Source organism: Medicago sativa, chromosome 5 (assembly GCF_051527215.1).
Source record: "Medicago sativa cultivar Bolivia chromosome 5, Bolivia_mono, whole genome shotgun sequence".
Lineage (NCBI taxonomy): Eukaryota > Viridiplantae > Streptophyta > Magnoliopsida > Fabales > Fabaceae > Medicago > Medicago sativa.
This window is the reverse complement of record NC_140753.1, coordinates 57,347,385-57,419,473: the sequence shown is the minus strand read 5'-3', so window position 1 is coordinate 57,419,473 and position 72,089 is coordinate 57,347,385. Positions and strand designations below refer to the sequence as shown.

The 72,089-nt window shown below is 34.1% G+C and overlaps 7 protein-coding genes and 1 pseudogene across 7 annotated transcripts; 1 reads left to right on the top strand and 7 right to left on the bottom strand.

Annotated features, from left to right (window-relative positions):
• Positions 1-1,448: 1,448 nt before the first annotated feature.
• On the bottom strand, positions 1,449-2,463 carry LOC146923378 (putative F-box/FBD/LRR-repeat protein At5g56810; annotated as a pseudogene).
• Positions 2,464-4,723: 2,260 nt separating this feature from the next.
• LOC146923377 (F-box/FBD/LRR-repeat protein At5g56420-like) lies at positions 4,724-5,574 on the bottom strand. Its single transcript, XM_085711702.1, has 2 exons — positions 5,086-5,574; positions 4,724-5,002 (listed from the first exon to the last, which is right to left on the bottom strand). The coding sequence occupies exons 1-2, from the start codon at positions 5,572-5,574 to the stop codon at positions 4,724-4,726; spliced, it is 768 nt and encodes a 255-aa protein (XP_085567828.1).
• Positions 5,575-16,867: 11,293 nt separating this feature from the next.
• LOC146923376 (putative FBD-associated F-box protein At3g50710) lies at positions 16,868-18,251 on the top strand. Its single transcript, XM_085710886.1, has 3 exons — positions 16,868-17,584; positions 17,687-17,885; positions 17,974-18,251. Exons 1-3 carry the CDS (start codon positions 16,868-16,870, stop codon positions 18,231-18,233), a joined length of 1,176 nt encoding a protein of 391 aa, XP_085567012.1. The 3' UTR covers positions 18,234-18,251.
• Positions 18,252-24,878: 6,627 nt separating this feature from the next.
• On the bottom strand, positions 24,879-26,189 carry LOC146923375 (uncharacterized). The gene is made up of 4 exons (XM_085711701.1): positions 25,874-26,189; positions 25,597-25,726; positions 25,176-25,502; positions 24,879-25,070 (listed from the first exon to the last, which is right to left on the bottom strand). The coding sequence occupies exons 1-4, from the start codon at positions 25,945-25,947 to the stop codon at positions 24,879-24,881; spliced, it is 723 nt and encodes a 240-aa protein (XP_085567827.1). The 5' UTR covers positions 25,948-26,189.
• Positions 26,190-26,742: 553 nt separating this feature from the next.
• Positions 26,743-28,070, bottom strand: LOC146923374 (uncharacterized). Its single transcript, XM_085710520.1, has 2 exons — positions 27,864-28,070; positions 26,743-27,564 (listed from the first exon to the last, which is right to left on the bottom strand). Exons 1-2 carry the CDS (start codon positions 28,068-28,070, stop codon positions 26,887-26,889), a joined length of 885 nt encoding a protein of 294 aa, XP_085566646.1. The 3' UTR covers positions 26,743-26,886.
• A 16,603-nt stretch (positions 28,071-44,673) lies between these two features.
• On the bottom strand, positions 44,674-45,542 carry LOC146923373 (F-box/FBD/LRR-repeat protein At5g56420-like). Its single transcript, XM_085711700.1, has 2 exons — positions 45,036-45,542; positions 44,674-44,952 (listed from the first exon to the last, which is right to left on the bottom strand). Exons 1-2 carry the CDS (start codon positions 45,525-45,527, stop codon positions 44,674-44,676), a joined length of 771 nt encoding a protein of 256 aa, XP_085567826.1. The 5' UTR covers positions 45,528-45,542.
• LOC146923372 (F-box/LRR-repeat protein At3g59200-like) lies at positions 45,543-45,971 on the bottom strand. Its single transcript, XM_085711698.1, has one exon. It carries the CDS (start codon positions 45,969-45,971, stop codon positions 45,543-45,545), a length of 429 nt encoding a protein of 142 aa, XP_085567824.1.
• Positions 45,972-50,342: 4,371 nt separating this feature from the next.
• On the bottom strand, positions 50,343-51,834 carry LOC146923371 (F-box/FBD/LRR-repeat protein At4g26340-like). The gene is made up of 2 exons (XM_085711697.1): positions 50,780-51,834; positions 50,343-50,624 (listed from the first exon to the last, which is right to left on the bottom strand). Exons 1-2 carry the CDS (start codon positions 51,677-51,679, stop codon positions 50,343-50,345), a joined length of 1,182 nt encoding a protein of 393 aa, XP_085567823.1. The 5' UTR covers positions 51,680-51,834.
• Positions 51,835-72,089: the final 20,255 nt, after the last annotated feature.

Genomic DNA, 72,089 nt, shown 5'->3' with positions numbered 1-72,089 from the left:
CCAAATGTGAATTTCAATTAGATTTACCTAGTTCCTTAATATTTCTTGTTTTACATATGAAACATCTATTTTTTAGTAGTTTGAAGGACATGCATAGGACTGTTTCCTCGAACAAATGGGAATGCATTTTGATGTATCTTCAATATTCATCTGAAAAGAAGGATCGTGTACCAATTTGGACAAGAACAAGGATTTAAACTCGTCTGAAATTCATTTATTTCTTCATGTTATATACATGTGTGTGTGCGTGATTGTATGTGTGTGCGTGTGTGTGTGTTGAGAAAGATGTCAAACTTCCAGAATAGGACAAGCAAAGATTTTTTTGACGAAATTATGCTTCTAATTTTTAAGATAAACAAATTCAAATATAACGTTTTGAGCAATGGAAGATGAACAGATAAATCAACAGTTGCAACCACTAAATTCTTGACTTTGAAAACAACAAGGCTTTGGGAGTTGAAAACTGTGGTGGTGAAGGTGTGGCAAAGACAGTGAGATGAAATTCATCAACACATTGTTTTACGGCTTCTACCCATGCTTCCAAGATGTGAATTGGGAAACATTCAGTTTTAAGAAGACACTTCAGGGGAAAAGTTTTGCTGATTTATTAGGTCGCACAAGGGGATTTCACGAGTTTATCCACAAAAAGACAGAAGCGATGGAAGGCATCATATTGTCGTCTTCCCCGGTTTCATCGTTGAAACGCATGGCAGTGAATGAGTAATAGAGTGGACTCCACCTTTTAGAGAGAAGAGTGGTTTTGAAAGCAGGAGAGTATGCGACACAGACACACAGTAATGGCTTTAAGTTGCTCTCAGTAAAAGGCTTTGTGAATAACATCTCTTCTTATTTATTGAAAAGAAAATTAATTGAACTTCAACACAAATTTATTCGATTAATGTGAACAAAGTGAAAAAGTCTGCTTGAGAAATTATGGGAGAAACTATTAAAATATTATATAATTCACACCTTTTTTACTTTGCTCTGCCCAAAAAATCAGCCACATATTGTAACGGACTATTATTCCCAATTATTTTCTTAATCCTGACGGAATTGAAGCATTTGCTGGCAGCTTTTGGTCACGGATTCAAGGTTTGCTTGTGCTTGACGTTTCAGATAATCAACTTTCAGTAAAGTATTTTACACTCGTAATAACTTCTGCTTTTTTCCCTCTTCTTTTGAATGCTTTAAGAAAAAAGAGATTCAACAATTATTGAATTATTAGTAAATCTAAATATGAACAAAATTACTTGAATTTTTTGATGTTATAGAGTCTAAAGTTCAAAGGTGTATATATGCATTTTGTGCACGTTAGAGAAAGTTTTTGTTTAAACTCTGTAGATGAGACTAATTGCACTATCAATTACACTTATGATGTGAATTAATATTGATTTGCAATTTAAATGAGGAACTGCCATTTCTCTTCAAAATAATGGAAAACACAAATATCAATAAACTGGGGAACAAATTGAAAGTTTACATTCGGGAGACATCCTACGACACAAGGATAATTCTTCTAAAGAATGTTCATTTTCCTTTTGATCTAAGAAATGACTAATGTTGATCTTCATGACCTGTAAATGTCGCGCATTTTGTAAAACATATTTTTCAAATTGAATTTCACCTCCAAAGCCTTCATAGTTTATAGTAGATGATCTGAGGTGAGACGAAATGCATTCAGGAACAGACTTGCAATTAGGAACAGATTTTGGGTATTTCCAGTTTATGAACATATCTTTGTTGAATCCTATCTGCAAAAAAATATACAAAATAAGATTCACAAAATTTACACCAAGAAAAGAAGGAACATAATCAATCCAAAAAAACACAAGAAACCTTATTAATAGAAATTGTTTGAAGATTTGGGCAATACTGGAGCACCTCCACTATACCATCACAGTGATGAAAGAAAGAAAAGAATAAATGAATTGATCTCTGGTTGAGGAAGCTTCTTCTTCATCTACAATTAAAAGTTTCTAAATCAAAAACAAGTTACATATAAAAATTAAATCAAATAACAACATAAGAAAAAGTTTTAATAAAAGGTTTATTCTCAGCAACACAATAATTTTTTGTCACATAATTGCGGTCACATCAACAGTATTTGACAGCAGTTCTATGCTATTCTATGTCCATTACCGCAACTGTTAAAAACTGAACTTCGTGAATTGCTTTAAATGGAACATCAAATGCATGGATATTGGATCTGATCAATTTGGATAAGTTTTTAAAGCCTCCTGTACCAACACCCTTGCCTTGTTCTGTATAGTGAATGCGAGTATGCAAATCCTCTAAAACGGAACACCCGGAAAGAAGCTTGTCGAAATTCTCCTAATTCTTGAAACAAACATGATCCAAATAAAGGGTCCTAAGCGAGGGAAGATCAACAGATAAGTTACCAGCCAGCTTTATCATACTCAGTTTGAGGACCACAAGTGTTGGAAATATGAAAATACTTTGCATATTTCTTAAACTGAAGGATAAGCTTGAAACAAGATGTTGGAATCTGAAACTGAAGGTTGTGTGTTTAAGGTTTTTCAATTTCTTAACTCATTATATGTTTAAGATAATAAGTAGTTATATATAGAAATCAGCTTTACAGATTCATAGAGTATACCTTTTCTAAGACATTCATAATTATTTAGTAACGCCATACAAAGTGAGGGACTACTATGGTGATTTACTCGATAAATATGATATTGCTAATAATCTACATGACTATTTCTTACATTTATTTTTTTTAGTTGAAAAATCCAGTGAGAAGCTATTTGTTTTGCTCAATCTCACTTTTGAAATTATTTTCATGTTTGAAGTGTGAAGACCGTTAAGCAGAATTTGCAACTTTCTCATTCCATTTTTAAAATCCATAGGAAATTTGTAAAGTTGTTTTAGAACCTAATGTATAAAATGAATTATTATATCGAAATGAGTCTACGATCTTTGTAATTTAGATGACACTGTAAAGAAAAGTTTTATCAAGTAGGAAGTGATTTGTATCAACGTCAAGTATTGAAGTATTTTCTATTTAATAATGCAATTTGTTATGCTGTTTATTATAAAAGAGTATAGTGTGAAAGATGATTTTGCAATTTTTATTTGTTTGAAAGGAAGGTACCTTTTGTATTTGTTGGGCCATTAATAAATGTTGCAATATTGTTTGAAAGGAAGATACTGACATGCTTTAATATGAGAATCAAACAGAAAATAAATAGAAAGAACATTTATTTGTTGATAACAGTACCAAATTCCATTTCTTGCTAACACTGCACAGTCCACAAATCAACTTGAAGAAGATTCAAACATTATGGTCAAATATTTGTGTTTTATTATTTTCCTGAACTTATTTCTTCACTAGTTGCATGGAACAATATCAGGAACAAGTGTTGAATCATGAAATGGTAAGCTCTTATCGATGCTTGGATACAATTAGCATTAAATGATAAGTGAGGGTTCTTCTACATTGACAATGAATCAAGGAACTACGAAAATTTGCACTGAGCAAAAGAAGAAACAATTAATTCGCAAATAGTTACTGAACTATAGCTCACAAGAAACTAACTGCAATCAACCACCAATAATTCAAGATAGAAAAGCAATGGTAGAAAAGGATCCGAAACTGTAAATTTAAATCTGCATCCGTGACAATGGCTTCAAAACTGCATCCATGAGATCGATACTAACAGCCCTTGAATTGCGATCAATTTCACCATGAACCAATGGAACAATACATTAGTGAACGACAAGTACACGTAAAGTACAATTGTGTTATTTTTAGACACACAAATCAACATTCATCAACATTCATCCCAACATCGTAGAAAATGAGATTAGAGTATGAAGTAGTTGGGTGAGAATCGTTCAACTAGAAAACAATTCAAAGGGAGGAAATTCGTCAAATTGTTCAACTTCAAAATGATTGAAGTAATAACTTCTTACGTTCCAAATTCCATATCAAAACATAAATATCAACCACAAAAAACTTGTCCAGTTTTTCAGATTTGGAATCACGTATCAAATGCAAGTTGATAGGAATTGAAATTCAGGTTCGCTTAATCACAACTAAAACCATTCATAGACTATAATACTTAAAAACTATGGTTGATGAATGAAATAATCATCAAAATCTTCATAAAGCACAACAACAAAATTACATTCAACTCTAACGAAGTAACCAATGAAATTAGTCCTATTTCCTTTGTATTTTCTTAAGATCTTTCTATTGTTAACGGAAAAAGGGCAGCATCTGTGATAACAATTGGAATATCACAAGCTCTTTTATGCCAACATACCCCGGTAACAATTAGTTTATCAAGCACAGTCCAAAAACTCGAAAAGTCGAGCCCTCTTCTGACTTTCTATTCGCAAATATAATATAATAAACTACTAAAATACCTCAATTGACTCACTCAAAGGACAGAAGGAAAACTTACTTGATCTCATGTTAATGATGTATATTAATCTCACAAATTGCTTTACGATTTGAATTCCCAACCAAACTCTTTGCTAATCCAATATTGAACATCAAGGTATTTTGATAATAAATAGGACTTGAAACAATTCTCACTTTCAATGTAATAAAACAAAACATAAAACTAAAAGAATCCAAACAAAATAGTCATTGAGCTACAATGAAAGTCCACCCTATAATTCTTCCACACTAAAGACCGTCAAATAAAATGGTTGCATATTATTAGAATAGAAACTAATGAACAACTAATGGTTACTACATAGATTCAAACAAAAGATTACATCCCAAGGACATCCTTGGACAGGTGGATAATTTATCCTTAATTTGATTCTTTTTCACTCCATTTGAGAAGCTAGCTGTAAAATTGATTTTCATCGCTTCTAAAAGCATCGCATTCTGCAAAATATAGGTTGCAAATCGAAGATCATTTTCAGAGCCATCAAAGTCTAAAAGAGTACATGATCTGAGGTGAGACAAAATGCATTCAATAGATGGAATTGGGCTTTTCCAATTTTTGGATAATCTGGTACTCCACTGTCAAAGGGACAAAGAATAACATTCATTAAAACATATATTAGAAAAGAGCAAGTAAAAGAAGAACATATTAATCCACGAACCTTTCTCATATAAAGAGTTTGAAGCTTGGGACAATGCTGGAGCAATTCTATCACACTATCCCAACCAAGAAAGAAATGATAAAACAATAGTTCAATGTGAATTAAGTTTCGAAACACAGGAATGCTTGTCAAATTGGCTTTTTGTGCATAGTCTATGCGGAGAAACTCGACCTTAGAGATATCATTCAACGTAACATCGATTGGACCAATATCGGCTTTAACCAATTTGGACAAGAACATGGTTTTAAACTCGTCTGCTTCATTGTTTTTAACATATCTAGGATTAGAAGTATGCAATTCCACTAGAATAGGACAAGCATTAAGAAATTTCATGAAATTGTTTTGAAATCGAACAAATCTCAAATGTAGGGTTTTGAAGGATGGAAGATCAACATTCAAAATTTCAGCTTCAACTTTTAATCTCTCAAGTTTCAGAACAACTAGGGTTTGAGAGGTGAAAATAGTGGGATTCAAGGTAACATTATTCATAAATAAATGAAATTCCTTGACATGACGTTGTTTAGCAGCTTCAACCCATGCATGAAAGCGTTGATTATCAACGTCATAAGATCTAGAAATAAACGCGAGCCTAATAGTTTCGATGGATTTGTTTATCGCAGAAGGCAAAAGCAAGAGTGTATCTACAAAATGACAGAACCAATAGATGGCGATGGAATGATCGTCATCCAGGACGGTTTCATCGTCATCGTCTAGGATGGTTCCATCGTCATCGTCTTGGACGGTTCCATCGTCGAACAAGAAGTTGAGAAGGGAGAGTGAATAACAGAGTAAGGCCCACCGTTTGGAAAGACGCTTGGTAGCGTAAGAAAAGAGAGAATGTGACAAATTAACTCATCAGGTAAGTTACTAATCCTATCAATGGGAGCTGAGTTCTCAATTTCCGATGACATGTTTGTTTCAGAAATATGAAAACGGTTAAGGGTTTGCGAAAGAGTGGAAAATTGTTAAACAGCCAGCGAAATGAGTCCCATTTTCTAGCCACTTCGTTTTCTTTTTTTGACAAGGTCATTTATTTTCCTTGATTTCACATTCAATGGTTTATTTATTTATTTATTGATACAAAAAAATGAACAATCAGCCTTTTATAGAAAAAAAATACATCTTCAATTCTTCCACAACACTCCCCACCTCCTTTGACGTTCAAAATTTGAATAGCCTAAAAATGGTAATTTTTAAATATCATTATTACAATTAAATATTTCTTTAAAGGAATGGTCATTAAATTATAATGATTGGAATCACCCAATATTGTTTTGTTTTAAATAAAGGGTCTTGTTAACTAAAAGTAGTAATTTTGCATTGGGAATTGCAACTTTTTGATTTTTAAAAATTTGAATTCAACACTTTTCACCACTTTTCCCACATTTACCTCAATACCTATTTTATTTTTTTTTGTTTTTTTAAGAATGACTGCTGAAGCCTGAAAAAGAAAGATTACACAGGAATAAAACGAGGGATAGTATTAGAAATCGTGGTTGGGCCTAACACAACCTCACAAAACCGGCTTGTGAGGTGAGGATTGCCCCAACTTATAAACAAATTGTCAGGCCAACTCCTAACCGATGTGCGACTCTTAACAGATAATAACCCCGTACTATCAATATTTACTAAAGCATCTGCATATTTATTTTTTTCTACGTAAGCATGACAAACCACCACAAGCTAAATGTCTCAAATTTTAAATTTTCAAAGAACCTGAATGAATAGAATAGATATAAATTCATCAATTCCTATATATAGTAATAATTGCCTATTATAACCCCTACTTTTATGGTTCGTGGGAATGTTACCTTGGAATAAAATTCCCATCTTTAGGTTTCAAGGAATGTTATTTCTATGAATAAATTTAGTTGACTTGAAAAAAACACTACATATACAGTTTTTTTTATTTGAAGAAACTACATATATAGCTTGAAATCGTATGAATTGTAAAATTTTTGCGTAGAAATGGAAAATATTTTAGTCTTTTCTTTTTTTGAAACTGAGTTTTTTTTTTCTAATTCTTTTTTGTTTGTTTGAGTTCAATCCTCACTTTTTTAATGAATTTCATTCATATTTTAATAAATACATATAAAATAATAATCATACAATAAATAATTTATTTGCATTTCAATTAACTGCAATGATTGCTATAACTATTCATTTAATTGGTTGTCAAACTTTCCATTACACTATGCATTCAAAATAAAGAATATTTCTTACTAAGAAATGTTTTTCTTTATAAACACAGTTGCAAAATAATGTTTGTTTTAAAGTACAAATAATTGTTAGTTTACCTAAGAAATAATTAATATAAAATTTCATAATACTCATTTTTTTTTTGAGTGAATTTCATAATACTCGTTATAAACTCACCAATCCTACATGACATTTTTTATTTGTTAGATATATGTTTTTATGGACAAGTTGTGTTTAGCAACACTAGGGTTCTCAATATCATCATAACATATTTTGTGGGGAATAGGTGTTTGGATTTTGTTTTTGTGGCCATTCATGATAGAGTTGCGAGGTTTTGGCTCAATCTTTTGTTCATGTTGGTTTGTGGCGATTTAGTTTGGTTTTGTCGATGTTTAAGATGTACGGTGTTTGCTGTTTCTTCTGGGTGTCCCGCCTATTTACGTCACCCACTGCTTTCTAATGTCTGTCCACCGGTCCCTCTTCGTCTTGTGCATGGATTGGGTTATTAATAAATTTTTCCGTTAATAAAAATAATAATAAAATATTTTTACGAGTTAAATTTTTTTTAATCTCTAAATCATGATAACGAAGAAAATTTTATGCACAAAATAGAAAATTATGTATTTCATTGATAAAACACATGATAAATAATTTCATTGATAGAATAGCCGACCCTAGTTTTTTGGTGAGAGAAACTCCAACTTCTTTCTAAATTTTCTTTCTCTTTCACTCGTCGAGGAGGGGTGGTTTCACGTCATTTTTTGACCTAGAATCACCCCTTTACATCCTTTTTCCTTATTCTTTCGATCTAAATAAGTGATCTCCACATATATCAAGTGTTTTCTTTTGTGTTTTTTCGTGATTTCTTAGTCTAAGTGCGGCGTTGTGTCGTTCGTCGTCTTGTGCGGCGTTGTTTGATTTCACGTCTTGTTGTGGTGTTCGTTTGGTTTATATTGAAAGATCAGTTTCAGTCAATCACAAATTCAATCGATGATTTGGACGCCAATGTTGCAATTCCAGAAGCATGGGTCTTCTGTTGATTTAGATTTCATCATATTTTTTGTAGGCATTTTGCCATTATATGCTAATAACTTGGGTGGTGTGAGGTTGTTCGCAGATTCATCCTTTACGTTTTTAGCGATGTTGATTCTGATCTATTCTCTCAATTTGAATGAATCAATATCCTTTTGTTTTTATAAAAAAAATAAAATAATTCATTGATAAATAGAAAGAAAAAAATAAAAATAATTATTTTTAAAAATAAAAAAATAGTAGCGCTCTGTCTCTTGTGCATGGTACATGTAAATACACTAGTTTGTAGACAATACACAACGATTCTTGTTCATGTCTCATAATTTGTTTATTGAATCTCGTGTGTATTTGGTTTTTGAATGGCAAATAAGTAAATGAAAAGGAGATATCTCCTACAAGTGTACAAATATTTACAAATCATGAATAAAATGATTACTCAAGCCAAGCAATAACAAAGTCAAAGGAGCTCTTCAACAGAAACGAGCGAAAATTGAAACAACACCAGAGAATCATCTAGCTTCCTATCAAGATCAACTAACCCCAAATGAACAAGAGGAATATCCCGTGTGTGATACGAGGCTAGCTACTTCTGATCTTGCTTAACTTAGCTATGGTCCATAGTACTTTCAACGAACATAATAGTTTTATTGGTCATTACACATCCAAGTATTTTGATTTTGATACTTTTGCAATCTAATTTAAACTGTAAACGTTGGCAGTTTAGTTTCAAATAACCAATTTAATAGGTATAGTGCAGCAGACGCGCCAATGACACTCCAAAACAATAAAGAAAACACCAACTCCCTCAAAAGATCACCAACATTAAGAAAACAAAGATCACCATGATCCAAAAGGAACCCAAAACCCCCTCCCATGATAGAGGTCAACCCCAAGTGGGGAAGAACCAAGCCTACTACCCCAAGATCATGGACACTGAAATCAAGGAAACAAACCGCAGACCCTCTCAAAGGTGCACCAACACACCCCGTAAAAATATATTGGTCTCAACAAAGGATTGGTTCCACAAACCCACTCACAGTGTGAACAGGGTTAACCAAGATGTCTCCTAAGAAATCAGTGCCAGGAGGTGAACTAAATTTCATCAACAAATTGCAATGTATAACATGTCTTGCCAAATAACACCAAATCAATAAGTGTCGACTAGATGAGCCAAATAAAACATTTTCTAAACATAATACTCCCTGAAACTACAAAAAAAAAAAAAAAAAACTCAAAAAAGACTAACAATATCCCTTGGAATAACCAAGAGAGGAGTTTTTTTAGAATAAAGAGAAGACATCAGATATGTTAGACACATTGCCCCCTCCCCAAGAAAGGAGTTTTTTAAGAACCCGTAAGCAGAAGAGATGGAATAGACCCCTTCCTTTCTAAACTTCAACGTCCAAGAGTATGCCTCAACAGAGAAATTATGCTAATCTAAAACACCTAAAATCTCTGCCACCTATCTCCTAAACAAAGAGGTTCCGCCTCCAACTCAGATGCTACATCCACTTCCCATCCTTTCAAAATCAAAGTAGAAACCGCCATTGATGAAGAGAGAAAAAACTTGAAGCTTGTGAATGAAGCAAAACTATTTCATTGAATTGTAAAGTGTTATTACAGGTGGTTATATACAAATAAGTGCCAGCTCATAGAAACTACTCTAACTAACTAAATGAAATATATAAATGCAAGTGAAATGAAATATGAAATTCAAATGCATCTAGTTAGGTAGCGTGCGCTCCAAGTCTTGTTGTTTTGTTATATTTTCCTCATATTTTGATACCCCCCTCGCAAACTGGAGGTTGATAGATATCTATCATCCCAAGTTTGAGCATGCAATCATGAAACTGCCTTGGACCAGAGGCCTTAGTAAACATATCAGCAGTTTGATGTTGGGAAGTAATAGGTAGCAAACGCATGACCCCAGCTTGAAGCTTCTCACGCACCAAATGACAGTCAATATCTAAATGCTTGGTACGCTCATGGAAAACTGGATTTGCAGATATGTGAAGCGGGCTTTGATTGTCACAATAGAGCACAGGTAACCGGGAAGGAGCTTGCTTTAAGTCATGAAGGAGGAAACACAACCATTGAAGTTCTCTGGTTGCAGAAGCTAGGGCACGGTACTCAGCTTCAGCAGATGAGCATGACACAGTGGGCTGTTTCTTTGATTTCCAAGAGACCAAAGACTTACCAATAAAGAAGCAATACCCTGAAATGGAACGTCTAGTGTCCACACAACCTCCCCAGTCCGCATCACTGAAACCAAGAAGCTGAAGATCAGAGGAATGAGGAAAGAAAAGTCCCCTGCCAGGAGAGCGTTTCAGGTAACGCAGAACCCTAAGAGCTGCTTTGTGATGTAAGTCAGTAGGAGAGGCCATAAACTGACTCAATTGTTGTGCTGCAAAAGCAATGTCAGGGCGTGTAGTAGTAAGGTACAACAATTGTCCAACCAAACGTCTATAGCCAGAAACATCAGTGTATAAAGACCCACAATCTTGAGACAAACGTATGGATGGATCAAGAGGAGTAGAAACTGGTTTGCATCCAGTTAATCTGGCATCTTCAAGAAGTTCCAGGCAGTATTTGCGTTGACATAATGATATGCCCTTGGAAGAGCGTGCCACTTCCAATCCTAAGAAGAATTTGAGTTCCCCTAGTTTTTTGATGCGAAAGGCAGTATTTAGGGCATGTTTGAGAGAGTCAAACTCTTTCAGACAAGTGCCTGCTAGAATGATGTCATCCACATATACTAAAATTACTGTGTATGAAGTAGCAGTGATTTTGGTGAACAAAGTGTGATCTGCAATGGCTTGTGTAAAACACTGAGCATAGAGAAAATGAGTAAGCTTCTCAAACCATTGCCTGCTGGCTTGTTTGAGACCATACAAAGACTTAAGCAGCCTACATACTTGACCAACTTTAGGAGGTGTAACATCTTGAGGCACTTTCATATATACAGCTTCATGTAAATCCCCATGCAAAAAGGCATTGTTTACATCAAGTTGATGTAAATACCACCCATGTATAGATGCCAAAGCAAGTAGAACTCTGACAGTGGATAATTTTGCAACAGGTGAAAATGTCTCAAAATAATCCTGTCCTTCAGTCTGACTGTATCCTTGTGCAACCAATCGTGCTTTGAAACGTTCTATGGTACCATCTGCATGTCTTTTTATTTTACATACCCATTTACTTCCTATAGGTGCTGCAACTGGAGGAATATCAACAAATTCCCATGGTTTGTTAGCATTTAGTGCCTCTATTTCTGTCTGCATAGCAGTTATCCATCTGGGATCCTGATTAGCAGAATGAAATATAGCAGGCTCAATCTCAGTATTCAAAGAGTGTGCATAAGCCAAATGCTTAGGAGAGAGAGCTGAATAGTTGACAATATTAGGCATGGAGTAGTTGCCTCCTGCTGAGTTGCAGATGTAATCTTGTAAGTGACTAGGTGCCTTAGAAACCCTAGAAGATTTTATGGGGGATATAGGCACAGGTTCATCAACATCATCATTGTTATCATGAGGAACTTCAATGTCTTCATCATTGAAACTCACAACACTATCACTCACACTTATAGATTGAGTACCTTGACTATCAAGATACATTTGTGTGATAGGAACAGAAGTAATACTTGAAGAATGAAATGGAAATTCCAGATCAAAGAATTTCACATTTCTGGAAACTAAAATCTCAGAAGTATATATGAACATCAACAAGAACAAAACCTTTGATGCCATGCTTGTAACCTAAGAAAGCACACTTCTTAGCTCTTGAATCAAATTTATGTCTGTTAACAGGTAGGGTTGATGCATAACTCAAGCAACCAAACACCCTTAAGATACTAAGATCTGGTACTTCACCATATAACACTTCATAAGAAGATTTATTGTTTAAAATCTTAGTGGGAATCATATTTATCAAATAAACTGCATGCAGCACAGCATAGGACCAAAATTTCTTAGGTAATTTTGACTTAAACATGAGAGCTCTACTCACATTGAGTATGTGTTGGTGTCTTCTCTCCACTCTTCCATTTTGCTGTGGAGTGTACACACAACTTCTCTGGTGTATTATGCCTTTCTCATCATAAAAATCTTTCAACATGAATTCAGGACCATTATCACTTCTAACTGTCTTAACTTGACATGGAAATTGTCTTTCAACCATAGAGATAAAACTCTTTATTTTCTGAGAAGCTTCAGATTTATTTTTCATCATAACAATCCAAATATGTCTGGTACAATCATCTAAAATAGTAAGAAAATACTTGTAGCCATGCACAGAAGCTGTACCAAATGGCCCCCAAATATCAAAATGAACTAAATCAAAAGCAGACTTAGCATTTTTACTACTTACAGGAAAAGGTAAAATTTTCTGTCTAGACATTTGACACACATCACAAGCTGTGTGTTGGCTAACAGGAACATAGCTATACAATTTATTCATGCACATCATTCTATCCTTAGAAAGATGGCCAAGCCTGAGATGCCATAGCACTCCATCAGGCACTTGCTCTTTATTTGATTTTGCTGAAGCAGATACACTGGACACTGAAACTGGATTACTATCTTCATCAATCTTCAAGTAATATAAGCCATGCCTCTCTTTAGCTAAACCAATCCTCTTCAAATTGTTCCTTTCCTGTATTATACATTCATCAGCCTCAAATAGCAGAATGCAATTTTGTTCCTTGATTAACTTGGAAACATAAATAAGATTTACAGCAAATTGAGGCAAATATAGAACATTATCTATACTCAATTCCTGTGTCAATCTTATTTGTCCTTTACAATTAGCTTCTGTAGTATTTCCATTGGGTAAATTGACGCTAATAGGTTCAATTTTGGTGCAGTTACTAAACCATTTCAAATCAAAACATGTATGATGTGTAGCTCTTGTATCTACAATCCATCCAGTATCTACATGTCTATTATCAAAATTAGTATAACATGAATTACCTCCATTTGAGGAAGATAAACTGATACCTTTTACCACATTTGCTGAGCACTTTGTCTCCAAATTATTCTTTTCCAGCAGAGACATTAAACTCTGATATTGGTCTTTGGTGAGAGTGATTCCTGCACCTTCTTCACTTCTACTAGTTGATGCAGTCTGCACCTTACTTTTTGTATCATCTCCTTCAATCATATTAGCAGAGTAGTTTCCACCACCTCTTCCCCAGTTTGGTGGATAGCCATGCTTTTTGTAGCAAGTCTCAACAGTATGATTAGATCTCTCACAAAATGTGCAATACCTTCCATTTCCTCTTCCTCTTCCTTGATTAAAATTGTTTCCTCTACCTCTGCCAAATTGTTTTTGTCCATTCATAGCATTAACCAAACATGTGGTATCTTCTAATGGTGTATTCTGGATATTCACAACACCATATTGCAGCTTCCTTTCTTGTTGCACAACCATAGAAAAGACTCTATTAATTGATGGCATAGGGTCCATTAACAAAACCTGGGAAGCTACTCCCTGATATTCCTCATTCAAGCCAATCAAAAACTGTATAATCCTATCCTCTGCTCTAAAACCCTTAGCATTTCTCATAGCAGCACAAGTACATTGTATAGGGCAGTTACATTGAGGCATGGGTCTATATTGGTCCAATTCTTCCCATAAGCCCCTTAATTCAGTGAAAAACTCTGTAACTTTGTGATTACCTTGCTTCAGATTGGCAATTTCCTGATACAATTGAGCAACCCTAATGCGGTCACCTCTCATGAACCGATCCTTCAGATCTTCCCACATATCCACTGCATTTTCAATGAACACTACACTCTGAGCAATGGAGGGTGCAATTGAATTGGTAATCCACGTATGAACCAGATTGTTACATCTTTCCCAAGCCGTGCGATTCAAATCATCTTCATCAGGGATTGGGATGGATCCATCTACAAACTTGAACTTGTTCTTCATTGCTAACGCTCTTCTCATCTTCATAGACCAAGCGTGACAGTTATCACCATTCAATTGCGGTGTAACACTCACTGTTGAAGAATTTTCAGATGGATGAACGAAATATGGATCAAGACCTTGATCTTGATTCTGATTATTGTTGTTTCTCACCATGATTCAACAGAAACAAGTCAAAACAAACTAAATTGATCGAAAAAGAATCAAACTGGAAGAAAAATGAATCAAGATTAACAGAGGGAAAATTGCAATTTATGGAAGCAAAATTGCAATTTATGGAAGCAAAAAATTGCAATTTACGGAAGAAGAAAGAGAAAGGAACAAGACTCGTGTTCTAAACGATGAAACACATAATCAAACGCAAGAAATCAGAGCAATTGCAATTACGGAAGCAGAGCAAGATAAATCTTGCTCTGATACCATCAAAGTAGAAACCGCCATTGATGAAGAGAGAAAAAGCTTGAAGCTTGTGAATGAAGCAAAACTATTTCATTGAATTGTAAAGTGTTATTACAGGTGGTTATATACAAATAAGTGCCAGCTCATAGAAACTACTCTAACTAACTAAATGAAATATGAAATTCAAATGCATCTAGTTAGGTAGCGTGCGCTCCAAGTCTTGTTGCTTTGTTATATTTTCCTCATATTCTGATACAAAAGACCAACCAGAGGTAGATTGTTGGGCTGATACTTGAAAAAACTCAGTGAATCTCTCTCTAAGTGAGGCCTCTACCAATAACATATCCTCCCAAAAGTAACTATGGAGGCTATTTCTAGCTATTCTCGCCACACCCTTAGAGAACCATTGTAAGACCTATCATGGTGGACCCTAGACAGAGAACATAAACTCCCTTCCACCAGGAAGAGGCATACATCGTAATCTCAACCACCCCTTCGTGGGAAAAGTCGAGTAGATTAGCTTCATACCATGCACTCAAGATACTTGAATCCCTCAGAACAAGCATCCATCTTCACTTACCAACATAACCTGGACCACTAATCTCATATCTCTGATCTCTAACCTCTTTCCCTTAGGATTTAGGTTTGTACATATCCACCTAGCAGCCCCAAGAAAATTTATGATGACCTTTCTATCTCCAACTCCCTCACCCCCCCCCCAACAAAAAAAGGAATCGTCTCTACAACCCTTTCATCGTTTTATGAACCTTTTACAGGAAACTTCAAAAAAGAGAGGTAAAAAATGGAAATGGAATTTAGCATAGACCTATTCAACACCACCCACCCATAATAACTAACAAACTCGTTCCGCCAATTAGAAATCTACCTAATCTTTGTTAAATTGTAATGTATGTCTTCAATTATGTTTTGAACCAAATTTAGTTACATATTTTATTCATACCCTAGACCCAAGCTAATGCACTCATTTGTAGCTAGTTATGTGATCATATTTATGAGAATGATTGACATGTGTTCTTTGGATGTAGGAAGGTGCAAGAGATATGGACAGAAAAAGGTCTTGGTCAATCATAAACGACCATATGCATAACGCAAATGGCTTTAATTCTTTATTTGGTATGTACTGGAAATTCTATCACCCAACCAAGTGATTACTTTTGTCATAGCATTGTAGTGTATCGGGAAGTGGAGGAATGATACAATATGGAAAGATGTAGATATTCGGGTAACAATAGGTTTTTAGGTAGAAAGGGATCATTTCCAACAACCGTTGGCAGTTTAAAAACATAGAGCAGGTTGCACAGGAGACGAATGGGGCTTGTTACGTTTGGGAACAAGTTTGCACAAATAAAATTGAATAATAGAAGTAGAGGAACAAGTCGAAGATGGAGAGAATGTTTGTAAGAATTGTGGAAGTGTGGTATTACTCTGGTGTTGTTAGCTCTAGCAATAGGTGAAGTTGAGTGTAAAATAGATGCAGTGATTTTCAAAGGCAACAATTGATGTTTATGTGTGTATGTGTTGGGGACGAAAAAAAAATGTGGAAAACTAGTCAACCAACTCTTCAGGCGGAAGTATGGCTTTTAAATTTGGATTTCACTAGTGTGACTATAGGGACGAAAAAAAAAACTGGAAAACTGATCAACCAACTCTTCAAGCGGAAGTATAGCTTTTAAATTTGGATTTCACTAGTGTGACTATAAAACTAGATATTAAACAAATGGCGGGCGACATTTCGTGTAATCATGGTCACAAGTCTGAATTTGGTTCTATTTTAAATGTTTGTAGAAAATTACTTTTTTCTTTACCAAACTATAGGTTAAGTTTTATATGAAGGCAAGCCAACAGTGTTGCTAAATTGGTAACTAGCTAGAGCACCATTGTCTTATGCTAATCACTACAATTTCAAGTGTTGTGATTACTTTGATGAATAAAATAAAATAAATTTTCTTTTTTTAAAAAAAAACGACCTTTTTTTTGGTAAAAAAAAAACTACTATTATAGAAAAATAAAATAAAAAAAGAGATGTTACACTTGAATTGACTAATATGGCCTTTTTTGTGATAATAGGAACTGGAGAGGTATTAGATGGACCATTTATTTCGGTGGAAATTAGGTTTTCTTCTAGCTAGGTTTAGCAGTTAACACAAAATAAAGCCGCAACACGATCAAGTCATACTCTTGCCTCTCTAACTCCAAACAAATGATGGAGAATTCAGCACCCATTGATAGGATCAGCAACTTACCTAATGAGATATTGTCTCATATACTCTCTCTTCTCCCAACCAAATTTGCTTTTGCCACAACTGTTCTCTCTAAAAGATGGGGCCTACTCGACCGCTTATTCACAACTCTCCACTTTGACGATGAATCTGTTGTTGACATAGACGCCTTCCTTCGCTATTGTAGCTTTGTCAAAACAGTCATGCTCGCCACTCATCTCATCAAAACCTTTCGCCTGGAGTGCGGCACTAGACATTGGAAGCAAGGCAACTGTTTCAACAACGTTGACAGTTGGATCCAAATGGCAAAACAACATCCTGTGGAGAATATACAAATCTCTGCGCTCATATATCTGCGGGTCTTCTTGCCACCCAGTTTTTTCAGATTTCCAATACTTGTGGTTCTAAAACTATGTAGGGTACGGGTGGTTGATAATATTTTTGTAGATCTTCCCTTGCTCAATACCCTTCATTTGAGTGGTGTTTATCTAAAAAATATGGAGAATTTCAACAAGCTTCTTAATGGGTGTCCCGTTTTGGAAGATTTGAATGTTTATGTTCACTATATAGAAGCATCAGAGAATAGTGTTACAGTTCGTACACGAGATGTTAAAACCTTATCTAAGTTGATCAGAGCCAAAATCAATGAATGTGATGTTCCCTTCAGAGCAATCCCTAATGTCGAGGTTTTAAACCTATCGGTAAGATACTTATTGGATATGAATGATTTCTTAAATCCTGTCGAAGTTTTAAATATAATTTCTAATGTTGACATTCGAATATACTATAACATTTAAATGTAGATGTTCGGGATACTTCCGGAGCCAGAGATCAATTCTTATTTCAAGGGTTTTCTTGTATGTCGAAACTTAATCCACCTTGAATTATACTTTTATATCTTTCATCACATGGACAATGTAGTGGAATGGGATAATGTAGTGGTAGTGCTCGAAAATTGCCCCAAGCTTCAAATTCTTGTTATTGAAAAGGTATCTTGCATTTGTTGATTATTTTTGTTCCTTAGTTTATTTGAGTGCCTGTTTTTCAAATCTTATTTTGGAATATGTTTTGCAGTGGACAGTAGACAGAGATTTGTTATGGAAATATCCAAATTTTGTTCCGGAATGCATTTCGTCTCACCTTAGATCATGTTCTCTACACTGCAAGGGACACGTAGATGAACTTCGATTTGCAAAATATATTTTACAGAATGCACCACTTTTAGGGGTAATGAAGATCAAAATCATTGATGAAGTGACTGCATTGACAAATCAGGATGCTTTAGAAGAATTATACTTTTGTCCAAGGATTTCTCCCAAATGTAAACTTTCAATTGTTGGTTCGGGATAGTTTCTAGATTTTTATTGTTTTAATTAGTTTTTACAAAGAACTAGAAGCGCTATGCACTATATATTTTATTATCGCATTAATTATTATCTTATTGAATTGTTTGGATTTTATACTGATCTGTCTATTTATAAGAATGGAAAACTTGTCCCTTCACCATAAGAAATTTTAATTTAGTTACTGAAAAATTTAATAGATAATCTAAGGAAATTAACTATCTATTAGGAAGTGCTGTGGGTCATAGAAGAAAACATAACATATAATAATGTGCAGCTCCCTTGTCCACATTTAAAGAGTTTATCAGTTTATCAGTTGAATAACTAGTAGTTTATTTCTTATTTTAGACATTTTATAAAGCATTATGACATTTTATAGTACAATAATATTTTTCAGGTGTTTTTAAACTTGTTGATGTTCAGGGATGGAGAGTCATGACAAGAGGTTGCTGACGTCGATATTGTTGGTTGTGGTGGCCGAGTAAATAGGAAGGGATAGGTGGGAACATAGTAACAGAACCACATGAATTACTAGCAACAGACACTTAATAATATCAGCGTAGTTGACGCCAATATTGTTGCTCGTTATACGCACTAATATAAGCTATAGAAATAGCTTATATTAGTGATAAGCACTTACATTCTAAGCTGCAAATAAGTTTTTGATACTAGATCCTAGATCCTATATATTAATTATGATTTTAGCATATTTTTATTAGTCCATCAAGATAGCTCATGAAAACAACTTATTCAAAAACCATGGCTTACCGATTGTAAGAGCAGTAGCTGCTGAAACAAACGGAGTTGAAGCCTTGTTAGCAAACTGAAATCCCGTCCCAAAAGAAGTAGTCGAAGCACTTGATGTCGAGCTTCCTACAACACCAAAACTTGAATTATAACAAAGGTTGCTTCATAATTAGCTAGCAAACAGCACTGCTCAAAGAAAAAGTTGCATCTTACAAATTACAATGGCTAACTCATAATTATTAGCAATAAAAAAGTTCTTGTGTCAGAATTAACAAGAACTCAATAGATAAAAAGTGAGTTAGTAGGAATTAGTGATATACTATACTGTGTTCAAGCTCGTATCAAAATGCATAATTCAGCTTCACAAATCTGAACACAAATGACAGAAACGCACTTCCTTAGACCAAGGGAATCAGTAGTTTTCCACAATCACAGTAGATATTGTGAGAATGTTGCAGTAATCATATAAACATACTCACAACCAGAAAGCAATACATTTGTGTAGTTTTCTATGTTCACATTTCTGGTAGTTTTCTTCAACTCCAATCTTCATTAAAGGAAAATTTCGATCCTTGATAATTGTTTGATTGGTTATCCTGGTGACATTGACACATTATTATGTGTTATAGGAGTATGGAGTTTCAATAGTGTGGTTGAAAGATGGGTACCTAGTGGATATTGTTCGTGATAGAGAAAATGAAAGAATTTTAAAACTTGACTCCATTACATCTCGGTACAAGTGGAATGGAGATGTTTTGATTTTCAATACCTACCATTTGTGGTTTCGCACAGGACAGACTCCAAGGGATAGAACTTATAAAATCTCATTGTATCAAATGCAGCTTTAGTTTCCGCACTCACACTACAAGAAAATATGTGATCTGCTACGCCCGTTTTCGCAGCTAATTCACAGCTAATTCCTAGCAAACGGGTTTAGCTTGAGATATACTACGGAATACCTATTGATTCGGCCGTAGCATGGATTGAGAGACAAATTTGCTAGGAAAATATTTCTTAGTAAATCCGCAGTAAAAAGAAATAATTTCCTAGCAAATGCTAAGTTAATCTACAGCAAATAAGTATTGAAAATGTATTTTCCATAGCAACATAACTATGACATATCTTAGCAAATTCGCAACAAATCTATATCAACATAACTAACAAATGTCATAGAAAAATTGCAACAAATCCATAGCGACAAGTCTAAAACTTATCGTAGCAAATCCACAACAAATCTATAGCTATAATTTATCGTAGCTAAACATAACAAGCCAAATTTGCAGAAAATGCAAATTAAAAAATAAAAATAATAAAAAATCCAACATTCCTAGTAATAGATGATCCTCTTGTGTCCACAAACGAATTAGGCTCCCTTGAATCCATATGTGAATTAAGCTCTTGTGCTTAAATATCAAATAAACATATTTAGGCTCTCAATGAGGGCAACTTACAATTCTTCATACTCAGCACCACATGGTTTTTTCCAGGGACATATGGCTTAGTGTGGCACACCAGGAGCCTTTTCAAAGTGCTTGATAGCATCACAAGCAATTTTTGGGACCTCTAAGAAGAACCTGAAACATTAACACACAGAAAAAAACATCTATTATAAAACGCTTCAAATCCCTATTATATACCCTGTGAATTTTCACCAAATCCTAAAGCATAAACAGTTTTTAATTTACAATAGTATCTAACTAAAATCCTAAAGCATACACGGCCAGACAATGGAAGCAAGTTGAAGCTTGCTACTATCCCTACTAAACAATAATGTTTGTGCCAGAAACTTCAATTCGAGCAGTACAAGTCAAACTTTGAAGGACAGAACCAATTGTCCTAGTTAATCAAGTACATAATCATATCTCAAAGATTTTAAAAATTAAAGGACAAGATATATGGATAGAGAATGCAACTCACCTGGTTGTTTTCATTTTGCGAGGAATCTTATCTGTCTCAGAAAAAATATTAAGTTAAGCAGAATACTCAACTGGCTCTCCAAACTTAGAATGTAGTGGAAAAAGTGATTTTCCGGGAAATTTGGAGGTCTAAGGCACCGCCGACTAAGGTATTCGAAGTTCAGTACTACAACTCCAAACGCAATAGTGCAAAAGGACAAGAGTGAACGTATATCATGTATGGATAAAATCTAGAAACATTATAAATTTCTTTTAGCAACATATATTAATCTGAGCCAAATTTGAAATTGAGAAGGATTGGAAGGTGTGTACCTCATAACCTAACCATTTGGCTCGGGAATCTCCATAGAGAGAGTCTAGCTCATCAGTGTAAACTTGGTTTCCATATCTATACATAGAGAAGGTGGATCCAAGCTAAGTAAAATGATTTGTCAATGAAAATAAAGAACACCAAACAAAACATTGTGTTTAGTTGTTTGTGTATTTGGAGGGAGAGAGTGGTACATGGGGTCTCAGCCACTGACCTGATGCCATCAGAGTGATACAAGTTAGAAGATGATTCAGACAGAGAAAGGACATAGTAAGCTGGCAACCCAAGTGAAAAGGATGGCAGTGACACCTGTAAGTTAATGGACAGATGAAATTAGCGAACGAATTCTGATAATATAAATCATTCAGAACATAGTTATAGAGAAAATTGAAGTGGAGGACTTTGTTCACATAGCTTCCTAATGCCTCAAAATGTGAAGAAAAGGTGGTTATAATCATATCCTAGGCCTGATACCTCAAAGAGATGTCTACTTCATTGCTAGCACGCCATATACAGTGTTCCATACATTCAACAGCAGCTACTCCATCTTTTCTTTCCATTTAAATAAATCCATAAACATCTCTTATTGAAGACACAAAGCACAAATATAAGCATTGCAATGCCACCAACTCCAACACTTAAAATTGACAGCATTTATTCTACTTAGTTGAACCAGAAAATGTCTAATGGGAGACTATATAATGTGAAATTTATAGTTGGACAGCTTACAGGTATAGGACCATTTAGAATGTGATTGCCACCAAACATTCAAAAGGGAGGTGGTGTCTCAAGGAGTTCCCGATCATTCTATTTTGTAGAATTTCTTCTCTTACATCTGCCTCTGATGTATATTTGGTGTATTCTTTTCAGATCAAAGATCCCAAACCTGAACCGAATAAAAAACACAAGATCTGAATTATAAAAAAAAACTAAATATAGAATAGTCAACGAGAATGAAAACACAGCAGAGAAAGCACAAACCTGATAAAGAGCAATAAAAAGCAAAACTAAAGTAAAAGATGAAAAACATTTCTATTCTGCACCTCTTCTGCCGTCCTCTTGTTGTTCTTGATGTCATATATGGTTTCAGCTGTCAATACCAACTGTATAGGCCATCCCTACAACAAATGCAGCAAATACAGCAGCATATCTGCAAAGGAACAAATTGTCAGTTACAACAAGCACAACAACATAAAAATGAAGAACAAGCATAAGGACTCAGTTCTTTGCATATAAGGGATTTGGTATGCAATATTAATATCTCTGTAAATCGAACTCTGTTACTGCTGTGCTGAGAATCAAGCTAAAGATGATACATTGTGATTTTTGAGGCATGAAAACATGAATGCTGTCAACTGTATCTTTGACATCTAATGAACTTGATCCTCTCTCAAAGTGTAGCACCAGACCTTTTTTTTTACGAAGACAGGCAGTAACACTTTTTTACATGAATAAATTTTGCTGCACCAGGATTCAGGTTCTTATTTAACTGAGTTATTACATGTAATGGTATAACAAAGAAAAGAAAAATGATAGATGATTAATGCATACAAGTAGCTTTTTTTGCACTTCAAGTTGAAAGCAGTGGTCTGCCCTCAAATATGTTTCAAATTATGTTCAAAAAATTGCTACATGTCTAGAAATGAAATGACAGTGAAAAAAGGAGCCTTGACATCAGTACAAGCAAATAAATGTTATGATATATGAGGTTTGAAAGCCAAAACTATTATAAACTTATAATGTTTTCTCACATAAGCTAAGCCAATATCCACACTTCAAAAATTACTGCAACTTTGACAAAATAATAACACTTATAATTGCAATAAGCAAACAAAAGTAGCATTAAAATACATACCATGTTCTGGCATAAAGGAGCTCTAGGAGCCAGCTGATCAAAGGCGAGGCACTCCCGACTAGCCTTCTCAATTCTAGCTCTGGCCGTTTCGGTGAACCTTGGAGCAGTTACCTTAATTGCATGTACTTCACAATCCCTAATGTAATCTGAGACACAAGTCACATGGTGTTGGGTTTGTAAATTGCAATTACAAACTATAATGAAGAATTGCAAATTGTAATATCAAATAAACATGTTTAAGCTCAAACCTTACTCCAAGGGCAAGTTGCAATATCAAATAAACATGTTTAATCAACAAAACAGATGAATATCAAACGCCAATCCAAACACATAATAAATCTTGCCAAGTTGAGCAAGCTAATGAAAAATTCAAAATGCTCATATGAAAATAATATGAGGGTAGATAGAAAGAGTTCATGGTTATGACAGTTCTCATGAACAGCTTATGATAGTTCTCATAAGCTTTTTTCAGCTTATTTTCGTAAGTTCCCTAAGATAACTTCTGCAAAATCACTTATAGCATATACAAAATATAATTGAATTGAACTTTATTTTATCATTTCTTATAAAACTACCTTATGTAACCTTATACATAAGTGCTTATCATGAGAAGTGTTTGTGCTATAAGCTCCAAATAAGCTACTTATCCAAACAAACCCTAACTTAGTAGTTCTCTAAAGTTTGATGCAGCATAACAACAACTCACACGTGCTCCAAAGGGAATTTCAACATTGTAATACCGGGACAAGGTTTTAGGTTCCATAGGAATGAATTGAAGTAGAACCAAACGTGATTATTCATGGATTTCAGTGAATATTTCATTCACACAAACACAATTTCAATGCAATTCAAAGAAATTTATCTTAATTCAAATCATTTTAACTACAAGCTAAGTTACACGTGAATGATTCAAAGAAATTATCCTAAAAAATTAAATTGAGGTGAAATTACAAAAATTAGGGTTCTTACCAGAGAAACACAAATCCGAAAATTGCTTGTATTGGAGAGAGAGAGAAAATTGCGTGAATCAAAAACGTAAAGTTTTGACAAACTCGTCAGATTGAACGAAAACGATTTCTTCGCCGGATTGAGCATCGGTACGTGGTAGATCGGTGAGGCGGTGGGAATCAGTGCGTGCAAGGGAAATGGGAGAGTCCAGAGAGAGAGAAAAATTCGATTTCAGTGTTTTCAGTGAGAGAGAGAAAAATACGATTGTGTTTTACATTATAAAATTAAAATAAAACTAATTTTTACTCCCTTCAAAATAAAATATAAAATAAAAAACTAATTTCAGTCAAATGGTAGTTAATTATTTTGATATTTACTACCATTACATTTCCTAGCACAATCATGGTAGCATATTTGATATTTTCTTGTAGTGTCATTTCAGCAATGGCTTTTTTCCGTGCTTCCCTTGCCCACAAGAGAAAAAAACGTAAAAAAGGAGAAAGAAATTCCTAAAGAAAGAAAGAGAGTGAGTGATCAACCTAACTTGTTACTTCAAAGACACAAAAAAAAATGAATAATGAATCAACAAATATCTTTATCATCTTTACTTACCTTGAAGGCATCTCACTACAAGAAAATATGTGATTTGCTACGCCCATTTTCGCAGCTAATTCGCAACTAACTCCTAGCAAACGAGTTTAGCTAGAGATATGCTACGGAATACCTATTGATTCGGCCGTAGCATGGATTGAGAGACAAATTCGCTAGGGAAATATTTCTTAGTAAATCCATAGTTAAGAGAAACAAATTCCTAGCAAGTATTTAGTTAATCTATAGCAAATAAGTATTGAAAATGTATTTTCCATAGCAACATAACTATGACATATCGTAGTAATTTCGCAACAAATCCATAGCAACATAACTAAGAATTGTCATAGCAACAAATCCAAATTTAAAGTAACTTACCATAAATTTTTTCGAGCGGCGAGAGATATACTCTCCATCTTTGTTCTTGTGAATACGATCATACACATCTCTATAAGAAACTTCATGCTTCAACTCATTCTCCTATAATTGACATTTATTAGAATATACTAACTTGAAAAAATGTAATTTTAAAAACACCCCAAACAGGAAAGTAAAATGTATTATAATATAAAGCTAATAACTAACCATCCTCTTTTTATGTTCCATGAAGCATATAAAGCCTCCAGTGTGCAATACTGCATCAGGTAAGGTAGCTCTGTTACATCTATTAGCATCTGACTTCTTCCTCCATTCTGGTTTCAACCAAATGTCGACCAAGCCATCCCATACTTCTGTCTTCATTAATCCTTTGGGACCATGGCCCTTAGTGTCGAGCAAATTTGTTGAGTTCACTTGTCTTAAGGCAGAGTTTCTTGCATTTTTTAAATGATCAGGGTATCGATCCAAACATGTTCTTTCCCACACAGTTCTTGCCATATTACGATCATAGTCTGATGGAAACTTATATTTACCCTACGTTGTTATAGTATCACATATAAGTATAATATAAATATAAAAAAATTATCTATAAACTAAAATATAAGACTAGAGGAACATATATAGTTACCATAAATTCCTTAAATAACTCATCCTTCATCTCAGCATCGTAATCTTTCCACTTCTCAGCTGGAGTAGGCATCCTAGTTATCACCCCAAATATAATATCTCGGGTTACACTTTGGGGAACAAACCTCCTCCTACAGATGGGATTTAATGCAAGTGAGAAGTTCGAATCCAAATAAAACAGTAACATATTAGTGGTGCTAAAAACCTTAAAAACAATTCAGCCAACAACAAGGCACAATACAATGAACTAAACAATAGTTAGCAACAAAGTAGCTTACGGATTAGAGATCGCCTCAACAGTTATAATTTTTCTCCTATCAGTTTCTGCATGTGATCCTCCACTTGAAGGCATTGAAGTTGGTTCGTTGGCGGGTGGACCATTAGCACTACTAACCTTCTCATTGTTGGAAACTCTGGAAAATCCTCCAATACCTTTGGTTGAATTATTGGTAAATACTGCTTGTTGTCTAACTGATTTTTGTTGATTTGTTTTCTCTCGAATGAGCTAAATCTCTTCATCTTCACCATCACTGTAGGCACCATCATTGTAGGCACCATCATCATAAGCATAGTATTCATCATTCACAGCCCCACCTTGATTTGTTTTGGCCATTCCGGACACCTATATACATTGAGGAAAATAATTTAAAAAGCTGATGCAAATAGTATCTCAGTTTTAATTTCAAAAGGACCACATCTAGTCCAACTAATATACCTGGGGAAGGCTCTGGTGGATTGCGACCTCTCTCGCTACCAAGCTTTGTTCCTCTACCTCGGATTGCCATGTTAAGATATCTAGAAACAACTTGAACTTATTTTTGTTACAAAATAAATACACAATGAAACCGTGAAAACTCAATTTGATGGAAATAAATACACAATGAAACCGTGAAATAAATACATAATGTTTACTACAGTACATTACAATGGCAGATATGAAAGAAGACATTCACATGCTACTATTTGAATCTGTATAATTGAAAAAAGAAGACATTACAATGGCAGATATGAAAGAAGACATTCATAATGAATACATGATGTTTACTACAGTACATTACAATGGCGCAAGACACCTTAATCTAAGCCACGGGTTTTTACTAATTAAACAAATTAACATGCTTAATTTTAAGACGATGAAAAACAATAAACAACAAACTGATACAAGCTACTATTTGAATCTGTATAATTGAAAAAAGGTGAGGTTACAAACTACTATCTGAATCTGAATCATATAATTCTTCATCTTCATCAAAGGAATCATCATTTTCACTATCATCACTCTCACTCTCACTTATGAATTCATCATCAAATGGAACTCCCGCTGGATTATATATATATCATTTTCTTCAACTTCTTCCATTGGGGAATTTATATCAAATAAGAAAACCTGCTCATCTTCTATGATGACAGGTGTTCCGAAGGATCCATCATCTTGGTAATAATCATTAGCATCCAACTTATTCAAATCAGCGTGTTCATTATTGAAGCTCTCAGCAACGAAGAGTTTTCGTCTAACTTTGCAAGCTGCCCACCAATCCCCACTACCTCTACCATTGCTTTGTGGGTACATTGTATAGTAAACTTGTTGTGCTTGTGAAGCTAACACAAAGGGCTCATTTGTTTGAAGCTTCGATTTGGGCTTAACATCAACTAACCCATATCTCACATCTACCTTAACACCATTAATTGGGTCAAACCAGTGACATCGTAAAAGAAATACCTTGTTTTGAATTCCTAAATAAGACAATTCTAATATCTCCTCAAGAATGCCATAATAGTCCAGATCATTCTCACCATATATGCTTCCTCGAACACATACTCCACTATTCATTGTAGCTTTATTCTGTCCATTTTCCTTGGTGTGAAATCTGTACCCATTAACTATGATGCCATTATAACAAGTCACATATTTAGATGGACCATAGCTCATCTGTCGAATCAATTTTTCCTCAACTTGGTCAGAACTCACCTATATAAATCATTATAAAGACAAGTAATTTTAATATTCAGTACAATAAATGTAAATTTTAACATAGTAGTAAATGAGGGAACTCACTTGTTGTTTTATCCACCCATTGAAGTCCTTGTCCCGAAGTTCTAATACTTGATCATCAGTGATATCAGGATATGTTTGTCTTAATTAGTGAGTCTTCAAATTGTCTGACGATTATAATAAAAATTAGCATTTATTGTAACTTATGTGAAAATTCATTACAAAGTTATAGAGTAAACTTATTGGAGTAATGGTTCAACCTCCTTGCAATTTACAAGCACATAAGTCTCGGCAATGTGAAGCTCATCATCTGTCAGAAATCTGTTTCTACCTTTTCCAGTAGGGCGACAAGGGTATTTAAAAATACACAAGCATTCATCAACCATACTATGTCCACCGTCATCATTTCTAGGAACTGTAGTACGCCTTGTTTGCAATTGTGGAAACCTCTTAATCGCATAATTAGTCGTCTTATACACCATGTTTATGCATTGTTCTTCAATATATCTGCCCTAAACATTATAGAAATGTATATAGAAATGATTTTAACAATGACTTGAACAACAAATGGTCATAAAGCCAGCATTCATTAGTGCCACCAGCTAGATGACTAATCAAATTCTACTTTAATAATTTAAACGAAGTAAAATTAAACTAAATCAACTAAGTACTTATAACAACATTAATCAAAATCATTTTTACACAATTTCAGACATTAGTCGTGTCTCATACTCGTGTCAGGTCTTGCATCCACATACATGCTTCATAGTTGATATGTTTTCACGAGTGTGGAGTAGCTGAAAAACCAAACGGACTAAAACCATCTGTACAAAGGCCAAGCCTGACATTACGAGCCTCTAGTGCAAAATTCGGATATATGGCATCAAAGTGTTTCCAAGCCTCGGCATCAGCAGGATGAGTGATTATTGATTTATCATTACGCACTCCATCTGCATGCCAGCGCATATACTGTGCAGTACTTTTATACATATATAGGCGTTGGAGTCTACAAATAATGGGAAAATATCACAACATGGAGAAAGGCACATTTTTTCCTTTTGCTGAATATCCAACCTTTGGTTTGAACCGTCGGTGCCCACACACTAAGCAAGCAAAGCAAACATTTGGATCCTTGTTTTCTCTATCATATAACATGCAATGATTAGGACATGAGTCTATTTTCTCGTATCTGAATACCAACTAGGCAACCATTTTCTTCGATCTATAAAAAATTTCAACCAACTTTTCTGACTCAGGAAGCATTCTCTTAATTATGACAACCATTCGATCATAACAACGCTCACTCATGTTGAACTCAGACTTTAAATTCAAAAGTTGAGTTACAGCTGACAATTTTGAGTGCTTAAGACATCCATCCCATAGTGGTTCATTAGCATCTCTTAGCAAAGAATAAATCTTTGAAGTCGGTGGATTGAGATCCTCCTCCAAATCTTCAGAAAGATCATCATCCATGGCATCTATAACCATATCTACATAGGGATTCCTAGTCTCTGTCTCTTCATGATGGGCAGTTGATTTTGAGCTACTTTCCCCCCATTGATCTTCACCATGAAGAATCCAATTTGTATAACCTTCCATAAATCCATCTTTATACAAATGTCTCGCTACCAAGAATGTTTTCTCCCTATTAGAATTCTTACATTTAGAGCATGGGCAAAAAATGCGACCTAAGACATCAGCAACTTTTGGATCTCTTTTAGAAATCTTGATGAATTCGTCAACTCCATTTTTGAATTCTTCAGTTATTTGATCAGTAGAATTTGTTCTCTGTTTCATCCAACTTCGATTGGGTCTCATGACTATCAAGGGAATTTAGTAAAACAGAACTATACCTTATTATCATAACATATCATATTAAAATCTTGTTTTTTCTTGACAGTAATGGCAGTGTCAATGTAAATATAGGGATGTCCTATTTCTATACTTTTACTAAGTTGAATTACACTATTATTTTAATAACTAATTTTATACGATTTTATGGTAAACACTAGCATATCTATAGTTCAAAACTTACTCATGTGCCATCTCATAAACTATAACAATATATATTGAGAATGTCACCATACAGTCAACACTAGCTTATAAATATAGTATGCATATAAGGAAAAAAATGAGGATGTGTATTGATACAATTGAAAATAGTAACTTAAGCATTACTACTAGAAGCAACCAAACAGCCCTGATGTCGCTGAGTTGGTGACTAGAAGCAACCCTCAATAGCTAGTTGCTTAATCTAATATTTTGTTCTTCAAGTAAATGTATCACCTTAAAATAAGAACCTCATGTATTTAAAGTAAATTCCAGTTAAAAAAATAGTAATTAAAGCAGAGAGAAGTCCCATTACAAAGCTTGGTATAAATAAATAAATAAATGCTATAGAAAAGAATAGGAAGATAAGGAAAATTTAGGTTCATCAATGTTTTTCTCCTGGAAGAAGATTGTCAAAGTAGAGAGTTTAAGTAAACTCTTTTTGTTGAATATGAAATTGACTCTCATAAACTGACTAGTACAAGTTTACCTCATATAATATTAAAAATAAAAATACTATATGCATAGCATATTTACTTATATAATACAATAAATGGATCAATAATTCAAAATTTCAACTTAGTTATAAACCAAAACTAACATCAACAAAATCAAGCTAACAGAAGAAAAAAGTTGAATGTGAAAACTGAGATGAAAAAAAGATCAAAAGCTCTGTTAACAATTCCCTGCAAGTTTACCCAAATTACTGCAAGTCCAGCCGAGTTTACAACTGAATCAACTCAAAATTGCACAATTCCATAGGTTAACTCGCGATATTAACAACTTTAAAAAGATGAAGAACTCAAGTATTCTCATTAAAGATCAGTCATCTGGATTATGATAAAACCTTCAAGACACAAACTTTTCACTGGTCTATATCTAGTTTATTCGGTCTCAAATTTGTGTCAAGGTAGATTCCTACTCTAAAGGGCATGTGAAAATCGATAATGCAAAACACTATCACCATAAGCTTGTGATGATAATAGTCTAAATATATAAAACAGCCAGAAACAAACACTATACAAACTTCCACCCAATGAGACACTTGATCAACTCTGCAATTTGTAGCTTTTCCACAATGCCATTATGATTAACTTATGGCCTCAGTCCCACTCTTAGTCCTTCACTCTGCAAAACCGCATTCGTTCTCTGTTCAGCACTTATTTCATCTAGAATTACATAATTATTTCATCTATTAAGCACAAAACTAATTAATGTGGAAATAAGCACTTATTTCAAGCTTATTTCACAAATTAATAGCCTGTTTAGATTGACTTACGTGAACTTATTTACAGAAATAAGCACTTATGAGACCGTTTGTAAGACTTAAAGAATCAACTTATGAGGTGTACATGTGTTGTTTTTTTAGCTTATTTACATATGCTCTCTGAGATAGCTTTTGAAAATAACTTACAGCTTATCTACAAACATTTTGACAGCAGTTTGTTATAACTTATTACTTATTATCATTTTGAATGCCTAAATCCGTATTCACACACATGTTAAATTGCAAAATCAAATCAAACATAGCAATTGCAACTGAAAATCAAATCTAGAAAAAAGCTTCAACTCATCCACAATCATAATCTCGTTATTCATAATCGATCACTCACATATAATATTGCAATATTCAGAACAACAAATTGAGTTAAATAATCATAAAATACGAGTTAAGCATAGTTTTAGATACCTCAAATCAACGACAGATCAGAGAAAATGCGGCGGCCGTTGCGAAACGGAGAACGCTTTTGATGTGAGATCGAGGAAAAGTGAGAACCAGAGATTCAGTGCTGAATCAAGGAATCGGTGAGCCAGGAATGAATCGGCGATGGTGCGTGCAATGTTGAATCCGAGATTTGATGATGAAGAAATTGTGAATAAATCGACGATGGTGATGGATCGGAGATGGTGATAAATCAGAGATGGGAGATTGGAGAGGTGGGTGGAGATCGCGATACGGTCGTGTTGCGATGGAGATCGGCGCTACGGTCGTGCTACGGTGGAGATGGGCGCTCCGGTGGTGCTTCGGTGGAGATCGGTGACGGTGAGAGAATTTGTGTTTAGATGCGAAACTATGCACATGTGATAACGTGTTTTATTTTTTGTTTTTTTAACAAAAAAGATTGACATAAAATTATTTTAAATATAAAAAATCTAAATAAAACTAATTTCAGTTAAATGGTAGCTGATTATTTTGATATTTGCTACCATTATATTCCATAGCATAGTTATCCTAGCATATCTTATATTTTCTTGTAGTGTGTCTTTTTGGTCTTCTTCCAACTCTTCCGCCTCAATAAGTTTATAGGTAAACTTCTAGGATTTTTTTTTTGAGAGAAAGTAAACTTCTAGGATATTAAACATACAAGTGTAAGAGACCTTTGACCATTGTTAGTATATTTCTTTTGTTGCCCTTAACTTTAACAATCTCTAGTAGAAGGACATGTAAGAGGAGAAACATTGAAACACATCAAGACGGTGAGAAATAAAAGAATTTCTTTAATCACATGTGTAAAAGTCCCATTCCTACACCAGATAATTTAATATTTCCTAGAACTCAGTAACATAGTAATGGGCAGATAATTAAAGTCAACAACGATGATTGTAAAAATAACATGCAGAATAGCATTAACTTCCTGCAGAAAAATGGCTCTTATAAGCGGTAAAAGGATAATAATTTCTAAACTGCAACATATCAGGAAGGTTTAACAGCAGGATAAGTTACATATAGAAAACATGCAATGCATAAGTTACATATAGAAAAAAAAATATGGAACTAACAGCACTGTAATAAAAAAAAATCCCAAACAACCCAAAGAACATCAATCCCAAACTTACAGGGCAGTACTCATATTAAACAAGGTCAAATTAAATATCAATATAAGAATGTTGAACACCAAACCAATTATAATTAAGCTGCATACACTATGAATAAAACAAGGATTAAAAAAAGTAAAGAACATGTACAGAACAAGCTTTGAAAATATCGTTGATTCAAAAACAGCTGCTAAAAGCAAAATGGACAGCCAAACAGAAATCAAGGGTTTCGCCTTCTCAATAGACAATGAGTTCAGCATCAATGTGATGAGATTCACCTCGTCAACCAATTTTTGATATTGTAACCTTACGTCCAATCATTTCATGAGAAGCCTAAATTCCAGAGCAAAACAAATTTAAAAGAGATCAAGGACATTCACGACAAGATTAAGATGTTTTTATTCGTTGTCATTTTCGTCCCTGCTAACATGGATACAAATTTAGTGAAAAATTCTTAGATATCAAAGAGATTATTATGAAAGAGAGAAAAAATGATAAAAGCTTCATTTGTCACAGATTGAAATGAAATGTACATCCAGTATTTATAGGAAAAGAGGGAAATACACTTATCCTAATTACATGCTAATCCAAATGGTTAAAGCTAAGTAAGAAGGAAACTTGGATATCAAGTAACAGCATGCATGGATGTAAAGAGAAATAGCTTGCAGTTTAAGTAACATCAGAACTATGTTTATTTTCTTCTTCTTCCTCCAATAGTCCCCCACAAGCTGGAGAATGGTAGATATTAAGCATTCCCAGCTTGGATAAGAGAGCATGAAATGGTTGTGGAAGCAAAGGCTTTGTAAAAAAATCTGCCAGTGGATCAGTGGAAGTTACAGGAAGCAGTTTCATGATGCCTGCTTGCAGCTTTTCCCTCACCAGGTGACAGTCAATTTCCAAGTGTTTTGTCCTTTCATGGAATACTGGATTGGCTGCAATATGAAGGGCACTCTGGTTGTCACAGTAAAGCACAGGAAGCTTAATAGTGGTGACATGAAGATCCTGTAAAAGATAGAGTAACCATTACAACTCACAAGTAGCAGCTCCTAAAGCTCTATATTCAGCTTCTGAAGAGAACTTTGAGACAGTTAATTGTTTCTTGGTCTTCCATGAGATCAATGATTTACCAAGAAAGAAACATTGGCCAGAAATGGACCTTCTTGAATCTAAGCAGCCTGCCCAATCAGCATCAGAGTAACCTGACAAGAATATTGAAGAATTTCTGGGAAAGAATAAACCTTGACCAGGAGCATTCTTCAAGTACCTCAATATTCTAGTGGCTGCCAAGTAGTGTTTCTCAGTAGGAGAATTTAGAAACTGACTGAGTTGCTGAGTGGCATAGGTGATATCTGGTCTAGTGTTTGTGAGATAAATCAACCTACCTATGAGTCTCCTATAAGAAGGGACATCAGCATAAGGAGGACTCCCATCAGCATGGACCTTGCAAGATGGATCAGAAGGTGTAGAAGCAGGTTTTGCAGCAAGAAAACCAGTATCAGTTAAGAGGTCAAGACAGTATTTTCTTTGGCAAAGAGAAATACCCTGTGAAGAATGAGCAACCTCTAAGCCAAGAAAATATTTCAATTGGCCAAGATCTTTAATCTTGAAAGATGAATGCAGAATGTCTTTGATGTTTTGAAACTCTGAAATAGAAGTGCCAGTAATGATAACATCATCAACATAAACAAGCAAAGCTGTGAAAGAAGTTTCAGTCCTTTTGATGAAAAGAGAGTGATCAGAAGCAGACTGAATGTATTGGTGATGAACAAGGAGTGATGTGAGCTTTTCATACCACTTCCTACTTGCTTGTTTGAGGCCATAGAGAGATTTAATCAGTTTACAAACTTGATTTGGTTTTGAAAGTGTGATGCCTTGAGGTACAATCATATAAACATCTTCCTGGAGGTCACCATGCAGAACAGCATTGTTGACATCCAGCTGATGAATATGCCAGTTGTTCATAGAAGCTAAAGCTATAACAGTTCTGACAGTTGTAAGCTTAGCAACAGGAGAGTATGTATCAAAGTAGTCCAAACCCTCAATTTTATTGTAACCTTTGGCCACAAGTCTGGCCTTGTATCTCTCAATGGAGCCATCTGCATTATATTTGATCTTGTAAATCCATCTGCAACCTATAGGCTTGACATTAGGTGGCAGATCAACCAGTTTCCAGGTTCCAGTATTTTCAAGGGCAGACAGTTCAACTTGCATAGCTTGCTTCCAACAATCAAACTTGCTTGCCTCATCATATGTGGTGGGTTCAGTATGAGAATCAAGAGACAAAGCAAATTCACAATGGGAAGGAGACAAATTATTATATGATAAATGATGTGAAATTGGGTACTGAACTGAAGAAGCAATAGCAGGAATATTACAGACATTATCTTGCAAATGCAAAGGAGGTTGAGTAACTCTAGATGATTTCCTGAGGGCAGGTGGTGGTGGGATATGGGAAATAGGTGGAGTTTCAGTAGTGGAAGAAGTCTCAACATCAACAAAAGGTTGAGGAACAGCTGTGATGTTGGAAGAATCAGAAACATGATTGCCTGGAGAACAAGTATCAGATGAAAAATAGTCCCAAGTAGTGGTAATAGTGGATGGATTTGCAGGGTAGGGGAGAATGTGTTCATGAAATTGAACATGTCTAGAGATGTGAATTTCTCTAGTATGAATATCTAAAAGGACATAGCCTTTATAACCAACTGCATAACCCAAAAAAACTGACTTTCTAGCTCTAGCAGACAATTTGGTTCTATGGGACTGAAGAGAAGTGGAGTAACACAAAGAACCAAACACTTTGAAAGATTTTTCATCAGGTAAAGTGTTATGAAGGAGTTGATATGGAGATTTGTTGTGTAAAGTTGGAGAAGTGACTCTATTTATGATGAAAACAACATGGAGCAAAGCATAAGACCAATATGGGGCAGGTAACTTTGACTGAAACAATAAAGCCCTACCAACATTTAAAATATGTTGATGCTTTCTTTCAACTCTCCCATTTTGTTGGGGAGTTTCAACACAAGATCTTTGATGAATAATACCTTTTGAGGCATAAAATGAATCAAGTAAAAACTCAGGACCATTGTCAGATCTTATGATTTTGGGAGTAATATTGAACTGAGTATGAATAAGGGTGACAAAGTTTTTGACATGTTGTGAAACTTCAGATTTGGATTTTAACAAAACAATCCACACAAATCTACTATAATCATCAAGAATAGTAAGAAAATACCTATGATTATGAATAGATGTAACAGCAAGGGGGCCCCAAATATCAAAGTGTAAAAGTTCAAATTTGCTCAAATTTGCTAGAAGCAACAGAAATACTAGAAGAAAAAGGTAATTTCTTTTGTTTGGCAAATTGACAAACATCACAAGTGGCATGATTATCAACAGTGAGAGTAGGATAAAGGTGAGACATATGATTGACTCTCTTATTGGAAATATGACCCAATCTGAAATGCCACAGAGCAGACATATGGATATTACTATTGCTACTATTAGTAACATTATTAACAGATGGTTTATTTAGAAACTGAAACTTGGAGGTATCTAAAACTAATCTATAGAGGCCTCCAACTTGTTCACCCAAACCAATCATCCTCTGGGAGTGAACGTCATGTAAGAAACATTGCTTATCATGAAAGGAAGCATAACATTGTAATGCAGAACACACTTTGAAGATAGAAATCAGGTTAAGTGTGAATGAAGGTGAATACAAGACATTCTCTATGAAAAAATCTAGAGTGAAATGAATGGTGCCAGCATACTTAACTAACACAGAAGTACCATTAGGTATATTAACAGGTTTAGGGTTAATTTTATGAAAAGAAGTAAACCAGTGAATGCTAGAAACAATGTGCTCATTAGCACCAGAATCTAAGAACCAATCATTGTTATTAGAAGCAATAGAACAAGTGAAAATGGAAGATATACCTGACTGTGTAGAGAGATTTGAATCTGAAGCAAGTGAAGTATGGACATGATTAGCACTAGCAGATGAAGCTGGGGTGGAAACTGCAGGAAGCAAGTTTACTTGTTGTAACAAGCTAAGAAGTTGATCATACTGTCCTTGAGAAATACTGGAACTAGAAGGTGAAGCACTAGAACTTCCTGGTTGAGCCTCAGCTTCTTCAACACTACTAGAGGCATTCACTGAAGAATTTTACTTTGGATAATTGGGATGTCCATGCTTCTGATAACAATATTCCACAGTGTGATTGCTTTTACCACAAAAAGTGCAATGTCTGGGAGGTTTATAACTGTTGTAATAACCTCTACCTCTACCTCTACCTTGAGGTTGGCGTGATTCAGCAGCATTAGCAACAGAAAAAGGTTCAATATTGGAAGAAACAAGTGATAGGTTATTGCTTTCTTCCTGAACAACAAGAGAATATACTCTGTTAATGGAAGGAAGAGGATCTAACGTGAGAATCTGTGTTTTAACCACATTGAATTAATCATTAAGACCAGTTAAGAACTGCATGACTTGATCTTCAAGCCTGAACTGGCGTGCCTCCCTCATAGCAGCACAACGGCATGGATGAGGACATGTACAATGAGGCATAGGTCTATGAGAATTCAACTCTTCCCACAGAGTTTTCATTTCAGTGAAATACTCTAACACTGATCTAGAACCTTGTTTCATGTTGTTGATCTTAGAACGAAGTGAAGCAATTCGAATTTTATTGGCTTTTGAGAAGGGTTCTTTAAGGTCAGACCAAGCATTAATGGCGTTTTCATGAAAAACTAGGGTTTAAGCAATTTGTGGCGAAACCGAATTGACAATCCGCGATTGAACGAGATGATTACATCGTTCCCAAGCATAACGATTCAGATCATCTTCATCTGGAATCTCCATTGATCCATCAATAATCTTCAATTTGTTTTTTGCGCCAAAAGCTCAAATCATGGAACGACTCCATGCGAGGTAGTTTGTTCCATCCAATGGAGGTGTGATCAAAACAGAGTTTGGACCTTCACTTGGATGAACATAGAAGACAGATTCAGTGTCTTGTTGATTTTGGCGAGGCATTGTTGAGAAGATAGAAATTCAGCAATACGAAGAAAGAGCAAGAAGAATGCTGAACAAAGAAGCAAAAATCACGAAGAATCTTCAACAAACAAGGAAGATCGAAGCAAAACGATGAAGATGAAGCTGTAACTAACTTTCTAACAACTTTCCGCCATGGATGAACCAAGAAAAAGCTCTGGATACCATATTATGAAAGAGAGAAAAAATGATAAAAGCTTCATTTGTCACAGATTGAAATGAAATGTACATCCAGTATTTATAGGAAAAGAGGGAAATACACTTATCCTAATTACATGGTAATCCAAATGGTTAAAGCTAAGTAAGAAGGAAACTTGGATATCAAGTAACAGCATGCATGGATGTAAAGAGAAATAGCTTGCAGTTTAAGTAACATCAGAACTATGTTTATTTTCTTCTTCTTCCTCCAATAGAGATCAAGCTCACCTTTGAGGACAAAGAGATAGCATGGAAGAGAGAGCACAAAACCAAAGAGAGCTCAATTTTTATATTTTTTTTACCATTTTTTGCATTCAATGATCTTAGCTTTATTTTATTTGACAACTATATATCATAAAAATAACGAGTGAGGGAAGAGTTGCATAACAAATATCACATAACAACCAAGAGTAAAAAGTTGTTAAACATAAATTAATATGTAAGAGAAGATATATACAATGGTAATTGGTAGCTAATGGAAACCAAAAATATCAAGAAACTAGGAAACAAATTGAAAGTTTACATTCGGGAGACATCCTAGGACAAAAGGATAATTTTTCTAATGAATGTTGATTTGCCTTTTGATTTAAGAAATGACTGATGTTGATCTTCATGACCTGTAAAAGTCGCGCATTTTGTAAAATATATGTTTCAAATTGAACGTCACCTCCAAAGCCTTCGTAGTTTATGGTACATGATCTGAGGTGAGACGAAATGCATTTAGGAACAGACTTTGGGTGTTTCCGGTTTATGAACAAATCTTTGTTGAATCCTATCTGCAAAACATATACAAAATGAGATTCACAAAATTTACACCAAGAAAAGAAGAAATATAATCAATCCAAAAAACACAAGAAACCTTGTCAATAGAAATTGTTTGTAGATTTGGGCAATATTGGAGCACTTCCACTATATCATCACAATGATGAAAGAAAGAAAAGTATAAATGAAGATGGATTATGTTTTGAAATACAGGATAGCAAATATCACTGGAATTGATCTCTGGTTGAGGATGCTTCTTCTTCATCTACAATAAAAAGTTTCTAAATCAAAAACAAGTTACATATAAAAATTAAATCAAATAACAACATAAGAAAAAGTTTTAAGAAAAGGTTTATTCTCAACAACATAATATTTTTTTGTCACATGATTGTGGTTGCATCAACAGTATTCAACAGCAGTTCTATGCAATTCTATGTCCATTACCGCAACTATTAAAAACTGAACTTCGTGAATTGCTTTAAATGGAACATCAAATGCACGGATATTGGCTCTGATCAATTTGGATAAGGTTTTAAAGCATCCTTTACCAACACCCTCGCTTAGTTCTGTATAGTGAATGCGAGTATGCAAATCCTATAAAACGGGACACCCACAAAGAAGCTTGCTGAAATTATCCGTATTCTTGAAATCAACATGCTCCAAATAAAGGGTCTTAAGCGAGGGAAGATCAACAGATATATTACCAGCCACCTTTATCATACTCAGTTTGTGAACCACAAGGGTTGGAAATATGAAAATACTTTGCCCCGAGATGATTAGCTGAAGATTACTAGAGACGTGGAGATTCTCTACAGGATGTCGTTTTGCAGTTTCAATCAAATCGTGGAATTTCAAACTGTTCCAATGTACAGAACCACACTTGAGGTGAAGCTTTTTGATGACTTTGTGAGAGAGCATGACTTTGTTGACCAAGCGACAAAAGCGAAGTAAGGAATGTTCGCCATAAACAGATTTATCATCGAAGTTGAGAGATGTGAGTAATTTACAGAGTGGAGTCCACTTTTTCGAGAGAACACTTGTTTTGAAAGAAAATTTGGTTGGAAGAAAAGAGAGAATGTGACACAGTAACTCATCTGGTAAGTTGCTAATCCTATCCACGAGGGCTAAGTTTTCCATTGTCCGTAACCTATTTCTTTGTTGAGAGAGAAAGAGCGACCTTTCAATATTGGGGAAATTGTTAAGTGCGTATCAAAGGGTAGAAACAAAATTGGCGGAAACACCGTAAATTTAACAAAATAATGCCAAAATTAGTTTTCTCAAAATATATATGTATGTGTGTGTGTGTGTGTCTATATATATATATATATATATAGGGATAGGATCAAATGACACCAAGGTGTCAAATTAAATTTGACACCAAATCCTAACCATTAATCCAACTTTAATCCGACGTCTCTCATCAATTCATTAAATGCTCACATGTTTGATAAATGATCCATATTTTAATTTTAGAAATAATTTATTCTTTCTTCTCTTGATTAGTTACTTACCATTTTTCGTTATATTTTGCACCAATAGGAAGATGATTGCCATTTGATTTCTCTCTACTATTTTTTTTAGAGATTCTGTTTACTAATTTTTGTTGGATCATCTTTTGTATCCTGTTTGCATTGCTACTCTTTCATCTGTAAGACGATATTATTCTTGAGTTGATTTTATTTTTTTGACGAGATTATTCTTGAGTTCATGATGCTAATATCCTTGTATCGGGTGCAATCGTTTATTCATTATTCCTGGTGCTCTTTATAAATCAATTTTCTTAGGGCTCTTCTCTTCTAAGAAAAATAAAAATAAAAAAGGTTAATAGGAAAAAGAAATAAGGATGATAATCCCTTAGACAAAACGATGACAACGAATAGTGAAAAGAAACCATAACAATATCATCAAAGAAAAACAATATCATCAAAGAATTTTTGGGAAATAATTAATCAAGAAAGAAAGAATAATTTTTTTCTAAAATTAAAATATGGATCATTTGATCAAGCATGTGAGCATTTAATGAATTGATGAGAGACGTCGGATTAAAGTTGGATTAATGGTTAGGATTTGATGTCAAATTTAATTTGACACCTTGGTGTCATTTGATCCTATCCCATATATATATATATATATATATATATATATATATATATATATATATATAAGTGTTTTTTAGTGTGAATTTTTTGTTCCTGTTTAATTATCTTTTTGGTATTTGAAGAGTAGGATTTGTCAATTATACTCTTTGTCAATTACTTTTATTTTTTCAATAAAACTAATTAATGCTATTTATTTGTTATCTTTAAATTTAAACAAGATTTTGTTACAAACAATGGTTCCAAGAAGAGTTAAAATTCTATAAATAAAAGGCTAAAGTGCACTTTTCCCCCCCTAACTTTCAAAAACTTGCAATTTTGGCCCCCTAAGTATGAAAACTACAATTTTGGCCCCCTAAGATTTAGCCCCTTTGCAACTTTGGTCCTTTTGGTCAATTTTGACTTGGTCAAGGCTGATATGTCATGCCACGTGTGTATATACTCAATTAAAAAAATAAAAAATGCCACATAATCATTTTATTAATTAAATAAATTAAAAAAATATTAAAAATTTAAAAAATCAGAAAAAATTAAAAATAAAACCCAAAACAATACAATTCATCGTTCTTCATCTCTTCCAATCCAAACCTAGGAAAAAAAAACCTTCAATCTTCAATTTTCATGTCTTCATAACAATCTTCAAAAAAATTCTCTTCTTCTCTCCATTAACAACAACAACAACGACTCCTTTGTTCTTTCCTCTTTTCTTCTCCTTCACCAATCACCAACAACATTTCTTCTTATTCTTCTTTCACTTTCAAAACATTCACCACTCTCTCTAAACCACACCACAGTCACAATCTCACTCTTTTCTTCTTAAATAACGAGAACATGTTTCTTCCTTCATCACATGCGGTTTTCATTTCACCTCATCCATTAAACTCTGCGTTTTCAATTCAATCAGCGTCTGAGTTAAACTTAGGAATTTTCCAAATTCAGCAATTGCCCCCAAAATACGATCCAATGAACCCCTATAAAAACAACAACTCAAAAAATCAGAGTTGAAATACCAGAAAAAATGTGAAAGGAAAGAGAACCCTAATCCCAATTTTGATGAAAAGAAAAAACGCAAAGAATCAAAACGGGTTGAAAAGCAATAATCAGAATCTGAAAAGGGGAAATTAGAGTGATGAAAAAGAGTTCAAGGTGAAATTGTTGGTTGCAAGAGATTTTCCCATGATTGAAGGTGGACATGAAGAATGGATTGGAGGTGGAAATAGTTTTTTCTGCTCACGGTTCTTCCTTCAATTTTCTTTTACAGATCTGAGTTTCATTATAAAAAAATTGAATCATGAAAGGAGTTGTTGGTCAGGTGGGATTCCTTCCTGGATCTTGGCTTTGACTCTTTAATGGGAGAGCTATGAGAATCCGGCGAGATTTTGGTGAAGGAGAAGGAGAAGAAGACCACTATGGAATTCATCACGTCTCTCCTTTTTCCTTTCCTTTTAATTTTAAATTTTTTCTGATTTTTTTAATTTATTTAATTTAAAAATTGATTTTTTGGTTTTTTAAATTTTTTAATTAATTAATTACACACGTGGCTGCCACGTAGGCGTTGAATAAGTCAAAATTGACCAAAAGGACCAAAGTTGCAAAGGGGCTAAATCTTAGGGGGCCAAAATTGTAGTTTTCATACTTAGGGGGCCAAAATTGCAAGTTTTTGAAAGTTAGGGGGGGAAAAGTGCACTTTAGCCTAAATAAAATGAGTAGCAATTGTTAAAAATTTCAAGTGCAAAGTAAAAGAACAAATTTGAGAGAAGAAAAATAAAAGACTACATGAATGTTCAAATGGAAGAAAATTGACAATTGTTTGTTATTAGAGATAGCGCAAAAAAAGAGGAATTTGTTGGATAAAAAGATAATAACTGACAATTGTTTGTTACGAGAGAGATAACATATTCAACTTATTCAAAAGATAAAGTGTGTGCAAAGAAATAGGAATTAATCAGTGGATTAAATGATGGTATAATAGGAAGAAAATGTGCAAAAATACACATCGTTAATTTGGTGTTAATGTTTTTTTTCATATATGTTGTTGTTCTACAATTTGACAATGAATAACCAAAATATTTGACTAAAAAAAGTTAAATTCTTTGGTTAAAAAGTTAAAGGTAAAATATTCGAAAACTCATATGATTTCATTTTTTTAACTGAAGAATGCATGAAGTTTAATGTTGTTGTGAAACATAGACCCTAAACATGACATGTGTACTCGGAGACGATTATCATGTTGTTAATTGGAGACGATTATCATGTTGTGATTGTTTATGAATATCTTGGATGTAAAAATCATATCACGAAACAACACCCGACAAAAATAACATTCTTGTCTATACTTAAATTAAAAACAAATGCGAGTTCAAGACTTCTTTTTGTGCTGAAGATAACTGTTTTCTCGACTACGTTTTATTGTTACCATCAATAAGTCACAACGGCAGACCTTTCACAATTTTGGAGTCTATCCTCCACGGATGTTTTCAGCTATGGTCAATTATTTGTTGATATTGGTACCAAATTCTAATGATCGTTACACTGGACAGTCCACTAATCAACTTGATGATAAAGTATTAAGAGAATAAGAGATTTAAACATTATAATTAAATAGGGTCCTGCTAACTGGTGCCCCCGGGGCACGGGTTAAACATACCATAAAAGAGAATTATTACCATAAAAGGAAACTGTATTTGACTTTATTATAAATTAATTACACAATTTTAATGCAATAAAGTTACTACTCCCTCCGTCCTTAATGTAACCTCCCTTTGCTTTTTTCACATTTCTTAAGAAAAGCTTTCAGTGTAATTATTATGTCTGTTTTGTGTGTTAATATTACTATATTGTCCTTTGTTTGTATATGTATTATATTTGACTTTTTAAATTTCAAGATAAGTTAGTAGTATTAATTAGCGGTATGTTTAGGAAAATAATAATAAATGCATCTAGTAATTTGAAAAGGGGTTTAGATTTAGGGACAAAAATAAAGTCAAATGGGTGGTTAGATATAGGGACGGAGGGAGTATATAATTTCTTTTTTCATACCCTTAACTAGTGCCCCGGGGCACAGGTTAGCATTTCCCAATTAAATATTGTGTTTTGTTATTTTCCTGAACTTATTTCTTCACTAGTTGCGGGGCAAACTGATTCTTCTGCACAGTAATTGAAATTTTGTTTATAAGACAGGAGGATGAACCGTATAACATCTCAATCAGTTATAATGATAAGCTCATATTGACGCTTGCATACAATTAACTTACTATAAGAAGGGGAAAAGTTTAAAGGATCATAGTGAGATATGTTAAGTTCAGTGTCATGTTATCAAACAAGTTATATTTGCATTAACTGATAAGTGAGGCACTTCTACATTGACTATGAATCAAGGAACTAATAAAATTTGCACTGAGCAAGAGAAGACACTATAATACTAAAAATGGTTCATGAATGAATCAAATAATCATCAAAATCTTCATAAAGTTAAGGCTTCTGAAAAATGAAGATGGAAAACATGTTTCATTTCTATCTAACTCTATGATACAAAACAAATGGAAGACGGAAGAAGTTGTTGGAACATGAGAACAACAAAATCACATAGAACTCTAATGAACTAACCGATGAAAGTAGTACTCTTTCCTTTGTATTTTCTCAAGATCTTTCTATTGTTATAGGAAAAACGGCAGCATATACCAGTAACAATTAGTATATCAAGCACAGCCCAAAAACTCGACAAGTCGCCCCCTCTTCTGACTTTCTAATGTCAAAAATCTATGAGGTAAATATAAGATAACTCAATATACTCATTTCAAGGACAGAAGACCAACTTACTCGATCTCATATTAAAGTTGTATATTAATCTTACAAATTGTTTTACATTTGAATTCCCAACCAAACTCTTTGCTAATCCAATGTTGAACATCAAGGTATTTTGACAATAAATCGGACATGAAACAATTATTTTCAATGCAATAAAGCAAAATAAAACTAAAAGCATCCAAACAAAATAGTCATCAAACTACAATGGAAGTCCATCCTATAATTCTTCCACACTAAACCATCAAATTCAATAGTTGCATATTATTAGAATAGAAACTAATGAACAACACAGATATCTGGTTACTAGATAGATTCAAACAAAAGATTACATCCCATGGACATCCTTGGACAGGTGGATAATTTATCCTTAATTTGATTCTTATTCACTCCATTTGAGAAGCTAGCTGTAAAATTGATTTTCATCGCTTCTAAAAGCATCTCATTCTGCAAAATATAGGTTGCAAATCGAAGATCATTTTCAGAGCCATCAAAGTCTAAAAGAGTACATGATCTGAGGTGAGACGAAATGCATTCAATAGATGGAATTGGGCTTTTCCAAATTTTGGATAATCTGGTACTCCACTGTCAAAGGGACAAAGAATAACATTCATTAAAATATATATTAAAAAAGAGCAAGTAAAAGAAGAACATATTAATCCACAAACCTTTCTCATATAGAGAGTTTGAAGCTTGGGACAATGCTGGAGCAATTCTATCACACTATCCCAACCAAGAAAGAAATGATAAAACAATAGTTCAATGTGAATTAAGTTTCGAAACACAGGAATTCTTGTCAAATTGGCTTTTTGTGTATAGTCTATGCGTAGAAACTCAACCTTAGAGATAGCATTAAAAGGAACATCGACTGGACCAACATCTCTAACCAATTTGGACAAGAACAAGGTTTTAAACTCTTCCGCCTCATTATTTTCAACATACCTAGGATGAGAAGTATGCAATTCCTCTAGAATAGGACAAGCATTAAAAAGTTTCATGAAATCATTCTTATTTTGAAAAAGAACAAATCTCAAATGTAGGGTTTTGAGGGATGGAAGATCAACATTCAAAATTTCAGCTTCAACTTTTAATCTCTCAAGTTTCAGAACAACTAGGGTTTGAGAGGTGAAAATAGCGGGATTCAAGGTAACATTATTCATACAGAGATGAAATTCCTAGACATGACGTTGTTTAGCGGCTACAACCCATGCATGAAAGCGTTGATTATCAACGTCATAAGATCTAGAAATGAACGTGAGGCTAAAAGTGTTGATGGATTTGTTTATCACAGAAGGGGAAAGCATGAGTGTATCTACAAAATGACAGAACCAATAGATGGCGATGGAATGATCGTCATCCAGGACGGTTTCATCGTCATCGTCATCGTCTAGGATGGTTCCATCGTCATCGTCTTGGACGGTTCCATCGTCGAACAAGAAGCTGAGAACGGAGAGTGAATAACAGAGTAAGGCCCACCGTTTGGAAAGACGCTTGGTAGCGAAAGCTTGTCGAGTTGGGAGAAAAGAGAGAATGTGACAAATTAACTCATCAGGTAAATTACTAATCCTATAGATGGGGGCTGAGTTCGCAGTTTCCGATGACATGTTGTTTCAGAAATATGAAAACGGTTAAGGGTTTGCAAAAGAGTGGTATTCTCTTTGGTAGTGTAAAAGAGTGGTATTCTCCAAAAAGAGGAAACTGATACTGATATTTATTTATTTTTTACTGTATTTTCTGGCAACGTCTTTTTCTTTTTTTGACAAAGTCATTTATTCTTCTTGATTTCACATTCAATACATACATCTTTTCCCATTATGTATTATGTATCATTATTTATTCGGTTTTTTCTACATTACCCTCTCTTGTTTAGGGGGTATTTACCCCTTCAAGATATCAAACAATCAAAACGTAATATACAAATGTAACATTAAATGTCAAATAAATGAGTCAATTTTTTCTATAAAAAAAATGAATTTAGATATACAATCTTAATTATATTTAGGTATACAATCTTAATTAATTTACACTATAGAGCGTGTAACAATTAAAATTTCACATCAAATCCAACCCATCATGGTTGTGTTTGGTAACACGAATAAGCTAGTTTATAGCTTGTTGGAGTAGCTTATAAGTTTGTTTTGATATAATAAGATGTGTTGGGTAAATAGCGTTTTTTGAGAAGCTATTTCAAGTAGCTTTTGAGCTTATAGCTGGTAGTTTTTTATATTTTCTTCCAATTTTAACCCTATTAATTTAATTTAATTATTTTTTAATAAAACATGTTCATAGCTTAAAAAATAAAGGCCAAGTTCGTAGCTTATTTTTTAATAAAACAACTGTCACGTTTTCTCCTTTGAAAAAAAAACTGTCATGCTTTATTTTATTTTTTAACTAGTAATAGACCCGTGCGGTTACGCACGGGTCACGTATCATTGTTGTAATCATATAAAAAATAATTACTTTGTTAGTACTATCAAATGTTTTTTTCTTCATATATTATATATAAAAAAATGTTAAATATTTGAATCGCGTAAAACACCGTTCAATGTTTTCACCGTATCCATTGTAGATTTTATGGGATTTATCTACAGAAATATTTTCTTATGTTAATATATGAGAAAGTTGATATGATAAAATCGTAGAAACTCATTAATATTGTCAAAATATAAACATTAATATAGTATTTCTATTGAATAACTTTTTATTTTATATGCAAAACACCGTTCAATATTTGCACCGCTCCCGTTGCAAATTTTATGTGTTTATATATGCATAAATAAATTTTTATGTACATATATGAGAAAATCGATATGATAAAATTTTGAAAACTCGTGACTATTTTCAAAATATCAACATCGATGTAATGTTTCTATTAAATAACTTTTTATTTTATATTTAAAACACCGATAAATATTTGCACCGCACTCGTTGAAGATTTTATATACTTATATATACAAAAGAATTTTTTTTTAACAATATGTAATAGTCAATATGATAAAATTTAGAAAACTCGTGACTATTTTTAAAATATCAACATCACTGTATTGTTTCTCCAAAATACAGTTAAATATTTACACCGCACTCATTGTAGACTTTATGTGCTTATATCTCCAAAATCAAATTTTATGTATACCTATATGAGAAAGTTGATATGCTTAAATTTTGAAAACTAATGATTATTTTAAAAAATTTAACATTATTGTATCGTTTCTATTAATTTTTTAAATATGCAAATTATTAAGATTAAGAGATTAAAATAGATGAGAACAAAATGACGATATAGAGAATTAGTTAGGCTTGGAAGTGATAAATCTGAAAAATGAAGATACATAGAGAATTAGTTAGGCTAGAAAGATATACAAAAATATATATAATAATTTTTTCAAAATGAATAAATTTGTATTTTATTTTGTAAAATGAATATGAAACCCGTAAAATTAAGAAGATTGTGAGGATAATTATGAAATTTTACTCGAGTAAGATTTTCTAATTTTCTTATTATAGTATTAGTAGGAGTAGATTAGTAGTAAAAGTAGATATTTAAATTTGTTGTGTGGAATTGAAAAAATAGTTGTCCGTAGTTACCATGATAATATATTGGCTTTTAAGAAGGACAATTATAAAATTTTGTTGGATTTTGATTTTGATATTTTTTTTTAATAAATATATTGTTTTTTTAATAATTTTTTTATATATTGTTAGTAGATTAAAAAAAACAAATAATATTTAAAATTTTAAATTATTCCAAAGACTTATTAATTTTGCAACAAAAATACAAATATTTGTGGAAATTTGTTATATCAACTTATCAGTGGAAGTACAAATTAGGAACAATATTTTTTTTTTGTAGAGAAAAAAATGGCTGCACCTTTTTGTTTTTAATTAAAAAACAAATAATATTTTAAAAGTATTCCAAAAACTTATTAATTTTGCATCCTAAAAAATAAATATTTATGGGTTGAATTTGATGTGAAATTTTAATTGTTTCAAGCCCTAGGGTGTAAATTAATTAAGATTGTATACCTAAATATAATTAAATAAAAATAAAAAATTACCTTATTAAAATTGATTTTTTTATAGAAAAATTGACTCACTTATTTGACATTTAATGTTACATTTGTATATTATATTTTGATTGGTTGATATCTTGAAAGGATAAATTACCCTTAAACAAGAGAGGGTAATCTAGGCCTCACCCATTCCTTCAAAAAAAAAATATGTATTATTACAAATAATTCAGCCTTTATAAAAACCACATCTTCCTTCCTTCATACAAGAAAACGCATCTTCCTTCAAATGAATTCATCCACAACACTCCCCACCCACCTCCTTTGACTTTCGAAATTTGAATAGCCTAAGAATGGTAATTTTAAAATATCATTGTTACTATTAAATATTTCTTTAAAGATTTTTTTTTTTAAATTTCTTTAAAGAATTGTTATTCAATTATAATGATTGGTATCACCCATTATTGTTTCAGTATTGCTATATCTCCCGAAGCAATTTATCCCGATAGGATCCTGACTAATTTACAAGCATATAATTTTGTTCCTTCCACAATTCAAGGGAGGTGCCACAATACAAGGGAGGGTAGTCTTGTAATTTAGGAAAAATACATTCAGTATAAACCAAGGATCGTGAAAATTTCGGGATAACTAGCATCGGGATAACAAGCATTATTCTTATTGTTTTGTTTTAAATGAAACACATTTACCTCCTCGGTTTTTAAATTTTCCAAGAACCAGCATAAACATAATAGAAATAAATTCAATTTCTATAGTAATAAATGCATATATTGAAGAAAAAACACTACACATACAGTCTGCACCTTTATTGATCTGATACCAAAGGTTGATAGCCCTCAAAGATGGAATGACTTTAGACCTATATCTCTTGTGTGGAGTTTGTATAAGATCCTGGCTAAGTTGCTCGTAGAAAGGTTGGAGATGGTGATTGGTAGTGTGAATTCAGGTACTTAATCAACGTTTGTAAAAATAGATAAATTCTTGATGGGATTATGATAGCTTACGAGGTTGTGGATGAGGCATATGACACTGTGTGTGTGTGGGGGGCTTGGATGATGTTATGTGTAAGATTATTGGTTAAATAAGGCGGCTTCGTTGTTAAATTGCAAAATTGGGAAGATTACTTTTGTTTATCTTGGTATGCCGGTGGGAGGTAATTCTAAGTGGGTTGCTTTCTAGGAACTGGTGCTTAATCGAATCAACAATGTGTAGCAGGATGTGGAGAGGTGAAATCGTCAAATCATTTGTTTTTGAACTGTAATTGTTTTGGCACTCTTTGGTATCTAGTTCGCGAGTGGTTGGGTTTATCTTTCTCTAGGCAAAAGAAAACAGAAAAATGACATGCCTGACTTACTATAGCAACAAAAACAGACATGTTGTAGAGACACAATGAATCTGTAGGAAACTCTGATACAGTTATAGACTTTATTTGCTATTTCTACACCTTGCATGCAATGAGAGTCACAACTATAAGAAGGAATATTAACAAAGAATAATAGTCTGAAACTTGAAAAGAAATATCAACCAGAAGCCAAATAAATGGAAGTGGGAAATAGTCTGAAACTTGAAAAAGGACATAAGAGAAAGATCAAAAAAATTTCTTTACATCTTCCTATTGTTAACAAAGAACAATATATATAATAACAATTCGAATATCACAAGAACAATCAAACAACTCTGACAATAGAAGGATAATTTTTAGTACAAAATACCAACTTTCAAGGCAATAGAGAAAAATAAAAGTAAAATTAAAGCATATATCCAAACAGAATTGTTATCAAGCCACAATTGTAGTCCACACTAGAATTGATGCATACTAAAGACAATTATCCTTATCAATTTTACTAGAAGACTAAATGTTCTCCAAACCATCAAATTAATGGGTTGCAATGTTGCATATAATTAGAATAGAAACTAAATGAAAAACACTGATAATTCAAGTAACTACACCTACGTAAATGATAGTTTACATCCCGGAGAAATCCTTGGACATGAGGATAATTCTTCTATAATTTGACTATTTTGCCTAAGTATCCCATTTGAGGACCAAGTAGTAATAACTTCGATTGCCATGTCTCGTAAGAGCTTCGCATTCTGCAAAATGTATGTAGCAAATCCTAGATCGCTGTCCGAGCCTTTGAAGTTTAAAATAGTACATGACTTGAGGTGACACGAAATACATTCAGGAGCCAAAATTGGACATTTCCATTCCTTGGATAGACCCCAGATCCACTGCAAGGGGATAAAAACCAATATTTTTTTAAAATATACGAAGATAATGAACAAGCAAAAGAAAAACATACCATTGAGATAAAATTAAAATTAGAGGTCAAGAATGTTGTTTAAAAGTGGAGTTAGTTATAATTCAGAAAATGGAGTCTACAAACCCTTCTCATGAAAAGAACTTGAAGCTTTGGGCAATGCTGGAGAAACTCTACCACACCATTCCAGCCATCAATAAAGTCATGCAACCATAGTTTAATGTGAATTAAGTTTTGAAACAATGGAATGGTTTTGTAAGATTTTTCTCGTGCCACGCGTATGCAAAGAAACTCAAGATTATTAATTGCATCAAAAGGAACATCATTTGAATTGATATCTGCTCTGACCAACTTTGAAAAGGGTTTAAACCCTTCCGCTGCATTATTTTCTTCAACTCTCATATATGTACGACGATAAATATATGTACGACGATAAGTATGTAAATCTTCTAGAACTGGACAACCATTAAGAAGTTTCCTTAAATCATTCTTGTACTTAAAACAGATTTCTTTCAAATGTAGGATTTTGAGAGATGGAAGATCAACACACAAATTTTCAGCTTTAACTACTAATCTCTCAAGTTTCAGAACAACTAGGGTTTGGGAGGTGAAAATTGTGGGATTCAACATGAAGGTGATACCACTGACTATCGAGAGATTAAATTCCTCAACTCGGCGCTGTGTCGCGGCTTCTACCCATGCATCGAAAGTAGTCCTACCTTTCTCACAATAATGAAAACTACAGTTGATATGAAACGTTTTGATGGGTTGGTTTGTTTCCCGAGGAGAACACATGACTGCATCCACCATACGACAGAAGCGATTGTAATCGAAGTAGTTTTGCACAATTTTCTCATCGTCGGAGCGGAGGGAAGTGAGTGAATAGCAGAGTTGGGTCCACCTTTTTGAAAGAACGGTGGTGGTAAAAGCGAGATTGGTAGGAAGAAGGGAGAGTATGTGACATAATATATCATCAGGTAAACCGCTGATTCTATCGGTAGCCACTGGGTTCTCTAATTGTGCCATTCTTTTTCTCTTTTTTCTTTTTTTTTGGGGGACTCAGAGAGGAAGAAGGGTTTGCGAGAGTGTGGTGGAAGATAGCGCAGCTGTTTGTTTCGTTTTATTTATAGTTAGGTTACAATAGATTTTTCATTTTATTTAATTTTTTTTTGGTAGAAAGATTTTTCGTTTGATATACATGAAAAAGTGGATTATTGTTATCACCCAAAAACAACAAAAAAAAAAAAGTGGATAATTATTAAAAGTCTGAGACTTAAAAAAAAAAACAAAAGAGGGGGAGACTTTTCATAATTAGATATGGCAACGGGGCGGGGCGGGGGCGGATTTTATCATACCTGGCCCCGCACCCGTTTTCAAGGTACCCAGCCCTGCCCCCGCCTCCAAACCTGGCGGGGAAAGAAACTTTACCCCAGACCTGCCCCCAACGGGGATGGATTTCCCGCCCCACCCCCACCGGCAAAAAGTGTAGAAAAAAATAAAAAAAATTCACAGTAAGCCTTTTAAATTTCTTAGTTTATGTTGAATAAAATGGTGCATTAATGTCCCGTGAGCATAGCTCAGTTGGTAGGACAATGCATTATTATATGCAGGGGCCGGGGTTCGAACCCCGGACACCCCACTTATTCACCTTATAAGGTGAATTCTATCCACTAGGCTACCTGACAAAAAAAATGGTGCATTAATTGCGCCTTAACAAGTCTACAACATTGCATAAGTTTGAAAAACGGTATAACAAAATCAATTATATACACCAAGTCTGACCATAGTGTTTTGTGTTATTTATTGTTGTTGATTTAAACCATATTCTTATTGAAAAGTGTCGGAAAGACCAAATATGTTAAGAAATTTTAAAATAAATGTTGATTTTGGTTCTCTATTTAACTTTAAAAATTTGGAATATTGAATTGTTACAAACAATATGGATTGAAATCAAAATTAATGAAAATAAATCCAATTTTTTTGAGAAAAACAATTAAGGTGCGGGGCGGGTGTGAGTATCCCCCGACCCCGGCCCTGCATTAAAACTTCGGGTTTTCCCCGCACCCGAACTCAATTAATTCAGCTTTTCCTCGTTAAAATCAGGGTGGGGCGGTGGGACCGACAGGGCGCGGGTTGTGTTGTCATGTATCTTAATAATAGTGTGTTTATCTATCTATTAATTTATTATACTCTCCCTGTGTGGGAGCCTTGCCTGGGCCTTTGTGTGGGTTTTCGTGGTTTGCCCGGGTCTTCTGTCTTTTGTATCACAAATATTTGGTAGAATAAGTTTGGTTCATCATCCATTTTAGATGGGTTCTTGGTGGAATCGCATGTGCTTCTTTAATTGATTTATTATTCCCTTTTTGTCGGTGTTTTTGTTTAGGGCGCCGTCTCCGGTACATTACTGCCATGGGTCATGTACCATACATGAGACACTTTTTTGTTTTTTTGTTTTGCTGCAAAACTAATTATAGACATTGGATTGGTTTGGAAGGTACTGGATGGTTGAGATTAAAAGGTCTCTTTACCTACGAAAATATATTTATTTTAGGCAATAAGGACCCTTTTTTCCAGTTTGATTTTTGGATTTTATTTTTTCGTTTATTTCAGTTTTAATACTAATTTTTTAAAATGCAATTGAACATAGAATTAAATGTCGTAAACGGTGTTTTGGGAATTCTCATATATCTAGAAATGTTTTTCAGGACCGTTTTTTTTACCAGTTTAATTTTTAGAATTTTTTTTGTTCGCTTATTTTAGTTTTAATAATACACCCTCCGGTCACTATTAACTCGTATAATACGTTAATATATTTTAAAAAGGGTTAATTAAGTAAATTCTCCCTATAAATATTCTGAATTTCATTTTTAGTCCCTACAAAATAAAATCGCACTTTTCAGTCCCTTTAAAAAATTTACGTCAGCATTTTCGGTCCCTAAAATGCTAAAGGAAAATGTCATAGGGACTAAAAAGTGTGATTTTATTTTTTAGGTACTAAAAACAAAATTCTGAATATTTGTAGGGACTATTTACTTAATTAACCCTTTAAAAAAAAGTTATACGGTGTTAATTTATAAGATGTTAAATTGACATGAATAAAAATTTGTACTATACTAACTTTATGAAATTAATAATAATAGATTTTGTGCGTTTGACTACAAAACTAGTAAAAGTTCCATGCTTTCGCATGAGTCACCTAACATTGCGATAATTCTATAAAAAATAATTAGATTGTTAATATTGTAGAGTGTCTATAGATATTAAATGAAAATTATAATTCTTAATGTAATGTTTCTCTTAAATATTTTTTTCTTATATATACAAAAATTTCTTAAATAGTTGAGTCACACCAATTATGGATTTTATTTGCTTATATATGGGAAGACAAATTTTTATGTAAATATATGAGTAAATATCTTATAGGAATATAAACGAAGTAGAAACTGAAATTTTGGAAATCAGAATTTTCGATATAAGTCAAGCTGACAAACTATCTCATTAGAAAAGCTAGTCAACATGGAATGACATTACTCCGACGATCAAAACGGGCGCAACCGACTAACGATAGCAAATATAATAAATCCAACCTTTGAATATGACCATAATTGAACAAGAATGAAGAATGAACTAGAATTTCGGCAATCAGAACCTTTGGTATAAGTCAATCTCACAAACCTTTGGTATAATCAGAACCTTTTACTAGATTTCTAATGAGATAGTTTCTCAGATTGACTTAGACTGAATATTCTGATTTTCAAAATTTCAGTTCCTACTTCGTTCTTGTTCAATTATGGTCATATTCAACGGTCAGATTTATTATATTTGATACCGTTAGTCGGTTGCGTCCGTTTTGATCGTCGGAGTAATGTCACTCCATGTTGACTAGCTTTTCTAATGGGATAATTTGTCATCTTGTTTTATACTGAAAGTTCTGATTTCCAAAACTTCAGTTTCTACTTCGTTTATATTCCAATAAACAACTTACTCATATATTTACATAAAAATTTATCTTCGAATATATAAACAAATAAAATCCATAATTTGTGTGACTCAGGTGTGACTTGACTTTTTAAGAAATTTTTGTATATATAAAAGAAAAATATTTAATAAAAACACTACATTAAGACTTATAATTTTCATTTAATATCTATTGATGACATCCTGTCATTACGTAATATTAGGGACTTATTGTGACATTTTGATAGAGTTCTCATGCAATTTATACTGTTCTGGAGTGCAAAAAGCTTAAAATTTGAAGTCTGTTCGAAGGAAATCGCGCCACGCCAATTTCAAGCCGTGCTGCGATTGTTGAAGCAAAATTACACACTTCCTGTAAAGAGGAAATCGCGCCACGCCATTATACAAGGCGCGGCGCGATTTTGATGGGTCAGGCCCATGACTTCTATAAATACTGCACTCAATCTGAAGAACAAGGGTTACGATTTTGGAGAGCAAAGTGCGATTTTGAGACATCGGAGACGGCTAAAAGGGCGATTTCTTCAACCTTTTACCAATTCATGTATGTTTTAATTATTTCATTGATTATGCTATTTGTAAACTCGATTATGAGTAGCTAAATCTCTTAGAGATTAGATCCGAGATGAATCTTTGTAACCCTAATTGACACATGTTGCTGTGAAACTCTATTTTGTTTATGAATTCAATTCTAGTTTATTCAATTCAATTGTTCTTAATGTTTTTTATATCTTGATCACATATAACTTGATTTCGTGAGAATGAATGACCACTGACCATGGCTTTCAACTTAGACCTAATTGAATTGTTCTAATAAACAGGGTTAGTCTAGGAATAGATAATCGTTTGTTAGTGATAATAGGTTAACGTTCGGTAAAACCTTCAAGAATTATTAGACCACCTAAGGAATTAGGGGCTGTAGTTTAAGAAGAGGGTCCTAACTCAAGGGATTGATTAGGGCTAATTTGTTAATCATCGTAAACTAGAAGAGGGTTCATAATAAATAGGTGCAGTAGACCAATTAGGGGAACTTAGAGGATTCGACGGATCTGATCTCATCTTTCTCTCATATTTTCTTAACCAAATCTTTATTTTCTGTTACTTGATTTAATTAAAATCAAACCAAATCTACCGCCTAGTGGCAAATCAAAATAAACTTTTACACATCCTATTCTTATAACGCAATTGAATTATTGAAGTTAAAACAGTCCTCGTGGGATCGATATTTTTACTACTTCGATAGTATTTGGTGCACTTGCCAAACGTCTATCAAGTTTTTGGCGCCGTTGCCGGGGACTGTTGATTTATTTCAACAAGGCAATTACGTTATTATTTAGGATTTCTGTCTTTTATATTTTTGTATATATATATATATATTAAAAAAAATATTATGCTCTTTGTTTTCTTCTCATTGTACTGTGCTACTGAAAAGTTTATCCAAGTTTTGTAGCTATGATAGACAGGGTACTCCTCTATGACACAGAAGAGATTGCTAAGTTGCAGTATGAAAAATATATGCTATCTTTTAAGATCAAAATTTTGGACAACAAAATCTCGAGTTGTGATCATCATGAGGCAAATCAACCAGGTAGTGATGGTGAAGGGAAGAAAGAGATGATCAACATCGATTACAATACTCAACTTCAGAATATTTTAGATGATTTCTTGGTGTCAAATCAAGTTTCATTTGAGAAGTTTGATGTTCAGTGTGGTGATCTTGTTGAGAAAGCACATGAGTCTCAGAGGAAGCTGGTTCAGATGAAGAGTGAGTGTCACAAGGTTGAGGTGGAAGAAAAACCCAAAGTGAGGAGTGTTAATATATTCCCAAAGTCTGAACCAACGGAGGTTGAGGAAATCACTCGTGTGCAGATGGATGCACGTCCTTCTCTACGGTGGGAGAGCTTAAACTCTAAAGGTTTAACAGTGAGAGCATGGGAGCATCTACTTCTTTGCTACAAATTCATGGAATTCCTACCAAACAAGAGGAAGAAGAAGGATGATATATTCTTTCTGACATATTTGCCACCCTAACAGTGGTTGAAGCGTCAAGCTCAATGACGTAAAAGAAAGCGCTGGGTGGGAGGCAACCCACTGTTTAATTTTTAGGTATGATTTTATTGCTTTCAAAAATAAAAACACAAAAATATTTTTCTTTTCTTTTTAATATGAGGCAGGAAAGTTTTTGAAAAATTGTTCTAGTACCTCCTATCAAGAAAATCATGCAAGGTACTGATGTCTTGCATGATTCTCTCTTCAAAAGTTTTTCAAAAATTCAATAAAACTCAGGCATTTTTCAAGAAAACAAGTTTTGGCATGAGAGAACTCCCTATTTCTACAAAATCGCGCCGCACCTGTATATGGCCGCAGCGCGATTTTTCTCCTCAGCCTATAAAAACCTCACTATTTATCATCATTTTCATTCCATTTTTCCTACTTTTCTCTACCAAAAATTTCCCTAGACTTCCCATTCATGAATTTTTCCCATCTTAATCTACCTATTCATCAATCCAAACCATTATCATTCACAATCCATCACAATCCATCATAATTTTCCCAAACTTCACAAAACTTCCTTTTCACCATCTTCCTTAACCACAAATGGCCTCCAATCCACGAAACACCCGCTCAAAGAAAGTCACCAACCCCAAGCCATCCACAAGCAAAGCCAAACGCCCTCGTACCGCATCCGAACCACCCGAAAACGCCATTCATTTTATCAATGACCAAGCCCAAGAGTTCCACAAAGCCATGAAAAGTTTTGAAGTTGTGGGGGAGAGGAAGTTTGAATTCACAAAGCTTGTGAATTATCCGTTCTTTGAGGCTGAGTTACGAAGGAGAGGGTGGACGAAGTTGAATGAGATGATCGATGAAGCGAACAACAAAACCGTGATCGTCGAATTCTTTGCAAATGCACGGGTTTCCGATACACCCTTTCAATCTTTTGTTTGGGGCAAGATCATTGATTTCAGCCCTGAAGCCCTTAATGCATTGCTGAATGTTCAACCGCCGGAGGAGTGTTGGGTTGAGAAACTGAGGAGGGAAATCACTGATGATTTCAATGCCACCGAGCAAGATCAAGGGGATGGCATCTTTGAAGGATTGAGGACACCGGGGGCTGGACACTCGGACGATGATGTGAACATGGGCTGATCTACTGATGGATTAGCATTTTCTGCTTTGTATTTTATTTTCAGTCATTTTTCTTTTGATTCATTTTCTTTATTTTCTTTTTAATGTCAAAGTCCATTGAACTTATTTCCCTATTGTAATTGCTCCTGCACTTGTTTATTATTAATGAATTTGTTTTGTTTCATGTGACCTATTCCAGTTTAGTAACAGTTGTTTGATGAAACGGTATTCCAAAAGTTCTAAAGGAGGGGTGACTTGATTCAAAGGCGAAGTGTACGGCGTTGCTAGGTAGTCACATACTCCCAGAAATCTCAGCCATAAGGTTCATTGCCAAATCTTGTTTTTCAATTTACTTATATTTAGAATAGTTTTCCATGCAACTACATTTCTAGAACTTGCATTGTTTCTCTATTATTGATTGGTCTTTGTCAATTACACACTGAGGCAAAAGTGCTAGGTCCTGTGAGCCTTTTTGAAGCCTACCCTGTTTTAATTTGTTAAATTTATCCTTTCTTAACCAATTGTGAGCCGGTAGGATTAGAACTTTTTGTTCGGTGACAAACTACATTACAAGCCTAGAGACTTTTAGGACTTGTCCCTTAATGTATTTTCTGAGTTAAGGCATTGTAGAATGTTGCTAAAGATTAAGTTTGGGGTTGCCATTGGAATTTGCAACCAACTAAGTTTGGGGTGGGGGTACTAGAGAATAAGAGAACAAAAATGAAAGAAATATGAAATTGTCATGCAAAATACACACAAAAATGGTGTATCAAAAAAAAAAAAGAAATTGAATGATGAAAAAGGGACAAAACATTGAAAATCCGAGTAACTTCAAACTCGATTGTCCCTAAATGTTAAAAATGTTCTCTAGTACCTTTGCATTGATTGTATTTCCACAAGGTGAATGATTGAAGGATTGAATTTTGTGCTTTAATTTCCGTAGGAATGCCTAACTCAAATTTTGTGTAGCCTACTTACCCAAATATATCCCACCTTTCACCTAAGCCCCGTTATAACCCTAAAGACCTCAAAAGTGTGTAATGATATTGACTTTGATTGATGTTTAGAAACTTTTCAAGCGTATGGTAATATGTAGACCTGCATGTCGACTGGTAGAACCCTATTTCATATTGATGCGTGGAGTTGTGAACTGGTGGATGCGAACAAGTCAAACTAGCTCATCTTTAGCTAGAAGGAGAATGAACTTTTGGGTACTATCGTTTTGTCAGGTAACTGTTATTTTACTGTCGTTTGTCACTGTTGCAAGCAAATTCCTTGAGGACAAGGAATGGTTTAAGTTTGGGGTTGTGATGACATCCTGTCATTACGTAATATTAGGGACTTATTGTGACATTTTGATAGAGTTCTCATGCAATTTATACTGTTCTGGAGTGCAAAAAGCTTAAAATTTGAAGTCTGTTCGAAGGAAATCGCGCCACGCCAATTTCAAGCCGTGCTGCGATTGTTGAAGCAAAATTACACACTTCCTGTAAAGAGGAAATCGCGCCACGCCATTATACAAGGCGCGGCGCGATTTTGATGGGTCAGGCCCATGACTTCTATAAATACTGCACTCAATCTGAAGAACAAGGGTTACGATTTTGGAGAGCAAAGTGCGATTTTGAGACATCGGAGACGGCTAGAAGGGCGATTTCTTCAACCTTTTACCAATTCATGTATGTTTTAATTATTTCATTGATTATGCTATTTGTAAACTCGATTATGAGTAGCTAAATCTCTTAGAGATTAGATCCGAGATGAATCTTTGTAACCCTAATTGACACATGTTGCTGTGAAACTCTATTTTGTTTATGAATTCAATTCTAGTTTATTCAATTCAATTGTTCTTAATGCTTTTTATATCTTGATCACATATAACTTGATTTCGTGAGAATGAATGACCACTGACCATGGCTTTCAACTTAGACCTAATTGAATTGTTCTAATAAACAGGGTTAGTCTAGGAATAGATAATCGTTTGTTAGTGATAATAGGTTAACGTTCGGTAAAACCTTCAAGAATTATTAGACCACCTAAGGAATTAGGGGCTGTAGTTTAAGAAGAGGGTCCTAACTCAAGGGATTGATTAGGGCTAATTTGTTAATCATCGTAAACTAGAAGAGGGTTCATAACAAATAGGTGCAGTAGACCAATTAGGGGAACTTAGAGGATTCGACGGATCTGATCTCATCTTTCTCTCATATTTTCTTAACCAAATCTTTATTTTCTGTTACTTGATTTAATTAAAATCAAACCAAATCTACCGCCTAGTGGCAAATCAAAATAAACTTTTACACATCCTATTCTTATAACGCAATTGAATTATTGAAGTTAAAACAGTCCTCGTGGGATCGATATTTTTACTACTTCGATAGTATTTGGTGCACTTGCCAAACGTCTATCATCTATAAACACTCTACAATATTAACAATCTAATTATTTTTTATATAATTATCGCAATATTAACAATCTAATTATTAACAATATAATTATCTAATTATTTTTTATATAAAAATTAGGGAACTTTTACTAGTTTTGTAGTCAAACGCACAAAATCTATTACTATTTACTATCAATTTCATAAAGTTAGTATAATACAAATTTTTATTCATGTCAATTTAACATCTTATAAATTAACATCACATAATTTTTTTTTTAAAATATATTAAAGTATTATACGAGTTAACAAGAGTCAAAATGAAGTTCAAATGATTATAATAAAAAGAAAATTTAATTTGATGATGGTTCAATGTTTTAAACATTGTAACGAACAAAAAAACCTCCAAAAATTAAACATGGCAAAAAAAAAGGGTCCTGGAAAACATTTCTAAACTTTCAAGGGAATTCCCAAAACACCATTTACGACATTTAATTTCAAATTCAATAACATTTTAAAAAATAGTATTAAAAACATTTCTAGATTTATGAGAATTCCCAAAACACCATTGAAGACATTTAAGTCTATGTTCAATTGGATTTAAAAAAATTAGTATTAAAACTAAAATAAACAAAAAAATAAAATCCAAAAATTAAACTGGAAAAAAAAAGGGTCCTGATTGCCTAAAATAAATATATTTTGGTTTTTTTTTTGTTCGAGTTGGGTTTTGGTGTCCCATCCAACTTTATGGCTTTGCGTGTGATTTTGGTTTATTTGTTTCTTGTTCTCATTCATATAAATACACATGTATTAATTTAAAAACAATCAGAAGTTGATGTGGAGGTGTGTATTGAAACTTAATGAGGAGTGTGCTTAGCTCGAGGTTCCATGTTTGAATTTGATAAAAAATCATGTGATGGATCGGTCTATACATGGCTTTTCTCTCCCTTTAAATAGGTTTTCGGCTTTTCGCTAAGAATGCGAGATTTAAAAAAAAAAAACGGGTATGATACTTTTTATAATAGTGTATTTACCTATTAATTTACACTATCTCTATGTGGTCTATGTGGGAGTCAGCTTGCTTAGGCATCTTTGGGTATGATTTTATGGTTTGTCAGATTTGGATTCTCTGCAGCTCCAATGTCTGCAGCAACCTCTTTTTTTTTTTTTTTTTTGATAAGGCAAGAGCACGATGATATCAAGAAAGAGAATAGGTGATTTCTCAACTATACTCTAATCTTGTGCGTCAAGTGCTCATATATATTATTAAAAAAGGGAAAAAATACATAATAACTGGGGGACATAAAACCTGACCCAGTGAATCCAAGTGAATCAACCCGAACGGGAAATACAACCAATAACAACAACACACTCGATCCAACCTTAGTCAAGTCTAACAAAATCTTTGCAAGCATCAACTAGGTCTATAAGTTGGCGAATGAACCGAATGTCAACACATAACGGATCACGTACCATCAACTCCCTGCACCATTAGCAGCAAGCATAACGACTCTTTCGAGTCCTAAACAGTCTCTACACCAACCATTCATCAATGAATTCAAAGGAACAAAGTGGCGTAGAGGTTGAACATCATCATACCAAATTCTTGAAAGCGGGGAGTGGATCCAACTGCCAACACGGTAAATAACAAATCCACTCGCACCATCCATTTACTGTGATAAGCCACAACAAATTAACATCCATTTCTGACCAAGCTGTCCGAATTCAAGCACGAAAGAGTGAACTGGATTTCACGACACGATATAGACGACCACCGAACACCAACTGCGTGTCGACAAACTAAACTAGGAAAACTGCAGATCTCATCAAATCTGAAAAAATTAGAAATCAGCAAGTGGTTTATCAACACGACGGCGTGATTCCGATGGCATACCAGAGAACCGCCGTCGGAATCGGAGGAGGCGTCAGACTTCTTTGTATTGGAGTCGCATAGATCCGAATCAGAACAAAACCACCTAAAGCCGACGCGTTTGGTAGTCCAAACCACCCACAAACACGTTTGAAAATCCAAAAATAACCAAAAGCTTCCGCAACGGAGACTCTGTTCAGAAACAGCAAGCATGTCGCAACTAGACGCCGACGACTGATTGTGACGACGGTGGCGTCGCGGCTAAAGAGGAGCCGATCGCACCACCGTAAGAGTAAGGCTACATCTCGACGGAGGCTGGGTATTGAAGGAGAAGAGGGACGAAACGGTTGAAGGGTTGTGTTGTGTGAAGGCGGCGAGGATGAGAGAGAAGAGAGGGTTGAGAAAAATCTGTACTACTAATGTTCTATCATCTGCAGCAACCTCTAACTCATAATTCTCATTCATTAATTAATCTGGCGAAAAATATTATAAAAATGTTTGTGTTTTTTTTCTCCTAAAAATATCAATGTTGTTTTGTTTTTTATGATAAAATATAGGGTTTTGCTAACCAATGCCCTTAGGGCATTGGTTAAAGAATCAAAAAAGGAAATAATTGTGAAATTTCATGTAGAAAAAGTTGCTTTTTACAATTTCAATAAGTTGAATGCAAAATTTCCAAGATAAAGTTACTACTTTAAGTTTCTTATCAAGTGCCCTTAGGGCACTTGTTAGCATTTCCCTAAAATATATTGTGTATGTAACACTGACATACACTTCTAATTTCGATGATGTATTTTGAGTTCGAGACATATGTATACGGCATGTACGATACCGGTATGATAAGTGTATTTTAAAACATGAATTAAATAATAAAAAAAATAAAAACTTAGAGGAAAAATTTGTGTTAAGATTAATCTGAACACAACTGACAATGAGTTGAGATCACTAGACCAATAAAAAAGTTGAGATCGGGTAAAAACTTGTGTAATACATTCAAAGACCTAGTGGAGCAGCGTGAGCAAATTGGCTTCCATATTATTGAGGACTCATTTCCGTTTATTTTACATTGTTTCCAAATCCAATCTAATAAGCCAATTCAATGGTTAATATTAGGATGCAAATACAGCTGCAAACAAGGTAGCTGCTGCCAAGGATCCACTCCTGGTATTATGTGGCACAAATTCTTAGTGGAGTAGGTTTGGTTCATTGTCCGATTGAGATGGTTCTTGGTGGAATTGCATGTGCTGCTTTAGTTGGTTTCTAATTCCATTTTTGCTGCTGTTTTTTGTTTAGTAGTGTTGGGGGTTTTGCACGTGCTTTTAGTTTCTTGTTCGTGTTGACCTATTGGGTTTTGTTGTCCCAGCCGACATTGTACATTTGTTTCCTCTTTCATATAAATTGGCATATATTGATTTAAAAACCGTCAAGAGTTGACGTGGTGGTGTTTGTATTGGAACTTAATAAGGAGTGTGCTTATCTCGAGGTTTGATGTTTGAATTTGATAACAATTCATGTGTTTGGTCGATCTATACATGTCTTTTCTTTCCCTTCAAATAGGTTTCCGCTAAGAATGTGATATTTAAAAAAAAGGGTATGAGACTTTTTATAATATTGTATTTACCTATTAATTTACACTCACGCTATGTGGGAGTCTTTCTTAGGCATCTTTGAGTTCTTTGGTTGTCCTGGAATTTTATGTTACAAATTCTTGGTTGAGTAGGTTTGGTTGATCATCTATTTAAGATGGGTTCTTGGTGGAATTGCATGTGTTGCTTAGTTGGTTAGTTAATCTCTTTATGTTGGTGTTTTTTGTTTGGTAGTGTTGGGGGTATTAATGTGCTTTTGGTTTCCTGTTCAAGCTGACCTTTTGGGTTTTGTTGTTCACCCAACTTTGTACACTCATTTTCTATTTCATATAAATAGGCATATATTAATTTAAAAACCGTCAAGTGTTGAAGTGGAAGTGTGTGTATTGGAACTTAATGAGGAGTGTGCTTTTCTCGAGGCTTCATGTTTGAATCTGATAACAATTCATGTGTTGGATTCTTCAATCCCTTTAAATGGGTTTCCGCTAAGAATGCGAGATTTAAAAAAAAATTACTTAGAATGGGAGACTTTTTACAATAATGTATTTACCTGTTAATCTATACTATCAATGTGTGGGAGAGTCTTGCTTCGGTGTCTTTGAGTGCGATTTCGAGGTTTATTCGAGTATTTTGTGTCACAAATTTTTGGTGGAGTAGGTTTGGATCATCGTCCATTTGAGATGGGTTGTTGAAGGAATTTCATGTGCTGCTTTAGTTGGTTTCTTTTTCCTTTTTTGTTGGTTTTTTTTCCTTCATCATGTGCTGCTTTAGTGTCGGGGGTGTTGCATGTGCTTTTGGTTTCTTGTTCGAGTTGACCTTTTGGGTTTTGCTGTCCCAACCAACTTTATACACTCGTTTTCTCTTTCATATATAAATAGGCATATATTAATTTAAAACCTGTCAAGAATTGACATGGTAATGAAAAATAGTATTGGTCTATCAGATTTGTAAGTATTTAAATCAGATATCCAGTAAAAAAAGACATTGATTTAAAATACTTATTTGCATCTGTTTTTGCAATTGACCTCCACAAATATTATGCTCAATGTTTTGAACGAAATATATTTTGAAAATTTTTTATTTATTTTTTTATGACAAAGTGTTTTGAACGAAACAAACTATTTAATTAAACAATTACGGAGAGGAAGGAACTTTTTCACTCGGATATGGGTTCTTAAACTCTTCTATTTAGTAAACTAAAAGAATGTAAATGTCAACAAACCAATTACCATTATTGTTTACACCCGATAAAAAATGCAAATGTCATAGAAACAAACGCAGCTGCATCAAGCAAAATAGACCATGAAAGAGAAATCAACTCTTAAGTCATCTAACAATTTTTGCAATTTCTCCATAGACAAAATCAGTTCAGCATTAAAGTGATGAGGATCAACTCCTCAACAATTTTTAAATATTGTAGCCTTATGTCCAATAATTTTTTGAGAAGCCCAAATTGCAGAGAAAAATTTGTAAGCTTTTCAAGAAGACGGGGAAGGAAATTCATGTGAAAACGAATATGTTTTTATCGACTAATGAAATTCTCCCAAAATGGAGTGAATGTATGGGAATTCTGGTGCCATAGAAATGTCTGATATGTAAAAAAAAAAATGAAACCACAACACAATAGACGGAAAAGTAGAGTTGAGTTATTGGCAGAGACTATATTGACTAACAAAAGCTTGATTCCAGGGAGTAACATATGTTTAAAATGTTCTTTAAAGGAAGATTGTGACATCGCATGTCCCTTTCAGGGAATAACATTAGTCTTTAAAATGTTTTTATTACTTGTTATTTTTCGTCAAAACAATTATTACTTTTGATTACATAACACCACCCAAAATGTTGAGCATGCCCAAAACTGCAATAAGCTACATATATCTTAACCTAGCATAGTAGATGTGGTCTGAAAGCACAATATATATACCAAAATTCAAAGATATTAAAATGCAGTTTTCCATTGATGACAAACGACCTCATCTTATATGCGGCATATAACCTTTTTGTTCTCAAAATTGAGAGTGTAATAAAATTGATAATTGTGAATTGATTATTGAATGAAGAGTAAAATTGATAGATTAGAACTCAATTAAAATTGATGTTCTTAGTACATAAAGGATAAAGGCAAAGATAGAAGAAATTACTCTACTAAAGAGTACCAAAGGGAGAGAGGAGAGACTTTCATCATTTTTCTTTTCATACCCAATGTTAATCATCCTTTCCCTATTTATGCACAAATAAACTTCCTTAATTATTGGATCACTAGCCACATGTCCATTATTCTCAACCAATTATGTTATGCCATGTGTAATTCCTTATAGGTCATTTTGAATCATAACATTACTCCCCCCATTAAAATCAACCTTGTCCTCAAGGTTGCACTTAGGATAATACATATGGACACTTGTAGCATCTTTCCAAGTGAAGCAAATCTTCCCAATGAACAAGAAATTTTCTCCTGGATCCCATTGTTTGAATTGTGAAGAACCTTTTGTATGGAAAAAATAGATATTGCCACCCGGATCCCATTTCTTGGAGTGTATTGGAAAAACAAATAGCTGAACATGAACTAGATCAAGCTTTGTATGTTTTGCCAGATATGCAATCACTTTATTTATCTCAAGGTTTGTAACATGTGCACTTGAGAATTGCACTTGGTGACCCTTGAAAACTGTTGTTGTTTTTCGGCATACAAAAATTGATTCATGGTACTGCCCTTTGCAAATACCCATTTCAACAATAAACAAGTCATTGCCAACAACTTCTAAAACAAACGCACATTCTTCAAATGATATCTTTACCTCCCTCAAATTCTTCAAAAGCTGAACCAAATTAATTTTATAATCCTCTGAGACATTAGAAGATAAGTTTGACAACAACTCTTGTTGCTTCCACCCATTGAATACTTTATGGCCATGCCTTTGCAACTTTGATTGCTCTGTCCATAGGAAATATTCTTCATACGTGCAAAATTTCCCATGATAGAAAAACAATTTGCAGCACCTACCTGTAGTCTCAACCCATCTCTTTAAAATATTAATGTTCTTTACAAATATATTGAGGCCAAGAATAGAACTATGACACTTCCAGTTAATCAATATATTCTCTTTCAATGGTGTCAGATACCATCCGAAAGTAATTGGAAGGCATGCAGGGTCTGCCTGAACCTGTTTCCCATCCCAGCCAATACCTTTAACAATAAATCCCTAAATTAAGGTAGTCCAAAAGAGCGACATACCTCCCAATATAGTAGCCAACTTACTTGAAGTATCGAACCTACAATCAATGGTTAGGTCCAGGCTTGCAATAACGAAATAGCCACGACAATTCGGTGCAAACCTTGCAACATTAGCAAAAGAATAGCGTGTAGAGATATACTGCGTGAATTTACTTCCCAAACAACAAGCAAACACATTAACCAGAATTCTAAGTACAAGCTCACTGTAATTTAGGCCAGCATTCATGATTGTGAGCCATGCAATTCTTAACTCCATAAACTTGAAAGCAAAGGCAACAACATCAAATTTTCCATACAAGAGGACACTAGTAGGTTCTACTGTACCAGATGTGTCAATATCATCATGTACAAAATATATATGAAATTGCATCTCAAATAGCAAACTAGTAAGAATGAACAAAGATGTATTGGTGTTGAGGGAATTTTTATCAAACAGATGGTGGGAATCACCTGAGGACCCAATGTTGGTGGTATGGTCATTTGAATCCTGTGTTCCATACCCCTCGAATACACCAACCCTAACTATGGGAACAATAATAGGACACACAGAAATTTGTGGATGAAATTCATGAGCAACAACTCTTGCATCTTGAGTTGAATTTTTCAGCAAAATGGTAATAAATTGAGGATCAATTGTTATTAATCCCTCACGTTCAAATTTAAAAGAGTAAGGGAGATAGCTTACGGTGGTTAGTGGCGGTGAGTCGGTTGGTTCCGGATCATATGGATAGGTGTGTCTGAGGGACGCCTCCGCCGTGAAAGAGTGAGTTGCATCACCGAGAAGAGGTATACCAATTAGATCATCATCCATCATCGTATTTCTCGTATCCGCTACGCCGATTTCTTCCGAAGTAGCATTCAACGATTCTAGAACATTGCTTTTCTCAACCATATCATGAAGGTTGAGACTCTCCAAATCGAGTATCAGCGGTGGTGCTTGTTCAAAAGTGCTTTGAATAACAACTTTGCTACAATCCAACAAATCTGGTGTGTTGATAAGCTTTGTTCGTTGTTGTTGAATCTGGTAATGCAACAATTCCACCATTGAAATCACTCGTCGGAATTACTGTTGCCACCGTTAAATCCGGCACAAGCACTTGAGGAACTTCAATTTGTTCATCGGATAAAAGAAACGTGTTCCAAACCTCAAGAACCTCGTTCAGTGACTTTTGGAAACTGCTATCGAGCTCCATCAATGGCGATAGTTCTTGATCCGGTTCCTCTTCGTTCTCGTCAACTATCGGCAAGATGCATCGATCTTCAGGCTTAAAACGCCATAAAAGTGCAATTGTGAACGTGTTCCAACTCACCCCAGGATGACGAGGAGACCACCAACACCACCATTTGAGAGTACTGCCACTCATTGCTGTTGCAGCAAGCACCATTTTCTCTTTCTCTGTTATGCCTCGCACCTTGCAGTATTTGTCAACACAAAGCACCCAAAAATAGGCATCATAATTTCCATCAAACACTAATAGCTCCATAGATTGAGAGGTTATGAGATCGACAATGAAAGCACCAATGTAATGTTCTCAAAATTGAGAGTGTAATAAAATTGATAATTGTGAATTGATTATTGAATGAAGAGTAAAATTGATAGATTAGAACTCAATTAAAATTGATGTTCTTAGTACATAAAGGATAAAGGCAAAGATAGAAGAAATTACTCTACTAAAGAGTACCAAAGGGAGAGAGGAGAGACTTTCATCATTTTTCTTTTCATACCCAATGTTAATCATCCTTTCCCTATTTATGCACAAATAAACTTCCTTAATTATTGGATCACTAGCCACATGTCCATTATTCTCAACCAATTATGTTATGCCATGTGTAATTCCTTATAGGTCATTTTGAATCATAACATTGAAGTAGTTATAGAAAAAGATTGAGCTACATAGCAGCTGAGATCCCTTATAAGAGTAATCTGAGAGACATAGAATGTTGGAACAATTCTAACAGAATCGTGATTTTCGGAAAGCACATTACAATCCAGAGTACAAAGTTGTGATAGTAGAAAAGTGTTGAACATAAATAAATTAATATGTAAGAGAAGAAATATGCACGGTAGCTAATAAATTTCCATATGTTTGTTTGTATGAGGAATTACCATGTCGTTCAAATTACCAAAATCTAGTTGATGCATATGTGAAAACTAATGAAAACCACAAATATCAAGAAACTGGGAAACAAATTGAAAGTTTACATTCGGGAGACATCCTTGGACACAAGGATAATTCTTCTAAAGAACGTTGGTTGGCCTTTGGATTTAAGAAATGACTGATGGTTATCTTCAAGAGCCGTAAAAGTCGTGCATTTTGTAAAATATATGTTTCGAATTGAACTTCACCTCCAAAGCCTTCTTAGTGTATAGTACATGATCTGAGTTGAGATGAAAGACATTTAGGAACATACTTTGGATATTTCCGGTTTATGAACAAATCATTGTTGAATCCTATCTGCAAAATATATACAAAATAAGATTCGCTGGATTTACAGCAACAGGACCAGGAACAAAATCAATCCAAAAAACACCAACCGTATTAATAGAAATTGTTTGAAGATTTGGGCAATACTGGAGCACCTCCATTATATCATCAAAGTGATGAAAAAAAGAAAAGTATAAGTGAAGGTGGATTAAGTTTTGAAATACAGGAAAGCCAATGTCATAGGAATTGCTCTTTGGTTGAGGAAGCTTCTTCATCTACAATTAAAAGTTTCCAAATCAAAAACAAGTTTCATATAAAAATAAAAATTAAATTAAATAACCATATACGTCAGAGTTTTCAAAAAAGGTTCTTTCTGTGCAAAAATATAGTTTTTGATGTGGCATGATTGCGGATGCATCAACCATATTTGACGGTAATTCTATTTATATTTAGAATCATTGAGAAGGGATTACGCCAATTACCGCAATTATTAAAAACTGGACTTTGTGAATTGCTTTAAATGGAACATCGAATGCACGGATGTTGGCTCTGATCAATTTGGATAAGGTTTGAAAGCCATCGGTACTAACACCCTTGTCTTCTTCGGGATAGTGAATTCGAGTATGCAATTCCTCTAAAATGGGACACCCAGAAAGGAAGCTTACTGAAATTCTCTTGATTCATGAAATAAACTTGATCCAAATAAAGGGTCTTAAGTGAGGGAAGATCGACGGATATATTACCCGCCATCTTTAACCTCGTCAATTTGAGAACTACAAGGGTTGGAAAACTGAAAATATATCGCCCAGAGAGGATCAACTGACGTGAACAAGAGATGCAGAGATTCTCTAGAGGATGCCTTTTTGCAATTTCGATCCAACTGTCTACGTTTTTTTGAAGAAGCTAAATTAGCCCACTTAAATTGACACCGGTGAGAATCGAACCTGAGACCTCGAGGAGGAGCACACTCCCAGGTACCAAGCCAATACCAACTGTCTACATTTAAACAGTCCCAATGTACAGAACCACACTTGAGGTGAAACTTTTTGATGAGTTGGTGGGAGAGCATGACTGTGTCAACCAAGCGACAAAAGCGAAGTTAGGATGTTTGCCATAAATGGATTTATTGTCGAAGTTGTGAGATGTGAGTCATGATTTGCACAAAGGAGTCCACTTTTTGGAGAGAACGCTTGTTTTAAAAGCAAATTTGCGTGCATTTGTTTTGAAAATAAATAAAAATTAAAATTTGTGTAACTAATAAATACTCCTCATTCACGCTTCATAATCATATCATCATATCATATATCATATATTCATTCATATAATTCTTAATATCTTAGTCTTAATATTAATGTTTTCCAAACCCTAGCCCTAGTTGTCACCACTCACCACTTTACTTCATCCTGATCTACCGATCTACCGAATGTTTTATCTTGGTTTTCGGGTGTCAAACATTGATTAAGTTTGAACCTTTTGAACCTTTGATATCTCATTTTTTCTTGGGAAGGGAAAAAATAAGCAAAACGCTTGAGAATCTAGGTCCGGGAGTTGTTTTCGCTACGGGAAGGTGTTAGGCACCCATAACGACTATAGTATCCTATAGGAACCGTCTTTACTTTCTACGCGTGCGCTTTATTTTTAAATGCTATTTGGAAAATGATATTTACACCTAAGAGTTTACTAAGTGAAGAATTGGAGGGAGAAGAAAGCGTTTGAATTTTTATTTTATTTGAATTGAAGGAATTTTGATTCCTTGCCTACGTACCCTTTTAAAGGATCAAATCCACCGTAGTTCTCTTCCAAAAAATGTTTTTGTTTTTGTTGGTTGATTTTAAGTTTGAAAATGGAATTTTGAAGAATGAGAGAGAGAGGCCTCAAGGGCATAAGATTGTGAAATTGTGGGGTTGAATTAGTTATTTTGCAAAAGAAAGTCAAAGTATGATTAAAATTCATTAAAGTTTTTGTTTAAGAAAATAAAAGGAAAATCAATGGGATTTTGATCCCAAAGTTTGTTTAGAAAATGATTTGAGTGAAGTTGTTCATGTTTTTTGGAAAAAGGATTTTTGCCTAAGTTTCAAAGTTCCTAGACATACATCTAAGCATACATTCCCTAAACATACATCTAAAGCATGCATACCCTAAACATACATCTAAAATATCTATGTGATGTGTGTGCATGTGTCGGTGCTTGTGTCGGTGTACATCATTAGAGTCCATTGTCCTTTACATCATTGGCCTAGTTTACATTCTATGGTCTTGCAAGAAATTAAAAGCATAAAGTAAAGTACAAAATCCCTAGGCTTTACATTCTAACTTTTGCATGAATTTTAAAGTGTAAGAAAATAAAGTGCAAGAAATAAGAGATGAAAGTATGATGTGAAATGCTATGGGAATGAGACATGAAACAAGAAGGGTTAGTAGCATGAGTGAAATAGAAACTAGCAACAAAATGCATAGTAAAACTATTATAATTTGCAAGAAAGGTAAACCAACAAGCTTGACAAAAGGTGATAAAAGAACTTGAAACTTAATGCAAAACTAAAACTAGATTGAAGCCTAGATTCTCATAATATTGGAGAAATTTTGAATGACTTGTTTCAAGAAAACCAACATGAGAATCTAAGGATTTAACTATGCCAAAGTTTACAAGATTTTCAAGTTCTTTATGCACTTTTATTTCACATTATTTACCAAACACAAGGTTCACAAAAAACTATACCAAAACAGCAAGTATACATCACACTTAATAGGCAAATTCACTCCACAAAGTCACATATCCAAGGCCACAATTATGTACCAATATCCAAGCTCAAAATCATATCACAATTTCACAAGAAT

Bases quoted from the DNA above. Each gene is read 5' to 3' on its own strand.
- LOC146923377 (XM_085711702.1), bottom strand. From the start codon at position 5,574: ATGAATAATGTTACCTTGAATCCCACTATTTTCACCTCTCAAACCCTA. The intron at 5,003-5,085 runs GTTCGTGGATTA...TCCCTTTGACAG, and splicing joins AAACTCTTTATATGAGAAAG to TGGAGTACCAGATTATCCAA.
- LOC146923376 (XM_085710886.1), top strand. From the start codon at position 16,868: ATGGAGAATTCAGCACCCATTGATAGGATCAGCAACTTACCTAATGAG. The intron at 17,585-17,686 runs GTAAGATACTTA...ATTTAAATGTAG, and splicing joins TCGAGGTTTTAAACCTATCG to ATGTTCGGGATACTTCCGGA. The intron at 17,886-17,973 runs GTTGATTATTTT...CAGTAGACAGAG, and splicing joins TGAAAAGGTATCTTGCATTT to ATTTGTTATGGAAATATCCA.
- LOC146923371 (XM_085711697.1), bottom strand. From the start codon at position 51,679: ATGGCACAATTAGAGAACCCAGTGGCTACCGATAGAATCAGCGGTTTA. The intron at 50,625-50,779 runs GTTTGTAGACTC...ATCCCCTTGCAG, and splicing joins AAGTTCTTTTCATGAGAAGG to TGGATCTGGGGTCTATCCAA.
- LOC146923373 (XM_085711700.1), bottom strand. From the start codon at position 45,527: ATGAATAATGTTACCTTGAATCCCGCTATTTTCACCTCTCAAACCCTA. The intron at 44,953-45,035 runs GTTTGTGGATTA...TCCCTTTGACAG, and splicing joins AAACTCTCTATATGAGAAAG to TGGAGTACCAGATTATCCAA.
- LOC146923375 (XM_085711701.1), bottom strand. From the start codon at position 25,947: ATGCCTTCAAGTGGAGGATCACATGCAGAAACTGATAGGAGAAAAATT. The intron at 25,727-25,873 runs GTAAGCTACTTT...TCCCATCTGTAG, and splicing joins GTTGAGGCGATCTCTAATCC to GAGGAGGTTTGTTCCCCAAA. The intron at 25,503-25,596 runs GTAACTATATAT...ATAACAACGTAG, and splicing joins AGTTATTTAAGGAATTTATG to GGTAAATATAAGTTTCCATC.
- LOC146923372 (XM_085711698.1), bottom strand. From the start codon at position 45,971: ATGTCATCGGAAACTGCGAACTCAGCCCCCATCTATAGGATTAGTAAT.
- LOC146923374 (XM_085710520.1), bottom strand. From the start codon at position 28,070: ATGGTGTATAAGACGACTAATTATGCGATTAAGAGGTTTCCACAATTG. The intron at 27,565-27,863 runs GTAAATTGCAAG...TGATTTATATAG, and splicing joins TTGCCGAGACTTATGTGCTT to GTGAGTTCTGACCAAGTTGA.